At 44.3% G+C, this 72,089-nt stretch overlaps 2 protein-coding genes across 5 annotated transcripts; one reads left to right on the top strand and one right to left on the bottom strand.

Annotated features, from left to right (window-relative positions):
- Positions 1-23,087: 23,087 nt before the first annotated feature.
- On the top strand, positions 23,088-45,925 carry LOC131272492 (long-chain-fatty-acid--CoA ligase 6). Of its 4 annotated transcripts, none has more exons than XM_058274239.1 (9): positions 23,088-23,190; positions 26,779-27,491; positions 31,635-31,789; positions 40,573-40,746; positions 40,839-41,125; positions 41,199-42,095; positions 42,170-42,398; positions 43,806-43,979; positions 44,048-45,925. In XM_058274239.1, the coding sequence occupies exons 2-9, from the start codon at positions 27,413-27,415 to the stop codon at positions 44,183-44,185; spliced, it is 2,133 nt and encodes a 710-aa protein (XP_058130222.1). In that variant the 5' UTR covers positions 23,088-23,190; positions 26,779-27,412; the 3' UTR covers positions 44,186-45,925. The 4 variants fall into 4 exon arrangements, with proteins under 4 accessions (XP_058130222.1, XP_058130221.1, XP_058130223.1 ...); XM_058274238.1 differs by having other exon boundaries at positions 23,160-23,291; XM_058274240.1 differs by lacking the exon at positions 23,088-23,190 and adding an exon at positions 23,427-23,559.
- Positions 45,926-52,821: 6,896 nt separating this feature from the next.
- LOC131267143 (uncharacterized) lies at positions 52,822-56,989 on the bottom strand. Its single transcript, XM_058269924.1, has 5 exons — positions 55,313-56,989; positions 55,023-55,246; positions 54,435-54,959; positions 54,202-54,370; positions 52,822-54,133 (listed from the first exon to the last, which is right to left on the bottom strand). The coding sequence occupies exons 1-5, from the start codon at positions 56,987-56,989 to the stop codon at positions 52,904-52,906; spliced, it is 3,825 nt and encodes a 1,274-aa protein (XP_058125907.1). The 3' UTR covers positions 52,822-52,903.
- Positions 56,990-72,089: the final 15,100 nt, after the last annotated feature.

Below are 72,089 nucleotides of genomic sequence, written 5' to 3'. Positions count from 1 at the left end.
CCCCCTTCCGAACCGAATCACCACACATGCGGACCGTTGTTGGACCGCACGATGGTATGGAAATTGATTGTATGTTTGTCGAAATGAGTAGTACAGCTGTCTAGGGATTTCCCTGCCATCGTCGGGCCGAAAGTTATCTTTTCTACTTTTCTTTATTCTATGCCCGTTGTATTCTTTGTTGCTATTTCCACTCTTTCTTATACATTCTCGACGCTTTCGACGCAGGTGCCCAACAATGAATGGGACGCTCCGAACGTGCCCGAGTGACGGTAAAGGCTGGTAACTTTTCATTTTCTCAACCAGTTCCGGTTTTGTTTGCACATTCCCGCACGCTTCCGTTTCGATTGGGTTTGATTTTTCTCCATCCTTTAAAGTCATCGGTTGTGCTGTTTTTTATTTCATTGTGATTTTCCGGACTTTTCATTCTTTTTATTTCTAAATGTTTGAGAAACCGAACAGGAAGCATTTGGATTTGCATAATGTTGGAATGTAGATGAATGTGATTTTTTGTTGTTTTTCCTTTTCTCTTCTTTCGAATTCGGTTTGTTCAATGTATGTTGTCCTACTAGAATACACACGTTTTTAATCACACGTTCGTTTGAGTCCTTGTTTCCCAGTCGAAAGCCCTCATTCCTTGTGGGTCATATTTTTCCCCCACAAAAGACATTACAGCACCTCGAGAGCACTTCACAGATTTAATTGAGCGTGTGGCAAGGAAAAACGAATAAAAGGATGCTTCCATCCGGACAACGCACACGTGTTTCTCCCTCGCTAATCCAATCTCGGTGCTCAGCTGCAGTTTGCCCGTCCGCCAACCTCGACGCCCGACGGATGCGCCCTAATCCGGCAAAGTGTGATTTCAAAAATATTGTCAATCACTTTGTCACTCCATTCATCGCGCCATGCCACCGACACAATATGCTCGAACATGGCAGCGGGGACACACTCCTTCGTTAAAAACCTTCGCTCGGCTCAAAAGGCCATCGCTACACGGACAAAAACGCCAGCGAACCCTGCCATTGACAACATGCACTGGTAAGCATTTTATTAAAATAAATGACAGAGGTGACGGGCACACTTTCCGCGGACGCCTCGGGCGAGGTGATGAGAGGAAGCGGAAGAGTGACGAGGACGTGTCTCACTTCGCGAATGAGGCAAGGACTCGCTTTGCTTCCCTCCAGTAAGTGCGGCGGAACCGAAAGTCAATGGAGTGACGTGCGTTCGCACAAAGTGCAAGTCCACCAACGTTTGGCAGGAAGTTGACTGTCGGCGAGACTATGTCCCGCTTCCGACCACCCTCGCTCGACGACATGTTGCAATGTCCTGCGCCCTGCGACGAACCGCCGGCCCGAGCAGATAATAATGCGAAGCCAGCGTTTTCATTATTGACGTTCGCCTTAAAAACAGATGTGCAAAGTAGTCACTTCCATCACTTGTTGGAAGATGCCGGATCCTCACCCTCACCCTCCACAGCTTCCTTTCTATCCTCCCAAGCGCGGTGACAGTGATTACTATTCATAATGAACGCCATGACGAGTGAATCATCTTTCCCTCTTTTTTTTGTCCCTTCCAGCCTAAGGATTTTTGATAAGGGAGGAAAACCGAGCGCCACAAAAGCGCCACACGAAGGCTGTCAATATCTTTTTGCAATATGCGCGAGAGCTCCTCAGCAAGACTTTCATTCCATCCGGTGTAAATCACTGCTACTTCCAAATGCAAATCCCGTGGCCACTTTCACTCGTCCGCCGAGAGGAAGTTCCGCAAGCATGGATCTTCAAAACGGTTCTGACAGTTCCCTTTTCGCGCGTGGTCTCCTTCTCCTCGTCCTCCTCCTCCTGTCAGCGGTCGGTGGAAAATTGCTTTCAGAAAGATTAAACCCAAATGAAAATTGAAATTCGCAGAAGGGCGTCGCGGGAGCCACACGACTCGCCGGCGACACGTGGTTTTCCCGAAAGGTGGAACACCCATGTGGAATCAATCCTCGGTGCCATCTAATCAGCGCGAGTCTCCGGAGGCCGACTACCGCGAATCCCGGTTCGATTGTCGGAAGAAAGGTTCTGTTATGATTGAAGCGGGCACGATGTTTCCCGTGTCCCGAGAATTTCCAAGCTCGCTGGTGAACGAGTTAATCGCAACAAGATCCGCACGGAAATAAACAAACCGAGTAGGAGGAAACTCTTCCCCGAACCATTCGTGTACGTACCCAATGCGTTGGTGCACCTTTTCTCATTAATTTACCTTTCCGGAAGCATAACCTCACGCCGGGTGTAACTAATCCCGACAATCGTACCGGGCGCGCAAATCGTATCAACTTCGTTCCGCTTGACCACCGATTTTCCGTGCGTCCATTTTCCAATCGGCCTTTGATTTCCGACGGTCGCACGGTTTCGGCAACGGTTTTCGCAACGGCGGGCCCAGGTTGCGACTGCTTCCCGATTGGCATTGTAATGAAATTTGCCCACGAATCCCGATTAAATTAGCAGCCGAAGCGGACACTCTTTCGGGAGCACGTGGAAAGGAAGTTGAACAAACGCTGCTGGCGAACATCGGCCCAATCGCAGGCCCCATACGCAAGAGTGGAAACTGCATTACTTCGAGGCGGTACGAAAGCGGAGATGGTTGGTTTACATGGAGATTAAATTTGAATTGTTTCGGAAGGATCCAATTATTCACACGCTGCCAAACGCTCGAACCTGCGATGATCGTTGGCAATTTTTATATGAACGGTAATAATTTCATTTAATAACGTTGTTGAAAACTATTAACGTTGTTAAAACTGGGACTAATATTTTATTATTAAAACCTGCTAATATGGTAACATATTATAGATTGGATTTATAATAAAAGTTTATCATTTTAATAATATTTTTCCAATACTTCTTTTTTTAAGGGACAATTTTCATTCGAAAAATCAAACCAAGCGCAAAGTTAATGTTCGCTCGTCCATGTCATCACACACACTCACAGGGAATAAAACCCGTATTTTCCGCGCCCTGGACGACCTTTGGGTGCAAGTGATATTTATTGTATTTCCCACTTTAATATGTCGTTCTACTGTTTTATTGAATTATAATCGGGTTTTAGTGTGCTCGCGCGAAATGAAAAAGCCGATTGTGGGCGGGTGGACGTTGGGGGGTTGTAATTTTTACGCTCCGGAAACAAAACTGACAATAGCAATGGCAATGATGTTGGAAATTTTCTACCTGACCACCGCTCGTTGAAAGCGCCCAACAACCCTTCCAGCCTCCCCCCATCGGTCCAAAATGACGATAAAGGGGGGATGTTTTATATCTCACCCAATGCAGAGCTCAACCCGAACACGGCTTGGTGCACCGCATGTCACCAACAGGCGCCATCGATTTGGGGAAGCTGGAGAGCTGGTTTCGGTTATGATGCGTACGGTTTCATTCCGGAGGCCCGAAACATTCATAATTGTCGTGAAATGCGAGGGTTGGGTTCTCAAAATCGATCGAGTTTTCTCGAACACACAACAACGATTTTTCCACTAAAACTAAATAGTCGCATAAAAGGCTGGAGAAGCCCTCGTGGAGAGCTATTTTTGCAGCACATTTGCTAACATTTTACCGTTCGGGAAAACTCGAAACAAACCCCGCAACATTATCTCGTATACACCGTTTTCTAATTGTCTGCACACCCGCCTCGTCTCAGCCTGGGAGGGTTTGAAACGTGATACCATAATAAAATAGTTCGCTGCAATCGATCGGAATGCATTTATTTTCAAAACGATCCACTTATGATTGAAACAATTTGCCCACTTTCCGCACGCTAAATATAAATTTCGCCGAGCTTTTGTGCCGCTCGCTACGGTCCAATGAATTTTCCCTACCTGGGTCGGTGTTTTTTCCCCGATCCCGAATTCCGATCCGGCGTGCGTCATTTCATGTGGTCCATAATGAGCAACCGAACACCGTTACTAGCTCTTTCCGGCCGATTGAATTTGAATGAGGTAACGACCAACTTCCCACTGGATCAATGCCAACGCCGCCCGAGAGGAAACGGGAGACGGGGCAAATAAATTGTTGAAACCCGACCCGAAGCGTGGCGGGTATGAGTGATTTGGAAAATTCCAATGCAATATTTATGTCAATGATTAGTTATAATTTATACATAATTGAAGCTATTTTGCGGTGTAAACGCCGAATGAGGCAATATTGATGACAGTGTCCCCATCCCACGGAGCCCATTGTGGGAGTTGTAAAAGTGGGCAGCATATTTTACCGGTAATCGCATTAAGCTGCACTTGAAACATTATAATTGTTGCATTACTTGCACGCGGGGTTTGCTTTTAATTCAATTGGAGCGTCGAAGCGATCAATATTTGCATTCGTTTTCTACTGAATGCCATTCATTTCCGTTTGTGAGCCTCGAACTGTTTTCCAACTTCCAGTTTGAACGATGTCTCCTTCGTACAGTACACTACTGCTATCTGTGAGAAAAGTTAGCAACTGGCGAATGTGGCGAATTCAAAGCTCTCTGGACGAAATATTTCAAGGACTTTTCTTTTCCTTTTAAATTAATCGTGATCCTTGCGATATCCTTATACAATTGTAATTCTTAATCGCAATATTATTAACTAGCTACGCATATTTCCTCACAATTTTTAACTTAATCTATGATTCCACGACAAAGCTCCGGCTATTCGAGCTCAGTTTCCACTTAGAATCCTTTTAAATTAAAGGGATACGTCACGTCACATTGAAGCAGTCAGATTTATTGCCTCATTTCAATACAGGAGTTTAAAACTGAGAATTATAAAAGTAAAGATATGAAGACATACCACAAGACACACGATACTTCTTGCAAATGCTGTGGCGAATGAAAAGCAAACAGTTGGAAAGCACAAATACCACGATTATCGTATAAAAAGTTTTAAATATACTGGTTTAATTTTTATTATTTGGTTTGTTCCCATTATTAAAACTGTGAGTAAAGTTAGAAAACCAACTGTCGTAATAAAATAGTTTGTTATGATTCGTATCTCAACTTAGTCAAAATTAATGTATGTGAAGGATCTAAAAATAACAAAACTTAAATTATGAAAAAGCCAAACGTGGACATGGATCCAATATTTAATAATATTGATTTGCAATTAGCAAATTATTTGCTAGAAATGTACTCCGAATAAAAAACAGACTGATCACAAGCGTTAACAGCTCTTTAACCAGTTACAATTTGATTACAAATTCTATCACTTGACTTTCTTTCCATTCGCTAACCCCTTTCATACTTCCTACTTCTGTTTGCCATTCTAAGCGAACGGATTGAACGAACCTTTCTCGAGACGATCCCATTCCCTGAGTGGGGGCGAAAAGGAAATGAAAAATTCAAGTCGTCTTCCCTTTAGGCGACGCCTATCGTTTCTATTAGGTGTAGATATGACGGAAGAAGATGTAACATTCTGGACCCGAAAAAAATCGTCGGCTTTCAAGAAGTCTCCCCCTCCCCAAACTCCCGGACGGAACCGTAATCGAAAACCCGGCCCGTCTTGCCAGCCGAACAAATCGGTTTACCAATTCCGGATCAACCGGATCGAGAAACGAGTGGAGTGGGGAAGGCTCGTGAATTATTGAACAGCGAATGGGCGGCTTAACTTTGTCCGGATGCTTAGCTGCCAGTCCAAGGGTTAAAGTTTATTTGCCCAAACTGCCCAGTGGTCGCTCCTTCTGGGACGAAGATGATGATGATGACGATGATAATGATGATGATGGATTTGGTACCTCCACTTCTACTTACGGCATCGGGGAAAGGTCTTTTCCGATCCACCGGATGTCGCTCGGGTCCGAAAAAGGTCGACGGTGTGAAGCCATGATTGAAAGGAGTCAATTAAATTATGGTTCGTTGACTTTCACAACGGAGCGGTCGGGGGCCGACAGGGGGGGTGCATTCGAATTTCCTAACGATGCAACGAATTTCAATCAAAACTTTTTTTTGCCATGCAATTGTTGAATTGAAAAAGAAAATGATTCCTTAAACGAGAAGAATTGCTCTCGAGATGGCTTCGAGTGATTTGAATCCGCATCGTAGTGAATCTTTTTGCTTCCGCCCAATAAAAAGTTGATAATAAAAATATGCAAAAGTCGAAATCGAAAAAAACACAAATTCCGAATGAACTTCGTTCAGCTACGCTTCATTTGCATCGTATTGACTTCGAAAGAGTAGATCACATGGAACAAACCAACGAGAGGGAAGCGTCTTACGATAACTTTTACTATCGCAAGTAAATCTCAATTTGATGAGATTTTTACACTCTTTAACTTTTATTAAAACTTCACCCTAACCTTCTGGCACCCCTTTTCTTTCATTCAACCAGAACACAATGTCCAATACGAAAATGTCTCCTCCTGAAGGACTCACAGTTCGTCCACTCGAGTGAAGTTGGAAGAAGTCCTCGGGCGAAGACTTTCGTCCACCAAAGACGAACAGCTAAAACGAAAGGCTCCTTGCTGTATTGTCTCATGTGTATTTCTCGGTGACATGGTCGGGAGAACTGTCAGTCCAACTTATTTTCCCGCCCGTTGTGGCCCCATTTCTATAATTGGTATGTCAGATGGCACGTCGCATCTTGTGGTTTGCTTTCCGATACAGTAAACTTTGGTCACGGTCGTTTGGCAGACTCGACTGGACATGCTATGCCTGTCCTGAAATAGCCCCAGAGACGCAACGACGCATGGCCGGAGGAATGGACAGAAAACAGGGCTTCGATTGACTCCATTGACAGCCATCTAATGAAGTCCGACTTTTTCTGAGGAGGATGTTAAAGTGTCAAGGACATCGTTTGGCTTTGGAGGAAAGAAGAAAGTTCTTGAGGGAATACGGTTGAAGTGATGTATGACAATAATAATCTACTCGGGATTATGTATTGACAATATGATTTTTAGATATAAGCAGATTTTTTTTAATAAAAGATAATTGAACAATAAAATATTTAGCAAGAAGTACTATGCTAATGAGTATGAATAAAATCAGGAAAAGCTTTTCGACAGGTGCTTTCGCATGCCGTTATGATAACAACCTCGGTCAAGGTATCACATCTTGCAAGCCGGAAGATTTACGAGCAACAGCTGGTTGGGCTGGAATTAAAATAACGCCCAAACGTAATCCTCACGCAACGCAAATACCACAAGGCGCGAAAAGAAAGCAACCGGTCCGAAATAAAAACAAAGCAAAACCCCCATCGCACATCAATTTATACATGCGCTATGCTGATATCGGATTATCATTACCGGTGATTCGGGCACGTGATTACAATACATTAAACTCCCGTTCCACCCACTCGGGCTTTCGGCATTCCGTTCGGTTCGCATGTTCACGCGCGTTCAACCGACAGGGCATAAATCAAACCCAATATGAAACATATTTACCATTATCCCCAACACACCCGTACAAGCGAACGTAGGCGTTTCAGCTGTTCCACGGGAAAAGGAATCCTTTTTCCCAGTCGGGAAAGTTTCCCTCGATGGTGCTTTAACCCATTTTTTTATTTTTTAGGAGAATGAATTATTGAAATCCACACACGCTGTTGCCGGTCCGAAAACTTTCACCACAGAACTCATTCATTTCAAGGGCTCATCGTAGCAGCTAGAAGAATCTGGTTGAGATTTTTCAAGTGTTTAAGGATTATTCATCGTCGAAGTGGGCGTTTTTTTTTGTGGGTAAAATAATTCACCAAAAAACACTCCCTTCGATAAGATTGCAGTAAACAATAAGGAAAAATTCCACAGCCTTTTTGCAATACAACGCACTTGAAATTTAGAAAGAAAATTCCTTCACCCATTTCACTCTTTTTCTGTCTTGGAAAAATGCGAACGATCTTCTCGAACACTTTCGAGCATAACTTTCTTCTTCACATGGTAATTACCGAACATTTTCGCATCGGAGAAGTTTTCTTTTGGATAAGGGAAAATTTTTCAACTTTACGCCAGGTTGCGTTCCGAAGTGGGAAAACAACAATATTTTCTTTTGCGGAAAGCAACGATTGCTCAAGAAACGAGTTCGTGGTTGAAAGAAATTTGTTTTGGCCATTATTTAGAGTCGTTCAGGTGTGATGGTTGAAGAATTCGTACCCTTTGTGTTGGATTACTAAGTTAGAATAAAACTTACAATGGAATACAAGATGGAACCGATGTAAATGTCGATAGCAAAACGGGTTTTCGGTCCGAAGCCACTTGATTTGGTTGAGTAACATTCTAGGAGTATTCGGCAGCAACGAATACATTTCCTAAAATATCGATCCAGCTCTCCAGGGTATGTTTCAAGACATCTCTTCTGCAAGTTTGGCTCCAAGTTTTCATCTCAACAGAAAAAAACGCCCCACAAAAGATATCAATAAAGCCATTTATGATGCATCCATCAAATGATCGTAACATCAAAGAGACTTCAATATTTCCGTTTTTGCAATGTAATATCAGGCCGTTCCGTCGGTGGAGGGATTTATATTTTCGCTTGTCTACAAACAACTTCAACCCTCGAGGGCACCCACTTCCGGAAGGGAATACCGGATCTCGTAGTCCTCTCGCCAAATTGGCCGTTACATGGCCTCACGGTGTGGGGGTGGGAGGAGGATTGTGGATGTAAACCGTCCTCGAGGGATAACCGATTTAAGGGCAACAAACGATTCAACAAAGCAAATCACGCCACTTTAGCGTGCCATCAAGCGAGTGAAAATCAACAACTTGGCGTGGCCACCCTTCGCAAAAGGACGTTAGAGAGGTGAGGAGAGACAGACAGAAAAAACCACCTACCACCGTTTGTTTGGAATCCCGGTTTCGTCGGTTAAATATTTCCTACCGTTATCGTCTAAATACGCTTCCTGCAACGAGGCGGAAGAAATCGCTAAAGCTCGGCACGATTACGGCGAGTAATTGAACGATCGCATAATGAATCCAACCACCGAACCACTCACTGGGGAGTCCAATTCAACCGAGGGCCATTGAGTGGTTCCGTTGAGGGGCGGTGGAAGCAATGCAACCGGAATTGCACCGGAAATAACACCAGCACCGGAACCCAGCGAGTTCGAGCGAGGGAATGTGAAAAATCTTGAGAAATTTCCTCCATTTCGACCTTATCTGAGTCGCTATTCATCGCCTGGAAAAGCGGTACCCATTTATCCCCGGTAGCCAGCCCGACCCAGGGACAGTAATTTAATATACCGTCGTTTCGGAGAAAAATGCTTGCTGCTTGATTTTTCCTTATCGTTCATTTCCCGAATCGACGAAGGGAAAAACAAAGGATAAACGAGCGTGACGTTGTGTGGAACGGTATGTGCAACCTGTGTTCTGGAGGCTCCTAAGGTTCAGTTCACATTACTGTGACGATTATTATGGAACGCACACTAAGCGAGATGTTTTATTCATAAGTGGCACAGCATTAATGGTCATTAGTAGGAAGTGTCCGTTCCAAGGCTCTTAAGCTATTCGTCCCGTACGGTGGAGTTCCTCGTGGTGACATCTCAATTCTATTTCATTAATACACTCCTTAGCCGCACTACTGACGTCCAGTGTGGGAAAAATGTCTCCAGACCGGAAAACCGGCAAATCGTTGGATAATCCTCGTAGGAAATATTCTGGTTGACACATTACGTTGTCTCCTAGGTTGACCTCTGTTCTGGCAGTAGAAGGTTCCAGTTTTCTGAAGTTCTTTCCCTCTTTTTTTACTCAACTTTTCAAGTGTGGTTTAATTCTTTGCCACTGACTTTGGTTTATTTCTGAGTGAATAAATTGAGTGAGAATGTGATTATACCGAGAAGTAAAACCGACGAAAATGGAAACATCAACCTGCAACAAACCGACATTCCCTTGGGTGAGTTCTCACGAAAATGATTTTAATTTTAAACCTCGAGTGTCCTCAACGAATATAACACAAGTGCACTCACCAGTCAACCGCGTCAACCTGGTGGACATATCCTCGTGTACGGTGTCCTCGCTGTTCGAGAATTCCACCTACTTGCAGACAGATGGAAAAACAGATACAGGAAATGGGTGGTAGTGCAGATTAATATCCTGTGGAGAGTTTTTAAATCGTCGCCTGGTCCAGTCGCTCTCAGGTCCAGCCCTCGATTGGCACCGGTAGATCCGTAATTTGATAATTTGATTTCGGTAAGTGATTTCTTTTGTCTCTCCACTTCTCCTACGTACTGAGTGTTTTATCTTATCACCCTGGCCAGCGGGAAGCGGAACACCAACGTCATCAACGCTGGGGAAAAGTTAAAGCCATTAAAAACAATTCCTACCGAAGGGCACTCGTCGGGTGCGCCGGGTCCCGCGTTGATCCCGAATCGGTCCTACTTCCGGTGACAACTTCCAAAGTAATTCAATTAAAGTCACGCAAAACAGAACCGCATTGCTGGCGGGCAGCTCGCCCACGCCATCCGTCCCACTTGTGAGGTGATGGAAGTAATTAGGTGGTGGCAATAAAATCTCTGTTGGAGATAGTAAAAATTTACCACCTCGAACGTGGCAGGGTTTCTGGTTTGATTGGGGAGAAGAGGACTTTTAAACTGGATGGTTTTCCAGGCAGAAGGAATCACACAAATTCATTGTGAATAGACAAGAATAAATCTGTGGATAAAAGAACGATAGATAAACAAGATGGTAAAACAACGGTTTGACAAAATTGAAGTGTTTTCCTAAGATAATTCGTAGGGATTTTATTGTTCGTGTTGTGAAACAGGAATAAATTTTTTTATATACTTTCTAGTTGTAGTACTTTTAAATGGTTTAATCAATTTAATTTTTTTTTAAAGAAAGCACTTTTTGTGAATATGAAATTTATAATCAATTTATTTTTCTTTTTTAAAATTCCTTCCTCAGTCGATCCTACAGGTTGTTTTCCCTAGTACCGAAAAATTTCCTTTACAGTTCATAACATATACAACAGTGTGTATTCTTTGTGTGCATCTTTCTTCCATCAAACCAACCCTATTTGCTTATGTATGCGTAAGCTTCTCCTTTTCCACAATGCACGTCCTTCCCCATGGTAATAATCGCTTGAAAAAACCTCTCCAGCCGTTGCTGTCTCCCGAGTTTCGAATAGCGGAGTGCCGAAGGCCGGGAAAATCCAGCCTCCACGGAAGGGGGAAATCCTCCGTCTGCGAAAGACGAGCGACGACCGACCGTGACGAAATGCGACGCGCAGGGAAACGAGCGGCGATGAGATGGTGTTGTGTGTAAAGTGAAAAGTTGGGAAAACTCCCGCCGATCGGCCGGCGTGCGACGGATTGTGCGTCGAGTCGCGTTTCGGTCGTAATCAGGGACGGTTGATAGATTCGATGGTGTTGCTCGCACAACGCGCGTCATACGCCGAAAGGAAATTTTGACAACAGTTTTTCGTCGGTCTTGAACGCCGAAAGTGACGAACCCGATAGCAAATAAAAAAAACAAATAATAATATTCAAATAACAAAATTTAAATTTAAGATAATAGTGTGAACTAAGAAAGTGAAATGAAGTTTAATAGGAATAAAAAGATTAAAATAAGAAATAATGAAAACTGATTCATAAAAAAGAAACAATGTTCAAGTGAATAAAGGAAGTGATTAAAATAAGAGAAATTGGTGAAAGCTCGCAAAATCAAATGTTATAAAACCGGGATTTTAAAACGGGATAAAACCAGGAACACCATACAAAATGACCATGTCCAGCTCCAAGAAAACATCAACTGGTGAAGAAAACATCGACGACTTCGATCCCGACCGGCAAGGGGCATCGGCCAAAGGTTGGCTAAAGAAGGTGGAAACATTCGCCCGGGAAAACCACCTCGCTCAGGATCAAATATTCGCATTCGCTCTGGGAAAGCTCAACGGTGTGGCCAAAGAATGGCTTTCCCGCTCGAGGGTAATCAGTTGGCCCGAGTTTCGGCGAGCGTTTGTGGTGGCTTTTCCGGAGGTTGAAAACGATCGGACCGTGCCTAAGAAAAGTCGCACGATGGAGAGACGCAAAAAGCTGCCCAACGAAACCGTCCATGAATACATCGAGGGCATGTCGAGGTTGGGAAAACGATTGAAACTTGCCGAGGAGTCGATTGTGCGGTGCATCGTGGACGGACTGGGGGATCCGGTGCTGGACAAAGCGATTCCCCGTGGGATGGGATTACAGCAGCTGCTGAAGGCCCTCGAGTGGCAGAAGGAGGTTGAAGGGCTGATGGAACAGTACGATGCCTCTAAGGTGTCCGTCGAATCTTTCGACCGGTTGGCCGACGAAATGGAGGGCTTCGTGTTGGATGGGGAAAGCTGGACGGACGCGATTAAGGGAGACGAGCAGGTGCTGAAGACGATTTCGAGTGAACTTAACCTAATCCTGAGGCAACATCGGTCGTCCTTGTCGTGCGGCTTGTTCGATTTGGGAACGTCCAAAACTCACCAGATCGTAGTGAATTTGGTGCAAGACGCTCTAATTGACGCTGACAAACCCGAAGTGCCAGTAGAAGGAACCCACGCTGGATCATGGCAAACTTCCGTAATCTCACTGCTCGCCTGTGATGTCATTCAAAAGTCGTCCTCGTCTTCCGTCCAATCGGCTCACCTCGAACCGGACTCCGAGCTACTTCTCGACTTGAGCCACTTAAATGCGATCTGCTGCCGAGAAGCGGCCAACTTCCTGCGACCACAACCGCTCCTGTCGGCGCTATCGGCCTTTCGGTACTTCAGCTTGCTCGACTTCAACGGAGGACACTTGCAGATCCCGCTGGAACCGCACGGTCCCACCCGGAGCTACTTCTCCTTCCGCACACCGTTCGGGGCGTTCGAGTTCCGGCGCGCTCCGAAGAACTTCGCCAACACAACAATTATATTCAACAAAATTTTAATCGAACTAGCTCGCAAACTCCCCCCGGCCGATGTGGTGGTGCTGAACGACGTCCTCGTCGTCCCGGCCCGCGACACGTCCGACGGGCTGCAGAAGTTGTCCCGCGTCCTGACGGCGCTCCGGGCGTTCGGATTAACGGTCGACTTACGTCGGAGCAGATTCTTCCTGCGGCACGTTCAACTGTTCAATTGGAGCGTGCAGCACGGGAAAGTCATTACGAGCGGATTACCATTCGAACCGGGCCGCCCGGGGGACAGATTGGCGCTGCAAATAAAACTTTCCGACGACGGGACAAAGTGTGAGGCTTCGCTCGAGCAACTCGCGGAAGACAACCGCCGTCAGATGGTTGGACGTTTCTTGGGAGATGCAAGGAACTCGAAAGATGCGCCCGGGCGGCATTTTCTCCTGGTAGAGCATTTGACGAATGCAATTGAATATTTTAAACAGTTTCTACTTTTTGCTTCATTCGATGTCGTTTTGAGAAGGGAAGATATCGCAATCGAACAAATTAAACGGAAAGTTTTGAAAGTGCAGCAATTTGAGTTCAAAGTCCTTGTTAGTGACGAATAAAATTGAAGTTGTATTCTCTCATCAAAAGTGGATTAAGCACCTTTCCAAAACAATATAGTATAAAATATAACTTGTGATGAGCTTCTAACTGAACTGAACAATAAATGTAAAACAAACAATTCAATCATTTTTTTCATTTTTAATCCAGCGATTCTTTCCACATTTCTCTGATATCAAAAGGACGAAATATAAATTGACTTCCTCTCCTTCTACATTAACGTACTTATAACGCTATTACTTCTAGCGGTTTCTAGCTTATGAATACATTAATAAATTATTGCCTCCTTCAAAAGCAACTGATGACAAATAAAACCACCACGTCTCGACGTCAACTTCCGGAGAATAAAATTAACCAAGAGGAAAAAAAACATGCAATGAAAGAACAGCGAAAAAACCGCAACCAACCGAAACCTTCACCTCCGCGTCACACTAATTCGCGACACACAACCGTAACACCCACCGTAGTAAGGGTTTTTCACGTCCTCCTCCTCCTCCTCCTGGCGGATGAATAACCATAATTCGATTAAGGATCGCATTTCATTTCGAACGCGAGTACGGTTCGTGTCCTTCCCCGGAGCAGGAAGTGATTTGGCTGGAGTTGGAAAATGCAAAATCTCAACCGCTACCAACATGTCGTCCGAAAACCGAAAAAACCGCTCTATTTTGGAGTTGGTTAAAGAATTTTCTTTGCGGCCATGAATGTCTGACGTGGGTTATTTAATTTTAGCCATTTGTCGTGCTCCGCAGAGAAGAGGAAAACAAAAAACAGAGGAAAAGGTAAGATTAAGGAACACAAAATAGAAAAAATTATAAATAATATAATTAATGAAACGAATCCTTAAACCCTGGAAAAAATGGATATAACAAACGAAAATACAGATTAAATCTGATCAAATTCAAATGAAAAATCACTGAACAATGCTATATGTTACTTAATAAGGAACCACTCATGTAATGCAAGAGAAACTAAATTGTAGAGAAAAAATAAAGAACCAGGTCGGGTTAACATGAAGAAATAAATTAAAATAACTCCGTAAATAAAAAAGCAACTTTAGATTGAACTGTATAAACTAAACAAATTTGTATAACAAAGAACGGCAGAACGATTCATGCAATAGAAATGAAAAAATTTGGAGAAGAGAATTAAAATAATAATACAAACTTTTAAAAAATATGAAAGAATCAAAATAAGGCTCAAGAAAATCGCATAACAGAAAGAAAGTGTATCAAATATACATGAAAAGTCTCTGAACATGGTATAGAAATGTAAGCAAACTGGAAACACCCCGTGTCTCCTTTTCGACACGACACGTTTCGACCATTGCTTCCGACCGGAATTGCAGGAGACCATCGAAAACTCCTATTCCCCGCTCCAGGAATTGCAGTTTGTCCCCAGGGAAAAAGTAACACTACCACCAGGAACTCGTCGTCTGAGGCATTGTCAGCGGCGAGTGGTCGGTCACGGTTCGCATATTAACAAGCCTCGTGGGGGGGCTGAACTCTGTTCTGTTCTACTACCGCGTCGATGGCGATGACGGACAACGGATCCCTACCGGTGGACACGTCATCATCCCTGTCATTCTGCGGACGTGTCAACGACGACGGGGTAAGTCGTCGAATGGCGGAAAATTGACGTGCCAGGGTTCGCCGGGCGTCGGGGTGCACGTGACGGACATCTGATTCATGTGGTTTGTTACGGTAGGACACGGCGAGATGCGAAATTGCGACGCACGACTTGTCATTGTTGGCATCAATGTCGATGGGAGCGCGTTGCAATGGAATGGCCGAAGTTTAGTGGCATGTTTGAGGTTTGAGGCATGTTGGATAATGTTTTTGTTACCCAAGAAGAGCGGAAAGATAGCTAAACAATTTAGGAAATATGGTTCAAAATACAATTTCCAATGCCTTCCTTCAAACTGATTCGCAAACTTTTCCTATTTTAGTTGGAGATGCATACACCATCTTATCCAAAATGGAATCAATTAACCACTTTCCAACTTCTAAACTGCAAATAAAAACATCAAATAAGATCTGTCCACCCGTTGACGATGTTCAAACAGGACCCATCCTCTAGTCTATCACCACCAAACTGCCCTTCGTTCGGTAAATAAACTCCGGTCCCGAATAGTGCGTGAATGCACTATCACAAGCCGACCGCATCGACACACCGGAAAAGGGTTTTGCGATGCAACATTTATCATCACCGACCAACGAGCTCCATTTCCCTCCCCACCCCCCCCCCCCTTTTCCATTTATCTCTTGGCAAAGCACACCAGTCTTGAGTGTTTCCCCGGAATGCCCGACCCATTTCCGTCCGGCCGGGGTCGGTGTTACACTTTCCAATTTAAATTAGTGGTCATTCAGTTTTGCGAAATTCATGAATATTTGCATGACAAATTACGCACTGTGTTCAAAGAAAACTAGTTCCAGCGGACACTTGAGCGATGGCTGTCGGTTGTCGAGTGTTTGTGTGCCAACCTGCTACCCCGTTGCCCGGTGCGGGAATGCATCGGATGCAACGGACCGTAGTGCACCGGCGTCACCAACATTAAGCAATCAGCATTGGAAAAGGACACTGAAAGTCAGCATTGGAAAATTCCCCTAGGTAAGCGGTATTTATGTTTCTTGTACAAAACAGTGTATTTTGCAAGAAAGATTAAACTATAATTTGAAAACAAAGCTAATTTGCAATTTTAAAATGTGTCCTCTTTCTGACCAGCAAAACCTGCGAACAGGACTGTTGTTGAGCTCCCCCATTTCCATTATTCCGAAGCCTTAAAGTGCGTAATCAAATTTTCTAATTATGCAAATGGAAATTAATTTATTCAATCGATCCACTATCATCGGCTGTCATCGGATCGGACGATGGTCAAAGGTTGCAACCTGCAACCGGGCCCTGCTATCCTGATTGTGCCCTTAATGTACATACTTACTGCAGCGACTACAACGAGGCGACGCATTGGTGCATCGTAACGGGAATTGATTTTAAATATAGTCAACAGCATACAGTTGATGTTAGTGGACACCAAATTTATTAAAATAGGAGAAACATGACTATAGTTTCGTAGATGTTACAAAATTCGGTATCGTTTTTAAATAGCTCATCGTAAAGCGATCCTATTCCATTTTTGAAAATCATCGTTTCATTTTTCTAAAGCAAATCTCAACTCAATGTGAAATTATGAATATTTATGAGAATCACTTTCATCAACTTCTTCGCGTGGAGATGGAGACATGAACCGCTCTCCAACCGAACATCCCCATCGGCGTTGAATACGATGTCCTTGGGATGTATTTTTGCGCGAGCGCTTCTGGTAAAATATTTCATAAAATATGCACCACCGGGCTTGGGTGGAAGAAGCCCTTTCGTCGCGATTGAGTCGCTCACACTAATGACTAACAGTTTTAACGGCCACCTCCCCGGAAGAGTCCTTTTCCACGACGAACATTGGAAACTTGTCTACCGGGGGCGGTTGTTTGCTCGGGTGAAAAATAACAAGCAAAAAAGGCATCCACCTTTTCTTCGCCCAAAAATGCCGAATGCGTTTGTATGAAGGGGAAATTACCTGCCATACCTTTCCCAGTTACCGGTTGGCATGGAAATGCGAAACGGGAAATTTGTTTCTTCTGACTCGCCCGATCGCAGCCCTTTTTACTCACGGCATTTCCTTTCACCGAATCGGCATCCGGTGCGGTACCGAGGTTAAGATCCGGTATACGTTCATCTTGAAACTTCGGCAAGTGTACAATCGAACCCGGATGTCACCAGATTTGATGCGAATATGAATACTATTGAATTTCTTGTCCGTCGAAAACGCGTCACGAATAAACACACATCCATCCGGCAAGAACCGTCTTTCGGGTCTGTGGGAGGAAAAATGTTTATCACAATCATCGTTCGGTAAAGTAACATGGGATTTGAGCAGAAGCTGTACGCAAAACTTGATCTCGTTAAAATCCCCTCGATAGGGAGCGTCCAGTCGGTTCGAAATAACTCCAACCGTAACGAACTCACGTTGCCATTTTCACTCCATTCAAAAGCAGCGTCCAGTGTGCGTAGTTCTTCCTGCAATTCACAGGAGCGTTTCCATTAACATGCAAATGTCACATCCACAACCGGCGTTGAGCGGGTGCATTAACGATGGCGGTAGTTTTGTGCCCGGACAAGTTGGAAAGCGTAACGCTTCTGAAACTGTGAAGAGCGATAAACTCCTATGAAGGTGAAGGTATGAATATTTGTTGTGTGGTAGAATTTCATGAAGAAAAAATCATGAAAGTGATATACTTTATACGTCAGGAAAATAATAGTCAAGTACTTCAAAATCAGTTGAAAAATAAACTACTAACAAAATAATGAAACATTCCAACTCGCCACTGCGAATGAGAACCTCGAAAAATTGTCCTTCCTGTTATGGCCGCTTACAACTGAACTGTAAAAAACAGGAAGTGGAACTAGAAATGCAGAACTGAGTACCTACGTTTACATTTGCATTTTCCCCCCTTCGAACCATCGGAGTTTCCCGCGAGGCCGAACTCCAAATCGCGTCATTCAGGAATTTTCCATGTTCAATCCTCCTTCCTCAAACCCGACCGATGACGCCTAATGCAAAATACAAACTCAATCAATAGTCAATTGTGTTCGAGTGGTGTTACTCGAGGTCGTGTTTTATTTTGCATCCCGGTTTCTGTTCACCTTATTTTTCTTGCGCTTCCGGTGCGAGCTAGATCCGGAGTTTTTTCAATCTTCCTTCCGGATTCCCTGTTTACACTGCAGCGCTGGTTGCGTTTTTCACCACACTTTTTGCAGTTTTCAGTGAGGAAATCCGGGGCGCGGGCAGTCGTCAAAATGTTGCAATCAACCAAGGTTTTTTTCCAACACCTTCCTCCACTCCTTTGCAGTGCATTTTGTCGATGTTCGTGATTTAGGTAAAATTTGCATAATCATTTTACCCCTATTCAACGGGACGGGGATGAATCTCCCGGGGAAAATGGGTAGCCCGTCAATGAATGATAAATGTGATTGAGTGTAAATTCATTACACGACTAGTGGTGCAATTGCTGGCTGATGGACGACAATTGACTGGGCATTTTGCAATCCTCTGCGGTGGAATCCAATCGCGGGAGGGAAGAAACAAATGGGGCTGTTGAAATTCCGAACGAATTTTTGAGCAAACGATTTGATTACCTCCAATCACAACTGAATCCCTTTGATTCCGTCCCGTTCATTAGATAATGAAGTTTTCAGATGAAATAGGAATAAGAGAGCTCTCTTCTGTTACTAGTAACATTAATTGTGACGTTGTTCCTTTTTTCTATTTAAATTTAAAAATTCATTGATTCGTTAGTTTTGGAACATTTTTTTTCGAATACTGTTGCATGCAGGCCAATATTGCATGCAGTCCAATATTGCATGCAGTCCAATATTGCATGCAGTCCAATATTGTATTCCAAATGTTGCACACAACTGTATTTACCTTGGTCGACAGACAGTTTTCATATAAATAACTTGGACATTTTGATCCGGTTAATCGTTATGTTTTGGTTTTGATATTTACAGTCAACTCTCTCGTAACGACTATCCCTGCAAGGAGTTTTTTATAACTAAAAAATCGAAACACTGCGAAATACTTTTTTTTAAAGCAATCTGGTCTTATTTTGCCTCGTGCAATACATTAATATTTGCTCTTCAGTACCGAAGTCAAAATAAATCAACAATCGGAACGATTTGAGAATTCATGCCGGCTTGCTTTTCAAGTGATCTGGTACTTACTTCCCGGTTGACAGAAATTGACATTGTTGCTGGTACTATGTAGTTCCAGCAAGAGTCCCAGCAATCTGCCATGGAAAAACTTGCTGGTACTACATGACAGCTGCAAAAAAATTTGAATTTTTGTCAACCGGGTTATGTCTTGCTACAACTGCTGAACGGTCTTGGCCTGACGAAGCTCCATCCGCAACCGCTCACGGTCGCTTGCCAAACTGGTCCAATTCCGTATCCCGGCTTTACTGGTGACTTCGTATCCTTCCATCTCAATTTTGGCCTACCACGCCTCCTCTGTCCTTGAGAACAGCCTTAAAGGACTTCACGGGCTGGGTCATCCGGTGCCATTCGCATGACATGGCTAGCCCACCGGAGCTTGGCGAGTCTAATTTGCTGTAAAGCAGTGAGGTCTCCGTACAGGTCGTCATCCTATCGGCTTCTCCATTGTCCCTGCTCACATACGGGGCCAAAAATCCTCCTGAGCATTTTCCTCTCGAACACGGCCAAGAGGGTTTCGTCAGATTTGGACAGAGTCCATGTATCGGAGGAGTATGTGAGCAATGTCACTATGTACTTGTACCTATCACCCTCACGTAGGCTTTCGGCAATTGTTGGCAGGGTCGCTGATGGTGATACCATCATCTTAGTATTTCCCTCTTTAATCTGCAGTCCGAGGTTATTCGCCACTTGCTCGATGCTGTGGTATACACTGGAGGAAACAAGAATAGCACCACCCTGTTTTTTGCCAATATTTTTTATATTTCCATAAAATTGGAGCTTTTTCGAGTTTGGTACGTTATTACAATCAGTTTCACAACTTTCCAGTGGATTACGGACGCTTTAATGTGGAGAATTTCCATTTAAACCGAAAAAAGCTTAAAAATGGGGAGGAAATAAAAATAGCACCACTTTGGTTTTCTGTTCAGCAATTGAAGATATATAAAAACTAATAATCTTAAATGAGTTTTTAAGATATTAGTAGGTAGTATGGAACCTAAACTATAGAAAATAAATATTATTAGTCGTATGTTATTTGATTTTCCAAGCCATTTAGAAGACATGGGTCAGGAACAGGGTCGCTTCGTTAAAACCGAGCTAAACATCAAAACTGACCATGGTAGCAGAGGGCTGTTCCCTGAAAATCGGTCTGAAAACCTTCCGATTACATATCATAGCAGTAGGGTTGATGAAACATTCCGGTAACGACGGCCACAAGGACCAACGCGGGAGTAAAACCCAGGTTACGGAGATGGATATGCGAATAATTTATAAATAAGGAGCAAACCAGGGACGAAAAGTGAATCTAAATCATGCAGAATTCAACTTAAGGTACTAATAAGACATTTGCAGCAAATTACGTAGAATGGGGAAAACTACAAGTAGCCACAAAGATTCCGCAAGTCCAACATGACAGAGCGACATGCATTGAATCGGTTCAAATTCGCTTTAAGGTATCCTTGTTGTAGCGACGCATGAAAAAAAGTTCTTTTCAGGCTAAATAAAGTTCATTCTTGGTTTCCTACATTTTTGACAATACTTTTAGATAGATCTTCAACAAGAACCTGGTGTTAAAATGAGCCGGAACGTTGGTGGTGTTAAACCATTGATATGGGGAGCTCTCTCACTGCAGCGAAAGCTTACCTTGCCATGCATCTGACTGAGAATGAAGTTTGATGTACTAGAAACAAGATTAATTGAACAAAATTAAACTTGGATGAGCTTAGACTTTGTTTTCCTATAAAAATATACCGGATTCCATGAGTTGATGTTAACTACAGGTTGGATTCCTGATATAAGAATGGAGCTATCAAGGTGGCCAGCAGGCTTTTTGTATCCTAATCTCATAAAAAACCTTTGGCCTATTCATGGTCATCGTGGTTGTCTTCAAATGTCAAACAATGAAGCAACAATTACGTGCTAATTCGTATTCGTGAATGCTGGGAGCGCCATGAGCAGAACTCTCTGAAAAAATGTATTATGTACCTCTAAATCACCGCGTATTGAAGGGATTAGATACCAATACTCTTATATTTACTAATAAAATCATTAAAGTATATTTTAATTGAGGTTTTGTTAGAATATCTTCAATTGCTGAACAGAAAACCAAAGTGGTGCTATTTTTATTTCCCCCCCCGTTTTCATGAATTATTGGGTTTTAACGATATTAGCCCACATTAAAGCGTCCGTAATCCACTGGAAAGTTGTGAAACTGATTGTAATAACGTACCAAACTCGAAAAAGCTCCAATTGTGTGGAAATATAAAAAATATTGGAAAAAAAACAGAGTGGTGCTATTCTTGTTTCCTCCAGTGTACTTCTGCTATATAGGAGAGTCTTCCACCAATAATATTAATATCATCAGCGTATGCCAAGATCAGAATTGGCTTATAGAAGATGGTCCCCGAAGTTTCCGCCTCCGTGTCTCGGATCCCCCTCTCTTAAGCTCTTGGTTTGATACAGTTTTACCCTGGCTATTCTATCATATGCGACTATAAAGTTAATGAAGAGATGGAAAGTGTTTTGTTGACACTCTGCCATCTTCTCCATGACTTGCCGCATGGTGAAGATCTGATCGTTGGTTGATCTCCCTCTCCGGAATCCCCTCTGATAATTTCCTACTATCTCTTCAGCGTATGGGTCAAGTCGTTCTTGAAGAACGAGGGAGAATATTTTGTAGACGAATAGAATGTGATTGATCGAAGAACCTTTTACTAAAAAAATAGAGATCTGAATTTCCCTTTCCATTTCCTGAATTCCTCAGATCCTCTACAGCTGAGGTCACCACAGTCAAACCCGCTGCGCAATCCCGGCCCGGCAGCTAATTTAATAAGACCTTTAAACATTTTCAATTCAGTTGCGTAAACAAATTTGATCACAATATGCCAAAATTGCCTACAGTGTTCTGTGTGCACAAAATAAACCACCCTTTCATAAAATAATTTGAGGGAAGGGATAATTATAAATAAAATAGAATAAAAGAACTAACTTGTCGTGATCTCACGGATTATTTCTCTATTTCAATATATTTCAACTTCCAAATTTAACTACTTGTTTCATTTTCACTATCCACTCTCGTCAAATTCAATCACAAGACTGATGGTACAACCCTTTCCGTTTTTCCAATGTCTACTTTGTTCCATCTTTTTCGATCTGCATATCCATCTCGGTTCAGTAGTAGGCCATTTAATTTTCGTAGCCAACTATCTAGCGATTAATTTCATTTTTAATTTTTCGTTGCCTCGCATTCAAAATTCATTCGTTTATGAATTCGTTCATTATTACTATTTTTCTAATTATTCATCTAGCTCGGCTAAATCCCTACATAACTGTCTAAATGTGTATCTTTTATATAATTTTTATGAGACACTTTTCGAGTTAACTTTAAAAAATACTTCATAATAAAATGTTTCATAACACTTTCAAAACCATAAAACATCATATGTGCAACCTGACCCGTGGATACGATTCTTTTTTAACATCTGGCCCTTTTTGGGATACGTTCGTCGACCCCTGCCCTACGTTTGACCTCAAACATAAATACGGCATATTTTACGGTAACTTTTCACTCGCGCGACTTCACGCTGCTCATGGCGAGGTCGCTACTGTACTCAGGGAGGCAGTAATGATGTTATATGATTTTATGTTTTTTTTTTAATTCGTAGGTTATTTTGTTGCTTATTTTGAACTGCTAATAAAATATTATCAAATATGATACCAATTGTATTCGAAAGTACGAAACCTACAGAATCAGCGGAAATGTTTAGCTACGTCCTCTCCATTCATTATTTCTCTGCTTTTTCACACCAACTCACCTTTTCCCGGCTCATACGATGGATCGCATGACGGTGTTCTTCGCGTCATGCGCCGTTGAGACCGTACATGATTTGGCAAAGAAAACGATGCAAAGCAAACCACGGATACCTGCGAAGCGAATAAGCACGCAGTAGTCTTCCGGACCGCGGGTTGTGTTGTATGGAGTGTAGTTTCGGAATACGTGGCCGAGCCGAAGAAATTTACTGCTTTGCCCTGGATGGCTTGGGTTTGTTCGTTTACTTTCCAGTGTTTACCGTCGTTCGACGATCGCGGTGCTAATTGCACGTCTACACCATCTGCCGAAGATAGTCCAAACATTCCCGTCTGGTATGGCTTCAACATCGATGTTCTTTCGGTTACGCATTATTGCATTTCTCGCATTTCTCTTCTTCTTGCGCGATCGTTTGTGCGTCATCAATTGCCACCATTACAAGGTGTGCTATCAGTTCCATCGGATACATGAAAGAAAACACACGTGTGTTGGAGTGTTCCGCAAGGGTTTTCCTTATCGTTATCCTTGTGCAGTGTGATTTCGGAAGATCTTCAATTCGTTCCATAACTGTATCCTGTGAAAATGCGGCATTTTTGACAATCGGTATTCGAAACATCACGCGTTTGGTAGGGGAAACCAAAGTGTATACATTTGAAGGTGGAATCTGAGAGGATTTTATTTTCCTAAAAAGTGTCTTTACGGTTAGAAAGGGCTGTAATTTTCTTGCGTAAAACTTACAAAAACATCGCAAACATGTTAAATCGTACTAGTGGAAGTTGTTTGATACCCATAATTCCGAATTACCGTCGTATGTTGACTATTTTCGTTACGTCAAAATGCTCCATCTCACAAAACCTGTTGGGTGTTGTGCACCTTGGGGAGAAGCATTGACATTTCGCCGCTATGTGTGAGAAAAGAACGACCAGCTGTTACAAAAGAAAGAGAACAGGCACCGGGTTTTTCTCGCTGAACCTGAGAAGGACAATTTGAAAACTCAAGTTGTGTCTCTCTCTCACGCACAGTAAATTTTCTCTTAAACTTAAATTAGTGGAAACATATTTTGTTTAGAAAAGATGATTTTCGAAAACCAAATCGTTCAATGGAGGGACCAGTTATGGAAATCAGTCGGAGGACACAAAAGTTACAAACAAATTGGCATAATTTCAGGTAGTTTTATCTCTTTCTCACACATGACTTTTTTTTGCCACAATGTGGCTAGGACGAGAATCTGTCAAAACAGCTGCGCGGACGCGCGTTCAAACAAATTGCACCAGAGTAGTCGGCAGGTTGGTTTTGTGGAAGAAAATTTCCCGATAATAGTGTTCTGTGATAATTGAAAATCGTGTTTTAAGCTTGTTTCACACCACTGTTAGCGTTAGTTCATTAAAGTTTGTGAGAAACGTGCAAGTTTCTGTTATGTAGAAGCAATCAAAGTGGAAGTGAAGGCTCGTTTATCGATCGTACTTAGCACACTTTCCTCGTCCTGTGCTATCAAATTGTTCGATGAATTAAAACATTGCTCGAAAACATATTGTGGAAAAACCAATTTCCTTTGGGTAGCGATCTATGATAGAGAGTGAGTAGAAAAGGCACAATGCAAACACGTTGTTCCGAATTGTTTACGTCCATCGTAGCAAAGGTTTAACCAATGCGGCAGTGGCAAGGATACGCATATCCTTGCAAGCTCAAACTGACAGCACTCCTCATTTCTGGGGCTTGGACCTGCTGGTGTGCATGTGTGTGACCGAGTTCTGTCAGCACTCATACCATTCCGGGGGTGCCGATTCGGTGAGCTTTAAAAAATCGATTGAAACCATCGTACGATAAATGGCCAGACGCTGCGATGGAACCGGTGCTAGTTTTGTGTGTGAAGCAAGAAGAAGAAAAAAAAGGTACACCAGTGCAACCGATGGTAATCCAATTACGGGAACGAAACCAGGAAACGCAAGTGCGCCACAACATTGTAGCATTACATAATTGAATTGTGCCCGAAATATTGTGCGTACTGCAGGCTGGTTTGGTTTTTCCACCCAGCACGTGAATTTGACACAGTTTATCAACTCGCCGTGCGCCGAGCAAATGGACCATTTAAACCCGTTTTCTTCGTTGGTTGGTGCTTTCAAAGGTTGAAACGGTCGTCTCGTCGGAAAACCCATACGCGTGTGTGCACGGGCGGGTATGGGGACTTATAAATAAGTCATCCGCGGAAAATACCGTGCGCCTCCATACCGGACGCATTGCGTCGGGAATACCTTCAAGGAAAATTCAGGACTTCGAACACGTTGACATTCCACTCTCGGCGCGAGTACGAGACAGGGAGAGAGAGGGAGAGAGAGATGGAGTGAGGAAATCGAAAACCAATTTGGTTCCTTTTTAGGAGCAGAAACCATCAGCAAGGCACGTCCCACTTCCATTCGGGATTATTTTTGGCTTCGATGGAAAGTGCCTTCAACATCAAACGTGTGCTGTGTGCCCACTAGGATGGGCTAGGAAGGAAGAATGTAACACAAACCTATTTCCGGTCCACAGGGTGGTGCAACAAACGCGGTGGGCTAGGCCAACTAAGTTGAATGGGTTGGTCGGTGGCCCATTCATTTTAATGTTTTACATACGATAACAGGCACGCAAAGCCATATTCTGGACCCCACGAGTAATGCTGAGTTCGAGCGTTCCAATGTTTTATTTATGGCCGTTTGTGAAGCTTAAATATTTACCCACTGTCCTCCGTCTGGATACGCTGGTATTTTTCCATTCCAAATTGGTTTGATGAGGCGAGGAACGACCGTTGACAGAAGGATTCACATTAGCATCATCCGACCACGTCAATGTAAAGCCACACGAAGGAGCACATCCCTTTGGCATGACGCAAGAAATGGCATATCATTAGGTCGACCTGTTTTGAATCGATCGAAATGGAACGGCTCCACCAGCACCGAATGGCGAAGGTCAGTCGAGATCGATACATTGATAATGGATGAGCCAGCTGTGCGTTATCTCACGCGTTGAAGATTTCTTGCGTTTACATTGCCTCCTTGGATGTCCTTGAAGAAAGTTACAGCTGCATCTCGTCGTTATTCTGAGCCGAATTAGGTAAGACCCGTCGGGACGACGAGTGGTGAACCAGTAAGGTAGTGCGTTTTATGAGCACCGCCTCTGTAGGTGGAATTCGTTCACAAATTACCCTTTTTTAGATGGCGTCCCCTGGCTCCCACCGAACCTGGCGCAAAACGTTCTTAGGATCCCGATGAGCTGCCGCATTGCCGGTTTTAGATCGAAACTGTCGCGCATGTCGACACTCCAAAGCCGATTGAAGAGTGACGGTGCGGAATTTTCGTCACATCGAGGAATCTCGCCGCCCGTCAACGTGGCCAGCATGGTTAAAATTCTTTATTCCAATACCCCGCGCTCCCGTACCGATCCCGATGGGCATGACGATGAGTGAGCCTTAGTTGGCGGCCAACAGGATTCGCGCGCTCTCTACACGCGCTGGATTCGGAGAGCACAAAGCGCACAAAGGCCGCGAGAGTAGAAGTGGTGTTGGCCCTGAGATCAAGCGTGGATTCGCGTATCACGATCCGGCGCAATTAACCACATCAGTTGATTCTTTGTACTGCTCGGCGCAAGATCGTCGCAAGACAAAGTGCCGAAGGTGTCGTCCGTTGTTGTGACTTCCAGGGCGCAGGGCGAGCATCATAACTCACGCGGGAAAAGAGTCCAAAAGGGCCCTCCTCTTCGGGTGTTTGTGGGCCTCGCCCTTGCGATAAGCAAGCCCCGTTCTGCAAGTGGGTTAATGCTGGTTATCTTCCGTCTTTTTATTTGCAGTGATCCGTCGTAAGTAGCCCGATTGGCAAAGTGCAACGTGCTTAAAAGAAAAGAGAGAGACGCTGCAAGAGAGACGCGTTACCGGAGTTCGTGCGAAGAAAGTGTGCAGAAAGGCAGCATGGTGACGACACCGAGCGGTCTTAGCCGTTTGCAGCGATCGGGCCAAACGTTAGAGGTGGTTTAAGAAAGGCCCGGCATGATGATAGCAGCCCACTAGCAGTCGCAGTACGGCATCGAGTGCAGTCGGAGGCCTTCGAACAGAGCTCGCGGAAACGTGTACCCGGCACAGTGGACAAAACAAGTCGCAAAAAAGTTGGTTACACCCGGTTCGGCTTCCCAGCAAAGGCACTAAGGGCTGCAAAGCCCACACTGTTGCATCCGCATCGAATCGTGCCAGTCAACGACTCCACGAGGTTGTTGCAAACGATTCGCGCAATAGAAACATTAAAAACCGGTCCCACCGCACATTGTACCGCACTCGAACGACGGCGGACGAAAGCAGTGAGATTTTAAAAGCTTTCACCGCGGGACGCGGATCGAAAGAGCGAAAAGAGTGATCAGCTTCGCTTTGGAAGCGTCCGTGCTCCGTGCTCCGTGGAAAACGACACCCCATCGTGAGTGAAATTATTGGTGAATGTTCTTAGTACCAAACAGCTTCTTGGTGTGGTTGAAATCGGCAAAACGTACCATCATGTCCAACACGACCGGATTTTGTAAGTATTATATATCATTTCTTTGTAAAATTTATCTTTTCATTATTACCATTTTTGGAATTAGAAATCAATTCAAATATTCTCATTTTTCCTTCAAATTTCCTCTTTTTTTAGTATTGGGTTGTTTTAAAACAATAGTTATGCCTGCCAACGTTTCATCAGAGTTATTAAAGTGCTGACTCCTTTCGTTGTAGCAATTGAACCAAAGCCTAATGCAAAAAACTCAAAGCACAAGAAAGTTAAATTGAAGAGAAGGTGGTAGGATTCAAAACATTGATCATCTCTATTAAAATCCATTGACTGATCCATAGACTTTCCTCACTTGCAAGTGAAATAAACAAGAGGTTAGATCTTCGCCGCGACCAATTTTGAGCTCAAAAGAAAAATAAACTCATTATTTGATGCTAGGAGTAATTTTCCTCTTGACAACAGCTACACTCTCATGCGTCATAAGTACTTTATAGAGTCTTCTTGATAAAAATTTGAGGATTAATTGAACCAAAAGTCTTGACGACAATGCACATTTCAGTAACACATCGATATTATCTTTCCATTGGAAGGGAAACCCCAATCCTTTGAAAAAGTGAAACGCTAGCTGAGGATTAAAATAACGAAACACGTTCCTCGTCACATTAGATAAGGATCAAGATTTTTTTTATGGCTCATTACGTAAATGCAAACCTTCTGTCACATCCTCCATTTCGGCACAATCATCCTTCATTCACCGGTGGTAACATAAAGGGACGCTCGGAAGAATCGAAACCGAATCGAGCGATTTCAAATCGGTGTAATCCAACGGCGGCTTAAGTGCGTCGATAAGATCGCACCGAGCGCAATAAAATAAAGCACTGCGCTATCAGCAAGGTCAAGTATTTTAGACCTCGGCTACTGACCATTGGTTTGTCCAGAGTGACGACAGTGATTTGGAGGCGGGAATGCGGGTCCCAAAAATGGTGGCTTTGAAGGGTGAATTTAAATGCCTTCCCACCCCCAAGAGGCGCCGATTTTCGTGAATCAATTATTCCGGTTGCTAGCAGCCGGATGAGAATAGCAGAATAAAACGCCGGAGGTGATGGATTAAAAAATCGTTAAAACTAATATTGGATTTTTGGAAGCTCGCCGTATCGTTTACCGCATGCTAATTAGTCAAACATTACAATTCAAAGCATCATTCATAAGTGCGTTTGAAATGAAATGACGTGCCCGGTTTATTCGCTTCAACGCACACGACAGAGTAATCATTCGTTCGTGGTGCGCCTATGTTATCAAACCGATAACTCACCCGCGGACCGTTTGTAAACATAGTTGCCGGCGGCTGGGCCGCGATCGTTCACCTCTCGTGCGTTATTATAGCTGTCCCCCGATGGGGGTTGGAAAAGCCAAACGAGATGGAGCGAGAGAAGCTGCGTACCATCTGCGCAAAGCAAATTATGCTTCAGCATGCTCGTCTATGCTGCCGGCGATCGACGGTAATGTTTACGGAAAAAAGTGAATACACAAACACAGCCAGACGCAAATAATTTCCTAGACAGCGCTCTAGCCGGGGAGGGGGTTTGGCATGAGTGACCGCGATCAGGAGTGCGATCAAGAGATTGGGATTTCACTTCGCGCGGGGATCGTACGCTGATGTGCGTGCGCGCGGGTGTGTGGCGTACGGGAAAAGTAATTAAATCGGGAAGCATGAGGCGTCTGGTGAGGCGAATCATTCCGCAAACGAGTCATGGGAGAGAGGGGGGTAAAAATAGGGCTAAAAATGTAATGCTGTAATCATAAAAATTACGCTCTTATCTCACACTTCGCTGCTCCGCGACGCGCGGTTTTGAGGTCCAACGTCGGAGGAAAATGGGGTGCGAACTCTCCTTGCCAGAGCGCGGGGAAGGGGGAGGGGGGGGGGGGAGGGTTAACCGAAGGCCGACCGACGAGCCGCCAGCGGCAAACTTACTGGCGCAGTACGCAACTGTCAGTACTCAGTGCTGGTACCCCGGGAGCCGGGAGTGTGATATTTTAGTGTTTAAAAACCTTTTTTTTCCCTATATCTTTATGTGCGTTTCTCTTCTGCGGAGTAGCACACGATCACGACCTTTCCGCGATCGTTCGTGGTAGTGTAGCGCAGCTTGCCTTCTGTTTTCCCCCTCCTCTAATTTCCCTCTAACAGACACATTGGGGCACTTCTGGTCGACACGTTTGACAAGTGAAAGTAAACAGGAGTGTCTTGCGGAGGAAACTGTGCAAACACTAATAGAAAAAAAGCGCGTGCGAAACCAACTCGTGTGTGTGTGTGTGTGTGTGTGTGGGAAGTTACGAGCGACTTGAGCGGATCATCTCTCCGTTTGGGAGCAGAGCCCAGTGTCTCGGAAAAGCTAAGATGAACATCATCAAATCTTGGGGTAATAGTCGTGTATGTTTCGTGCTGTGTATTTATTTTCACACTCGGTGTTGTGCGAGTTGCGCTCGAGCGGGTTTTTATCACCTCGTGAACGTTCTCCACTCACTGGTTCTTTTGCCTAACTTCCGCCTTCGTGGCATGGTCCCCCCGGTACGAAACGGAAGGGTGGAGTAGATGTTTAAAGAATTAGTTTAGAGGCTAGTGTAAATATTTATCGTTTGCTGTGAGAAATGTGATTCACTCGCGGCGGCTGGCGAGCGATCGGCCACGGAGTTGCTCACTCAAACGCGCGGACGCGGGGAAATAACGCAAAACCCTTTTATCTGCAGCGGCATGCAACATGGCCCGAGGCCTGAGCTGAAAGGCCACGTTTGCGCGTGTGCAGTCCGCGATATATATCGCAGTATCCTAGGTGGTAGTGTGTGGCCGGGAATCGCTGTCACGTGTAGCATAAATTAAACCGGTCGCCGGTTTGTTTGCCGGCTTCTTGCTCTGGAAGCTGCGCACCGTAAGTTGTGACTAGACAGCGATTAAAACCCCGGCTAGTAGCGGAACCGGTACCGATCAGGTGATCTCTGGGGTGCTCCGGGATAGTTAGATATCGTGTGTGAATAGGTCACAAATTAGGAGTACCCCTTTGGTGGGGCTTCATCTTAGCACGAGCTCTATAAAATGACGTGCAGTTTTTTGTTACGTTCCCTTGCGCAACAACAAGCTTACTTGAAAGTGAAACATCATGGACACGAGGTTTACTTTTCGATAACAACACACGCGGTAGAACTGATAAGAGGTCCACCTTTTTGGGTAGCTAATACTACACCATTACGACGATAACCGGTCCAATGCTTGCTGATAAGGGGCGCTAAAGTGATGATGAGAATGAGCAAACAAAACTTGAATGAAATTGATTAGGGTGCGTGTGTTGTTATCACGATATGCCTACTATTGCAACGAGATGTGATATATGATTGTTTCCTATGCCCTGTATGCCTTTCGATGATTGATAGCTTGTTGTGAATTATAGAATAACAACAAACTCCCAAATTTTTACCAAAAAATTAATAATTCTAGTGGTACGAATTCAAGATACTTAAAGTAAAGTAAAGCGCTAAACTAACGGCTTCATTCTGAATACTTTATTGTTAAAAACTAAAAATTAAAGTTGTGCCTTATGGATCTTTTAGCGAGATTCTTTCATATGAATCTTCCATTCAAGATTCATTAAAATTTAGTCTTGAATTTTTGAGGAATTGCAACTCAAAAAATTGATGAATCTTTCGAAGCATTCATGAATCTTAATGAGTTATTTTATGGATCTTTAATTAATCTTCATGATTCCTTGATAGGTGTGAATCAAGCGACCAAAAATTATCTTCCCTTCCCATTTTTTTTTTTTTTGCTTCATCAATCTATTGTTCAAATAATCATGAATGTTTGGGATTAATGAATCTCTCATTCAAAGATTCATGAATCGCAAAATCGAATCAAAGAATCATTCAGACTAGTGAATATGAATCTGGTTTACCCAACTCTACTAAAAATTAAACTATCGCGAGTAACGCATCGGTAACGGTGTACCCACAATTGCATATATTCCGGCGTATCGACCGTAACGAGATCGTAACGCGTGTAACTTTTAGAACATGTGACGCGATTAGTTTTTCGTACAGTTGGCAAAGAATATATATTTTCTGCTTTTCAACTTTACCACATCTGTTTTAACACATTTGTATTATTTTTTTTTTTTGTATTTCCAGTCGATGAGATCGAGGAGAATCTACAGTGCGTCGGTGGAACGACCGGTGCCGTCGCGTTGACAGTGGCAGCCGCGGCTGTAACCTACTACTATTCGACCAGACCAGTACCGGAGAAACCACTAGTGCCTCTAGATAATCAATGTCCAATAGAAGACGTAAGTAACACCCACGCGCACGCACGCCGTGTAACGAATAATACAAATCGCTCTGTTTCTCACATCATCCTTACGCCGTCGATTGCGTTGGCCATTTGGAGCGGAGCACATGATCGAACGGTGACGTCTCCTCGGAATGACAATCGGAAAAGGGAAGAGGCTGAACGTCCCGTATATGTTACGGGCGGCGTCCTCACCGCCATACCAGACAAGGGTTGCCAAAAGCACCCTCCCCATAGGCCTTACCTCACCGTGCGGGATAGCATCATCGAGCGAGTCGGAAAAGTCAGCGCAATGCGCGAATCATAAATAGATTCCCTTGTCACTCAGTCAGTTGTGTGTCGATGTCGTCTGCCGAAGATATATTCCGCGTTGGTGGGGTGGTTGTTGTTGGCTTGTTTTTGCTCTCAAGGAACGTTCGCTATCACCTAATAATAGCATACCTTACGAGCGTAAAAAAAAGAGAGAAAACAACATCGTTTGTACACACCGAAACGCAGCTCGTGCTCCAACGGACCGAGCGGTGGAATGTTTGGCTGTTATGCTCGGCCAAGCGGATCGATGGAAGTAACTATCTTGCATCGAAGGTCGGACAAATTAACGAGTAGCACTGCGGTAAGAATTGAAACCGCCAAGATTATTGCTTCCCGTTGCGTGCGATCATTTGTTTTCCTCTTTCAACGGCCCGCACCGATTAACCGATGGAGGCGCATGGTGCCCCGTACGCTGGGAGTGCCATCCCATACCACTGGACAGTGGGAAATTCTCTGCCCATCCTGCTGTGCGTCATCGACACGTGCTACCGCGCAGTTGTTAGTTTACATTTCAAGGACCTTGCGTGTGGCTATCACCTAGCGCCGGTACCGATAATCAAACATTCACGTTGCCCCGGCGTCGACGAGTGTCGATTACCATCTTCGACAGGGTCATGTCTCTGCACCCCATCTGCCCATCGAGAAGGTTTGATTTTCGGCCGTGCAGATGATGATAATGTTAATTTTATTAATTCATCTATAAATAAACTCACTGGCCTTAACTGTGCGGTTTTGGGGGGGGAAGCCCAGCTGGGCGGTACCATTTGCCACTAAATCGACATCGAATAGACGCTAACGATCGATTTGTGCAAATTCACACCATCATGTGCGGTGTTTACTCTTTCTTTCGCTGCCAAAATGAAAATGAAATAAAATTAAACACCCTGGTGCGATACAGAAGTAAATGTTGCATCTGTGGACAGTCCTTCGGGTGTTGGCCACTTGTTTCCATTCGCAAGTGGAGCCGGTTCGGCCAGAGGATCCCATTTCCGATTGCTCGAAAGCAAGTGAGGCATCAGTATTTATTGTTAGGAAAACAGTAGTTAATCGAAATCGTTCTGAAGTGATTCAATTAGGTGCGATTGAAGATAAACCAGGCACATTCGAGGCGAATGAATATTCGATAAAGATCTACGTTTACGTATCGACCAAAGGGGAGCAATAATTACGCTTCAATTTCACAAAACTTTCATGGTTCTTATTTTCTCAGTTCGTGATGAAATTAGCTTTTAAATCTGCTCATTGCATCATCTTCTGGAGGGAAACTTTGCGCGTGCTGCGCCGTGCCTTTAGAACCGCCTTTTCGGAGTCGATTAGCGTCCAACGCTACGTGCGGTACGCATCTTCCTTAATGACGTGCACTTAAGCAATCATTCCCAAACGCCAGCTGGGAGGTTGGGAAGCATTTGTCGACCTCTTTCCTTCACTCACGTCAACACTAACTAATTTGCGGTGATGTTCAGTGGATCAGCTAGATGAAAATCCGGCAGCTTTTTTTTGTTCTGCTCTCTGCTTAGACACCAGAGAGGGGGTTTTCCCGCGTTAAGCACCCCGCGATGCGATCGGGCAGCTTATTAGAGCGAGAAAGCGCGATCGTACGCAGACTCACCGAAGTCCGAAGGGTGGCGCGGCCGGGAAGCTGTGCGCAAAGCCGTGGCGATTGTCGTTGGTCTTTTGGTCAGTGAACTAGAAGACGTCGCCGGCGGAGGATGTGTCTTGAGTTTTCCTGCTCAAGCGAGAGAGTGCGCGAGTACACTTATTAGACGCGGTGTTGGTGTCGGTGTTCGAGTGACCTTAACATTGGATGAACACAATTGTATAAAAATAATTCCTGATACCAATGAAAAAGAAAACCTCCTAGGCATTCGGGTCTATCTTTGGGATGGTGCGTTTTATTTAATAAAACACAATCAATCTGTTTTCCTCCAAGTGAAAATTAGTATCGAATCAAAATTGGAAGCGAATCGTTGTGACAACTAGCGCGACACGGTTAATTGACAGTAATTTGTCGGATCAGTGATCATCGTCAAGATTGTACACGATCCCCCGGTGGTTGGTAGTGGTGCAGTGTGGGTTAGAAGTGAAAATCTATTTCATCTAGTTTTTGTCCTTTGCGTCGCGCTCGTCTGCTGGTTTCTAAGGTCGAGTGTAACAGCTGAAAATATTGTTGGTGCTTCAGTTTAAAATAGCAACGAAGGAAATAATAGCGCAGTGTAGCGCAAGCAAAACTAAGGAAAAAATAAAACACTCGCACATACACGCACACCCAAACCCCCGGTGGAAGGAGTGTAAAAGGGGTGAAGTCGACGATACGATCCTTCGATTCAGTTGGCCAAAACGCAGAAGTGGGTGAAAGAATATGATGATCCATTTGCGCGCTCGCTCAATCTTTGCGATGAGCATGATGATGGTGATGATGGCGATGATCTGCACCCGTTGCTAGTGGAATATATTAGCTCAAGGATAGAAGGCTGCGGTTAAAGTGTTGTGTTGGAAACTTGGTCACCCTTAGATAAACACACGTACACCCTTAAGTTTAAGCATATGCAACTGATGCACCCGTGAGCTGATCGTTAAGTTGAAGTTTGACAGCTGTACGCAAAATACCAGAAATCAACACAAACCGCTCCGTGGGAGGACAAAACGCGGCCACAAAATGTCATGCTGTGGCGCACAGGAACCGGTCCGGTTACCGATAAATGCCAACTTTCAAAGTGACATCCTGAAGGTAAAGACAACCAAGTACAACGTTTGTGTGTGTGTGTGTGTGTTGCTCGACAAATTGTAGCCAATTTCAAGGGTCTCAGGGTCCTCGCCTAGAGGCAGCTAAATCTATCGAAAAATGAACCAATCGGTCAAGTGGAGTTTATTTTTACTCACGCCACGTTTGGTGAGGGGAGTTTTCCGTAGTTCACCTAAAGATGATCACCTAAAGATCTGCATATGGTTGGATGATGCTTCTTGTTGTTATTTTAGGACCTGCTCTATGGAACCATTATGACGCACTTTTCGCGCCCGTTTCGTCCAGTCCAACGCACTGCATTTTTGCGCCGGAAATGGAAACACTGCCGGGCGGAGATGAGCGTTGGACAGACGGTTGCAAATAAAACACCCACCAGCGCAACAACTCGCGCTCGATCGTATCCATTTTTGAGCATCGACCGTGGCGTGGAAAATTTACGAACAAGCGAACCGTAAATGCGAACGCAAATCTATCCTAGGGCTAGTCATGTGATGCATCGCTTTTTCCGAACGCTTTGCAACCCGCTGCGGATAATTGAGTTTTTCCGTAACGGCTTACGAGTAACATGGCTGTCGACAAAACACGGTGGTTGATATTTGAATCACGTTCCCCGCTAACCTTTATCCACGAAACGGGGGGAACATCTGTTTGAAGCAAAGCCATAGAGCGTTATGTTGTTATTTGAGCAAATGTCATCGAAAAAAGGACATTATAATCGCTGATGATCGGATTTTTAGACTAATGAGGGAAGGTTAAGTCAAATACCATTGAGTAAGAGTTCAATCAGCAGATGGATTCATGAACCTTTTGGGATTGAAATCTTCAAACCTTAATGAATCTTCATGAATCTTTCATCGATCCTTGACGAATCTCCACTAAAATAAAAACCGGGGTCCCACGACCCAGTTTTGGCTCAGAAGTTTTCAATTATTGATGCATCTTTGCAATCTTTCCTCAAAAGATGCATGAATCTATAAAACGCAAAAAATAATTCTGATTCATGAATCTGAATCTTAGTTTGTTACACGCTTGTAACTTTGGGTTGAGAATAGGATTGTGCCTTTTGAATCTTTAAGCGAGATTCATTGTTATTAATCTTTCACCTCAAGATTCTTTAAATTGATTCATGTGTCTTCTGGGATCTTTCGAAACTTTTATAAAATTTTCACGAATCTTCATAATTCTTTCATTGGCATGGATTAAGCGACAAAAAAGGGTGTCTTTTCCAATTTTTTGGGCTTAACTGTTCTATTATTTTAACATTTATGAATCAATGGGATTCATGAATTAACTGAATCATGAATTTCAAAAACGAAGCAAAGAGTCATTCAGATTCGTGTGTATGAATCTGATTTAGCCAACCCTAGTTGAAAAGCATCCTTTCAATAAACACTGCTGAATACTATTTTTTTAAGTTGCTTTGCAGCTTGCAAAGAACTTTTAAAACGCTTATTACTTTCTAAAATATTGTTTTACCAAAAATAAAGATATAATGAAACATAACAGCTGTAGCAATTTCAAAATTGTAATCTTTGTGATGCTCAGTCTTACTTGGTTTGCCAAAAGCGTGGGTTAAAACATTTCATAAACAAATTTTATCTAAAAATTTTTGTTCTAAAAACAACTTGACAGCCAAAGTGTTAATTATCTTATTTTTTTTTTTATTTTGGACCCGTTTGAGATACAATGTTTTGCGTCATAGCTCATCTGAAATTGCTCTTTTTAGGCACAAAAATGGATAGAGATTGCATCAGTGCCACTTATGGTTGATTTATTGAGACAGTGGAAAAGGAAGAATTGGCGATTAAAATAATATTTGTCACAATTTAACTCGCCCTGTGTTTGATTTACTATCTCAGCAAAATTGCAATTATTTCGTTCGCAAGCTGGCAACAGCAGCGTCGTCTGCAGTGCAGTTCAAACCCCTTGCTGCAACATTTAAGTCGCGCATGTCGGTGATCACACGACGATCTGCACCTCGCGCAGGCTTTCGTAATATCTTGCTTCCCCATTTTCATCCACTCGGTTGGTCAAAACAAACGTTGTTTTTGTTGGCAAAAATTAAAAAAATAAATCGCAAAATTGTGCTCCCCACTTTGTGCTGATGGGATGTGCGGCATTTTAATTAATCTCAATCCTCTCCCGCAACCACCCAGGAAACCCCGTGCTTTGCGCAAGCGGAACAGGTGGAAATTATTCTTTAGCTGGCCCCGATGGGTTGGAAGGCGGGTTAAAGTCTGTGCCACTTCGAGCACGCGAGGGTATTCTTTCGAGAAAATGAGGGTATCTGGTTTAGTTGGTCACAACACCGTCGGGAATGCGCGTGATCTCCCGGCAGACTTCTCGAGACGGGTTGGCAGTCCCTCGCTCTCGGTGCGGGAATCGGAGACACTAACACCCGTAGTGGTAGGCAGTAGTGAACGTAAATAATCACCCTTGGGAAGAATAAATAAACCAACGCGGTGGAAACTTTCTCACCTTGTGATCGCTTTGAAAGAGATCATGTTTTCGAGTGTGTTTATTTTTGCTAGTGAGTCATGAGCAGAACCTCTCGGTTACGGTGCATTCCTGATCACAATGGGTTACACTTCATGAATGAAACACACATTTTTGTATTGGCAATCGGATTACGAACTGTCTTGCGTCAGCCAATAAGCCAATAGCATTTACAACGCTCATGTGATCAGACATCACATGAGTTCGTCTCGCATTGTCCCTTCCTAGAATCGTCCCGCAGGACGACTTCATGTGGCTCATTAATCCTGTTCCCCTGTCAGCGATAAGGTCATGCTGCCTTTGGTCGTTAGTCACCCCCCCGGTTGTAACATCCCCTAGCCCCCTGTGGGGTGGCATTCTTCTGTCAATCACTCGTGTAGTAGATGGACAGAGAGTACAGTCGGGCCTAACCATTCCCACCGTCCCATTTTTGCACTCCCTCCCGACAATCCGCGCCGTTTCTAGAACGATCGGAAACAACAAACGGACCTTGACAGTAAATTATGGCACTGTTTCACTAATTTTGTTGCGAAGGTAATTTATTACCATCCCTTTTTTTTGGGTGTGTGTTACATTTCACCGCCTTAGGATCTTTTGCACCGTTCTCGTGTTTGTCGTAAGGACCATTGACGGTGTGACGGTATCGATAAAGAAAGAAAGCTGTCCAACGGCACGTAAACGTTTTCATTTTGACTTAATGATTATGTTGCACGTCGATTTGGATATTATTTATAAGGAAGGAACAGAAAAGCGTTCGCTATGACGGTGTTTGTGGCCTTCGAATATGTCGATTAGGCGTATCCAACACATTTGGGAAGAAAAACAAACATCCTTCTTTCTTCTGTCACGTTTGGCGTTTGTTTTTCCCAACGATGGCGTTTCCCATGACTCCTTTCGGACCTTATTAACCCTTTGCCGGCGTTGACAGGTTTGCGCTAAATAAATCAACGCCCTTCCTTTCGTAGTGTTTATGTTTGTTCAGTCAATAGGGCCGCGTCTCGTAACGATCAAACGTAACGAAAGTCATTCAAATCGGTCGCCAAATAAAACAAACGCCGAAGCGAGGATCTTGCATCGATCATCCACGCTCTCTTCGCGATCGACGACGTCAGCAATCGAGGCGAGGCGATGTTGCAGGGCGATGTGCTACGGCATCGCGACATTCGGCAAGGTGCTGAACTTGAACTTTCAAGCAACAGACAACGAACGAGGGTTGGGATAGTCCTGTTGCTTGTTTTTCAGCTTTTTTTAAAAAAAAAAGGTATCTCACTTGGCACCAACAACTAACGATTGCAAGACTATGTCAGAGACCGACGAGGAAAAGGTGTTCGAACGACGACGATTGTGGTGACCGTGAAATGTCTTGCTTCCGGAAGCCGCGTGTGTGTGCGGCAAGGCGTCGTCGACTAATTTTGAGGTATTCCCACACCATCCTTCTACCTTTGGGTATTGTCACGTCCCACGCGTCGGAATTTGTGAACACCTCACCTCACCTAGTGTACCTCTGAAGCATGCTGTCATTAAGGAACCTACCCTCTACTCTGAAAGGGACGGAAAACCGATGACGCCACCAACGAAGTAACCGATCGGAAAAATTATGAAAAATGTTCACCCGTAGTGGGACTATTTTTAGGGTTGTCCATCGGGGGTAGAAGTGTGTGGTTCGTTAAAATAACGGACACCGCCGATTAATATCGCCGGGAGTGAAGGTCTGTTTCCTTGTCCTTTTCTCACCGTAATACCAGAACATGGTTCGAACGCCATCTGGTCACCGATTCTTGGATTAGTTTTAATAATTTTAACGAGCGAAGGAGATTTGTTGAAATGAGAGGAAAACTATCATAATGGTGTTTGTGGTTTGTGGAAAATCATGGACCATTCCGGATGATCCAAATGAGAGACGAGTCCGTCATTCATTCACGCAAACATAAATTTGACATGCAGATCTATGTTTGTGGGTTTTATGAGTCGATTAATCTGTTCTTTGGATTAGCTTATTTTGTATATGGTACTACATGATTTTTATTTGATTGCGTCTCCTCCACGATCAGATCATTCCATGGATTTAGTTGTCTGAAAGCGTATCTTTCAAAGTAAATCACTAAAGTTGTGATTAAAATGTTTACTTCGAAATAATTGTATCATTTATTAGCTTTGAAACAAATGGAAAGACACGTTGACTGCCAAGAATTCTTAGCACAATTTTTTAGTACAATCATTTTTGATAAAATATGTGTGTAATATTGATTAAACCGACGAAGGCTTAGCAAAAGCTTAGCTTCTCAAAAATTGGTATTAAATAATACTATAATTTTTTTGTTACATTTTCAATCATTTATGGGACAAAAACTTTTTAGAACTAATGACAGCTGGCTACCAAAAATGATAGCCATGGCAGTCAACATGTTAATCGGTAGACAAATTCTCTCCAAAACGGGTTTTCTGTATGAAGCAAAACTGCAGTCTCTTTTACGATGCAAAGTCGATAAATTTCCCCTCTTTACGAGTCATTTGGTGCCAGGGGTGTTGACGGTCGAAAGGATTGTGCTGTGAAAACAGACGCCTACATACGTCCAATATTTTTTTGGTCCAGTTGCAACAGGGTTGTATGGGAAATTTATGGCCTCTCTGCACTAAATATCCACTTCGTGACTATAGGATCACGGTCAAGCGTAGGAGTACGCTTAGAGAGTGCGTTCATTGTGACCGGATCGGCGTTGTTCGTCCCATAACAGCTTCTGCAGCTTCCTTCTTCTCCTCCGCCCGGAACGATGACTTACGATCAAGAGGCATAACCGATCATCCGTTCGCAGGACGGCTGGCTACTCCTCCAACGGGCCGAGGACCAATGATGTAATGCGCTGGGTATATTTTTCCCCGTCTCTGCACTCCAATCCACCGACAAATCATTTCCAATCGCTTTACGGACAACGGCCATTTTTACTAAAACAGAAAGGCGAAGAAAATGCTCAAAGAACACGATGAGATGAATTATTACCAGTGTCACACCGGTTTTAAGGCCACGGGGAGGCAACACTTCGTAGGGGGAGTGCGGATGGATATTAATAACCTGATGAAATTTAACTCATTTCAGGCGTGGCATTTGGCTATCATTCAATATTATTCATTTAGAAGTATCAAAGAACATCAGCAACATATTTTAAAATCTCTTACATTGTTTCCCTTCATGTTGGTAATAATCTACTTTTCCTTCCGTTTTTCTCAATCAGGGCCCGGATCAGGTACACGTTTCCAAGTTCTACAAGGAAGCGAAGGACGGCAAATACGTCAGCTGCCTCGAGGATGACGTGCGAACCCTGTACCAGTCCTTCCGCAAGGGTGCCCATATGTCAAACAATGGACCTTGCCTCGGCTGGCGAGAAAATCTACAGTCACCATATCAGGTACGTACCGTGGTAGGATTGTTTTCCCTTGCAGAATATTTGCTCAAATTAATATTTCTTTTCTCTCTATGTCTCCCTCACGTTACTTTTAGTGGATGAACTTCAATGAAACGCTACTGCGCGCAAAGAACTTCGGATCCGGATTGATCTCGCTTGGTCTGCGACCCGGTCCGAACACGTACATTGGCATCTACTCGCAGAACCGTCCGGAGTGGATCCTGTTCGAGCAAGGATGCTACTGTTATTCGCTGGTGGTCGTTCCGCTGTACGATACACTCGGTCCGGATGCGTGCGCCTTCATCGTCGACCAGGCCGAGATGCAGGTGGTCGTTGTGGAGGACGACAAGAAGGTGAACCTGCTCTTGGATAAGGCACCGAGGTAAGAAGATGGGATCCACAGACATGCCCAGCGTAAACGAATGCCATTAAATCCAACTTCTACTATTTTCTAGATCCCTTCGAAAGATTGTGGCAATCAAAGAGGTGCGACCGGCAACACTGCAGCGGGCAAAGAACGTCGGCATCGATGTGCACTCGTTCGACGAGGTGGAGAAGATGGGCGCTATCAACGATCATCCGGAGCTGGAACCGCAGCCGGACGATCTGTGCACGGTTTGCTACACCTCCGGCACGACGGGCAACCCGAAGGGCGTGATGTTAACGCACGCTAACGTGCTATCTGGAGTGACCGGAGTGTTGCTACAGCTCGGTACACATCGACCACGCGTTGGCGACGTTATGGTGTCATTCCTTCCACTTGCCCACATGCTCGAGCGCTGCTGTGAGAACGGTGTGTACTATATGGGCGGCGCGGTTGGGTTCTTCTCCGGCGACATCAAGGAACTGACGAACGACCTGAAAGCGTTGAAACCGACGCTGATGCCGGCCGTGCCGCGCCTTCTCAACCGGGTGTACGACAAGGTGTTTGCGGAGGTCTCACGGTCTTCGGTCAAGAAACTGCTGTTAAACATGGCACTCAGCTCGAAGGAGGCGGAAATCAAACGGGGTATCGTTCGACGGAACAGCATTTGGGATAAGCTGGTGTTCCGGAAAATACAGGAGGGCTTCGGTGGCCGACTGCGGCTGATGGTGGTCGGTTCAGCGCCTCTCTCCGACGCGGTGCTTGCATTCTCCCGAGCCGCCCTCGGGTGTCTCATCTGCGAGGGCTATGGGCAGACGGAATGTACCGCACCGATCACCCTCACGGTGCAGGGTGATTTCGTCGCGGGACACGTCGGCCCACCAGTGGCCTGTAACGCCATCAAGTTGGTAGATGTGCCAGAGATGGAATACTACGCTTCGCAGCAACAGGGAGAAATTTGTGTCAGGGGCGCAAACGTTTTCATTGGGTAAGAACCACAAGGTCGAGAAGAAAGCAAGCAGCTGGTCAATATCTGACTTTCATATTCCTTATCTTCCTTAGGTACCTTAAAGATCCACAGCGTACGGCCGAAACGATCGACAAGGAAGGTTGGCATCATACGGGCGATATCGGACAGTGGCTACCGAACGGTACGCTGAAGGTTATCGATCGCAAGAAGCACATTTTCAAGCTAAGCCAGGGCGAGTACATCGTACCGGAGAAAATCGAGAACGCGTACATCCGCAGCCAGTACGTGGAGCAGGTGTTTGTCCACGGTGAAAGCCTAAAGGTAAGCTCCAAGCCCGTAACACTGGTTAGCATCTCAATAGAATATGTACCGTTATTTACGTTAGCCTTTTTTTTATACTACGAACAAAATACTTTGCAAAAGCTTTTATCAAACACATTTTTTGAACTGTTAGAAAGAAACAATGAGCTAACTTGTAATATTTAATGCTTCATAATTTTATAATATCAAAAGATTCAAAACTCGAGTCTAGTCATCACCTAGTATTACGAACGGCTCACTACTGATCTATAATATTCCGTCGATTGATCACAGTAGCTCTGTTCGGAAAAAAGGCCTAGTGCCACTAGGAGATGTTGTACCACTTATAAAAGGACTATGTTTTTAAAATAGTTAAATAGTTTAATATTTAACACGTCATTCCATGCGTCGTGAAGTGCGTTGAATTTCAGAAAGAAAAAACCAAAAAAATTATGCATTGAGAGTAGAGTTGTGTAACTCAGATTCAGATTCATGAAGCAGAATGATTTGTTGTGTTTTAGAGATGCTTGAATCTTTTAATGACAGAATCATGAATCTTAGAGATTTATCAACTCACGGAAATTGATAAGCAAAACATGGTTAAAGGGATCCCTGGTTTTTGGTCGCATGATCCACGCCAGTGAAAGAATCATGGAGATTCGTGAAAGATCCATGAAAGATTCATTAGCATTTCCAAATTCGAATCCCAAAAGATTCATGAATCCATCTGAATGAATCTTATTCATAGATTGTAAAAGATTCATATGAACGAATCCCGCAAAAGTGCATAAGGTGCAACACTATTTGAGTGCTTTTGTGGCCGATTTTGTAACGGGTTGTAACTCCTCCGCTGGTTTGGAACCTCACGGAATAAATATTGCACTGCTTACAAAAACGCGTTTGAGATTCAAACACTGTTTAATTACAAACAACCACACGAAGCAAAAACGTGTTAAATTTGATAATTGTCTAATTTGAAAAAAAAAGCAAGAATGTATGGCTGTTTTACAGTATTTTCTTCTTTGTCCGTTAAAGGTACAGAAGTAACTAAAAATATTAAATTTGGCAATTATTGGCAGAATCGCATATGTAATCGTTAAATTTTAACAAAAATATAAAAAAAAACCGATCAATTTCGATGGACCTGGGAGTTAGAAAGCGGCATCGGTTAGTAAAGACCGTTTTTCTTATTTTAAATTAAATCAAACAATATTAAACAAAGAAATTTATGCGATTCCATCCACCCACAAACAAAAACTACAGAGATATTTAGTTTTTGGTCATGTAATTATTAAGAAGACACCAAATGAAGTATGAAAGTATGAAGTAACAACATCTCCTCATGTTTAACAGAATCAGTATTTTCCATTTCCCTCAAGAGTTACATGTCGTAAATTAAACTTATTGTTACCTTATTATTATTTCTAGAGCTGCATAGTGGCAATAGTGGTCCCGGACGTTGAAGTAATCAAGAGCTGGGCGCAGGAGAACAACATTCCCGGCACGCTAAGCGTACTGTGCAACAATCCGGACGTCAAGCAGCTCATCCTCAACGACATGACTCTCTGGGGTAAAGAGTTTGGGCTCAAGTCTTTCGAACAGGTCAGTACCATCGCCCCGCTGTCCCATCAATTTTTTTTTCTAATCGCTTCCGCTTTTGTATCCTCCAGGTTAAAGACATTTACCTGCATCCGGATCCATTCTCCGTGCAGAACGGTCTGCTGACACCGACGTTCAAGTCGAGGAGACCGCAAATACGAAGCTACTTTGCCCCACAGCTGGACGACATGTACAAACATCTTGACTGAACGCGGCGATAGTGCAGTGTCGGTGTGTACGATTAGCTTAGGGAGGCGCGTTGCATCATGGATGATCGCTCAATGACTATGACTCGTGTCACATTCGATCGATCGGGAACGATCGAGAGAGAGAGAAAGAGGGAGTGATCGATAAACTATCAATAAGACCGCTGCAGGCACGGTGATTTAATGGTTACTTAAAAGGCTCGTCCTCGTTGTTCTTTATCCTCTCCCCCTCCCCATCCCATATTAGTATTGACAATTATCTTCGGATCGCATAGGAAAAGTTTGTTAGCGGAGTGTGGAACTAGGAACGATTAATAAAAAACAAAAAAACAAGAAAACTTAACTACAATGCCCAAAAGTACCATCTATTCTGTTGTAATGCCGTGTTTTGCGTGCGCTCGTGTAAAAATCCTGCTAGAAGCATCGTAAAACACACGCTATAGAACCACGCTTCTTTTTAGCCACGCGCACTTGCTGTCAAATATCACGGTAATCGCAAACGAGAACAGCTACAATCTGCACTCACACAAGAAAAAGTGTTGAAGAATACTAGGGAAACAAAAAACTAGGTGCATGATACTTAGGCAAACTGCTGTTAATTAAAACACGAACGGTATTTATTGAAAAAAAAACACACACACACACTCACTTATGTCGCTTTACTAAAAGTTTGTCAATTTTTCATAATCATTTAAACATAGGGGAAATGTTATATCCAAAGGAATACGGCGAAACGATTGAATAATATCGGCGAAGCTAACATTATTTCATCCAAAATAGGTCGCTAGTTTTTAGATTTAATTTACTCTTTATAGGAATTCCAATTGAACATAATCCAAATTAGACGCACGGCAAACGCGGTTATCGTTGCAACATACCCACATTCGGCACTCGCCGGTGGTGGCCGGTGTGGTTCCTCTGTACAAACGCCGTAAAGAGCACTAGCCTCCGCGCTCCGTGTGAGAATGAATTACGCTTGTTGTGTTTATGAAACCGAAATGACTATGAAGACTATACCCGACCTCCTCTGCGTCCAGTAAAACCTGGACCTAAGACTGTTGTGGCAAATTGGAAAAGGAACGAGGTGTGTGTGCGGGGGGGTGGGATGCGAGATGGAGTAAACTGTGTTCCTTAATTCACGTTGGCGAGAAAACCTTTCTTTTGTTTAATGAAACTCTAGTCAGAATGAGCATTAAAACCAGATTATGGAAGGAAAAGAATGTAGCATCCCAGAAAACCTCACACCTATGGCGTTCTAGCGTTCGTTTTAGTTCAATTCTTGTTTGGAAAGTTGGCTAAGTTTTTTCTAACGTTTACCTACCGTCGACCCCCTTTTCGGTGGGTGGGCGATTTAATATCTTAATTTATTACATTATCCCACACCGGAGCTCGTGCGATGGGCATGCGAACGAAACCGTGGCAAGCGACAATATTTACGTATATCAATAAGTGGTATTATTCTGAAATATGCTGATGGTCATACTTTCTCACACGGTTTGGGAATGAATTGCGTAATGGACGCCGGCAAAGTAGTGTTGGGCAATCGATGGCGTTAGGTTTTAGGTTTTCATTCACTAACGTTGCGTTGTGTGAAGAGTTCTGGGTGAAACGATAGAGCAATTAGCAAGCGGATGGTAGGTATTATAGGGGATGATTGCACAAGGAGCATTCATCGTAAATTTTACCATTAAAAAATTTAGTAGAAAAATAAATTACAAAACACCTGATGAGCATGGATAGGTAGAACGAAAGATTTGGGGGAGAGGGGGGAGTAATAGTAGTGTTGCCGGGAAAATATAAACACATCGCCTCAGCGGAATTGCGTAGCGAGGTGCAAATATTGGACTGGGCTTAGGTGAAACAAATCGTTGAAAACTATTACAAAACACAGTAAATGTCACGAATAGAAATCATATTATGATAATTATCATCGCATTGAAAGGTGGAGTTGAATTTAAAAAGTACATGAAAATAAAGCAGACAAAATACCGACACACATGTCCACACATGGGCGTACTCAGCCAAGGAGAGCCGGGCTAGTGAGGGTTGAAACGCGTGCTCGATAAATGGCATGCACAGTTGGAGGGTCGAGGCAAGTGGAAACCATTAGAGAACGCGTCTGAACCCAAACCCAACTGACTAGCAGTTGAACTAACCAAAAACAAATTACTAAGTAAATAGGAAGCAACGGTTCGCAAAAGGAGAAAGTATAAGTAAAAAACGAAACCATTCTTAAGAGAACAAAAACATTAAGCAAAATAACTACACAAAAAACTTTTTACTACTGGGCGCCTATACTTAGATCAAAACTACAATAAAATTATTTAGTTAGTTGAAAGTGAACACACACACACACAAACACAGTGTAATAGAACTTTAAGTGATCAATCCTAGCCTAAAGTGTTATCCGAAAAGGGGTTTCATTAACTGGGACTTAACTGATCCTGCTTGAACTGTTTGTGTATTTATGCAATTATTTTTCTTACTTAATGAAAGCATCTATGTTCATTTCAGATTCAATAAAAATAATGCTTATTTTATAAGAAATAGTTCAAAAATAAAAGCCTAGCTATACCACAATCACTAAACAACACATGTAGTAAATTATTCTCGTAATCAAAGATAATACTTATCCATACATTTTATTCTTTCTGAATAGCAATATTATTACAAACACATCAATTAATTTAAGTTTGTTTCAATAACAAACTCTTGTATGTTTTCAATATCATTATTACATACATACAGAGCGCGAAATTGCTATAAACGCTCAAACTTTTCTCTTAGTTCCAATCTTACTGTTGACGACAAAAAATTATTTTTACTATTTTGGAAAGATTACTTGCACTTTAACCACATTATTGTGAGATTTTCAAGAGTATTGGTACGGAGACCATTTTTTAATGACAAAATAGTTGTTGTCATAAAAGGAAAATCCTATCAACGCAACATAGTATCCTTGAAATTCATCACAAAAATTACCTTTCAAATCTTCAAGCAGAGTTTAGTGTGTTCGACATTATTTAGAAGTGTTTAACAAAATGGCTCGGCATCAAACAGGACAGCAGGTCAAGGATAGCTTGCACCATTCTTCTGTCATAGTCGATTGAATCTCTCGAACAGTTCCAAACTACATTTCCAGCGTAAAATCGTCTGGCTAGGATTTTCTAAAGATTGTTTGCTTATACATAATCGTAATCGCACCATCATTTGCAAATTTCATCTTCTTGTATACCTTAGTTCTTATATCTGTAATTTTTGCTTTTTCGTTCATAGCTTAAGTTAATTTACTATAACAAGGTGCAACGCGTTTGGTATTTTTATGTATACGTAAATGCAAAAAGACAAATATTCCAGTTAATGTGTTGCCTTTTTGAAAGAAACCTGAATAAGAATTCCAAAGGAAAAACTTGTAACGTTAATGTAAAAGCAAAAGTAAGTGGACTACAAGCAAAAGACTTAAAGAAAGAGTCTACAAGTTACACATATTTGTTACTCTTTGAAAATGTGATATATTTATTCATACATAAACCCGATTAGTAACCCGATTAGTAACTCCAACGTAAACGTTTGCATTCCCGCATTGAAATACTCAAACCTGCATCTAACCTAGGATTGGCAGAAGTGCTTGAATCGCTGTCTGCACCCTTTACATCTCAAAACGGTGCATCGAGTCGACCCGGGCGAGTCCACTCAATCACAGTCGGGACGAGTAATTTAGTTGTCACCTACCGAGTTCCCTGAAGGACGCACACGAGCCGCCGTCTGGAGTCGCGTTACCGCTCCCGAGCGGGTTTGGCCAAACAATGGACTGTCGGGAAATGGAACCCATGACTGTCTGTAAGTGGGAGGTAGTGGCGATGCATTTCACACTTAGCCTGTCCTAAACTCGCGTTCGCCCCTCCCCCCCTTACGTTGCGTAATGTTTGAGTGTCTGTCTGGGATGGAACACGAGGCTGTTGTTTTAGAATGGCCAGACGAGAGCGAGGAGCACTTGAAGCTATTTTCAACCGGCCCGAACAACTGATAAACCATATTGACACTTCATTTGCACCTTCGCCGCTCGTGCTGATGCCCAACCTGTCGACTGTAGAACAAAGCAAACGTTCCAAACTCGACCTCCAACAAGCTGTTGACTCAGACGCGGCGCGTGTAACCGATGGACCGTTTAGTTCCTCGCGGAATGCGTTCAACGACCCATCTGTGACCTTCGACCTCCGCAGGAGAAGCCTATCAGTCTTAGTTGGACGTTTGATCGCCTATCGAAATGCGGAATCGTACTCCAGGGACCGTTTTCGGCCATTTGATCGATAACGACCACCACGCCGCAGCTGTAATGTGTTTCCCACTCTAACGTCGGGAGAAATTAATTAGTTGCAGTTGCAGGAACCGCCGGAGCCGCAGAGGCCGCAGGGACCTCTGGAAATGTGGTCACCGGGGATGGTTGAATTACTCGCTGTAATGAGTTCTGTAATTAGATTGTCGGCAGTCACGCCTCGAGACCCGTTTTTGCGGCCGATTGATGCGTTCGAATTGACGCGTTCTCCGAGTGGAGGACAAAATTTAACACCCAATCGAACGAGGGCAAAACCGAGTTGATCGATCCATCTGATAATGGAGAAGGTACACCCGGGAAAGCTAGCTTTTCCATTGTCCTCGCGAGTGGGTAGAAAATCCCTACCCGATAAAGCTCTCAACAAGTACCCCGACAAGGTAGCACAATTTAAAATGCACAACATTTCCGGCCGATTACAAGAGAACTTTTCCACCCGGTTTCCTTTTTCCACCGGGGACACAGCGCGAAAAACCAAGTTGGAAAGAGAATTCTAAATCTGTCTCGGGAACCGGATAAAAAGGTCTTCTTGTTCGTGTTCTAGGGGGGAAAAGCGGAAAAGCACCTTTTCTGTACAAACAGTCGGCGGGACGAGCAAAGCCTCCTCCGACAGAAGATTAAAAGTTCACCTATGAATATTTGAGAAAGGAAGGCCCGGGACATACACACATCATAGCAACCCGTGCACACTCGAACAGAGCAGGAGGGCAGAAGAGAAAGAACTGCTTAAGACTTCCGGTACGGTATTCCATTTCCTTTGCGTGAAGAAAACGGGCTTCACGGGGGTTATTTGCAAGAGTATAAAAGAACTTTCATTTCCTTTCGCCGCTGGAAGTAAGGGAAGCTGGAAGAGTAAAGGGTGGAAAACTGGTGGAACGGGCAGGTAAGTTTCCATCGGTAACGTCATCGAGGAAAAGCGTGTCCCTCGGCTTAACACTAGAATACATTGCTTTGGAATCTTGCCCGAATGGTTTTTAGGGGTCATTTTGACCCCTATTTTTAAAATGCTATAACTTCACCAGTTTTGAACATTTTTCAAATCCATAAACTGTTACTTTTTAGTATATTTGTTGACTATCTTTAAACGTTTTTAAATTGTTGATGTACCCATTCATCATTCCGTTAGCTCGGTGTAAGGCAAACTTTCATTTTATTTTTTACATGTATCATGTAAATTCAGAAAAAAAGTGTGCGCTATATGCTTATATATTAGGGCACCTTCAAAAAATTGCTTCATATTTTTAAGATAACAAATGATGCCACAAATTGACCTTGAAGATGTGGATTTTAACATTTCATAGGTTTCCGTCCTGTGCTTTGTTCCGTTATTCCGTACGCGAGCGTTTCGAAGCGTTATGCGGGATACGTTACTATGGGAATTGGCGTTATGAAGCATTTATGAAGTCATTTGTAATTGCAAAAATATGATTTTATTTTTGAAATGTTTCTGAACATACTATCTTTGTAACACACACTTTTTTCTGCATTTACATTACCGGTTTTGAATAAGTAAAAGCTGATAAATAACTTAATTTCGACTGTTTTTGCTTTACACTGAGCTAGCGGAATGATGAAGAAATGCAACGAAAAACCAAAAACGTCAAAAGATAGTCAAAAAATATATTAAAAAGAAACAGTTTGCGGATTTGGAAAATGAACAAAAGTAGTGAAGTTATAGCGTTTTAAAAATAGGGGTCAAAATGTCCCCTAAAGGACATTCTAGGGATAGAAGGTCTTAGAACTGGTCGAAAATCTGAAAATTTTGTTTTTGATATAGCTGTAGATTTTATGAAAGGCTTTTTGTTTTTTTTAAATATTCCGACGTTTTCGAGATATGAAAATCAAAAATTGCGTTGGGGTCAAAATGTTCCCCTATTCGGGTTCTAGTGTTAAACGGTTGTCTAGGTCGAAGGGACGCCGGTACGGCGAAGTGAAGGGGGAAAGAAACGGAAGAGAGCGAGAGCACTTTTCAAGTTGAAAGGAAAATCTGTACTTACGTGCCCCGAACGGTTGGATTCCTTTTTTTCCCCGTGAACTCCTGGTAAAGAAGAAACCGACGGCGAGAAAGGAAAACGTTTTTGTCTACTTCTTACGTCCGCCGTAGCGCTTGATGACCATCGGGTGCTGTAACTTTCACCGTAAGACTTTCGCTGCACCTGTGGACCGGAGGACGCAGGTGAACTGTGTTCCTTCGGGTTCTCATCGGAACGGTGGGATGTTTCATCAGCGGCTTCGGCAGGACGTTCATGAATCCACCATGAGTAGCGGTGAGTTCGTATTTAGATAGTTTATTTATTTAACGTGTCTCCCAAACCAGCACGGGATAAAGTATTCTCAAGCTGATGTAAATTGGATCTGTTCAAACACCACCAAAGTGGTCACCACGGTTACCATTTCCCGGATAACTACGGTTACTAGTTCAAGTGGAATGGTTGCATTGCATTCGCAAAGTTATGTCAAGTTGACAGTTATAGTTTGAGGCACCGAATTTTCTCCCCTTTTCTGCCGCTCGGTAAAATATGCAGACGTATTTTCCAATTTGTAACCAAATGCAAAATGGCCCAACAATGCATGGCAAATTAGTCAAACACGAAGGAAACCTTCAACCTGGCAGAATTGGCATTTTCGGTGGTGGTAAGTGACAGCCCAAGCCTTCGCCGAAAGTTGCCCGGCGAACCAACTCTTGCCACTTGCTGCGAAGCGAAGAACAGTAACGATGCCACCGAACGGGGATGCCAAGGGATGATGCATAAGTCGAGCACTCTTGTGTTCGGTAGCTCTGGAACACGTAACGTTGGGGCCGGTAGCGGGTGTACCGTATCGTGTTCGCTTGTCCGCTCACGCTCGTTATGCACGGGTATTTGCACTGAAGGAAACTTGTGCTCATCCACAGTCCCACATCCCGGGGAACGTAGCAGCCGTAGCGTCTTTGTCTGGCTTAATCCTTTCCGCAAGGAGCCCGGTCCGTTTGCCCCGTAGGGACCGTTCAGTCAATCTGCCCCAACCGAGCATCCAACTCAAGATCGGTCAAAAGAGAGGTCGATGCAAAAGAATTTTCTGCACAGCTATTGTTTTGACAGCTAGTTTGAATAGTGTTTACAAACATTCTTGGATTATATAGCAGATCTTCGTAAGAATCTCTTACATGAAATAGGTAACCGGAAAATATAGATCACAGTGTTTCAGTTGTACCACATGGCTTCACGCATAGTGACGTAAAATAATATTCCGGGAAGTAGAAAGTGCTGCTCGGGTCAAAGTCATGAGACATGGATCCTGTTCGTCGCCGTCATATGGACGCAATCAAGTGTGAAGTCGTTTCTTGCATCCAACCTTCCATCCAACGCCTTAATTACTTGTTCAGCTACTCAAGTATACTAAATTTCCTTATTTTACACAATCATTTCGGGCCACCCATGGAAGGTAAATACAACTTCAACCAACTGTCAAAAATATTACCACGATTTTTGGCTCTTCATAGTATGCTTCCACCTTTTTTCTTCACCGATCTTGATCCAACCTGCAACACTGTTGCTATCGGGGATGGGCCACCTTCACCACCGACGACCATGTCCGGGTATCGTCTTGCAACTGAACAAGAGCAAAAAATTCACCTAACGATCTCTGAGGGATAATGACGTAAGGGAGTGCAAAACATGTTGTAATATTGTGCAAATTTACCACCCAATCTAGAATTTATCCCCATCCTCAGCCGTCCGGAAACTTTGCTCCATCGTCTCCGCACTTCCACCCAAACGTGCCCCTCCCTCCTCTCGCCATTCAAGATGGTTGCAAATATTGCAGATGCTGCATCAGTCCATCCATCCATCTTTCCGGAAAGTAAAATGGGGATCCCTGCTAAATCCCTCCGTCGTTACCATCGATTGCGATAACTTACCTGGGGAGTAATCTTCCCTATGGTTCGCTCTGGATGTACCAGGTTATACCGGAGATACCAGAGACGAGATAATGGCGATAACTGAGATGCCGAGGGGGAAGGATGGGCACTGGAACTGCATCAACGTTATCTGGGCAATAGTCTGGCCAGTGGAATCATACTTTAGGTAAACGGATGGCGAGCATAACAAGCCATTGTTGAGGTAATGAGGCCCTGTGTCGGTTCGTGAACGTTTTGGGAAGCCCAGGGAATGCCCAATTTGCCGACAAAGTGTTCCTCGAATATTTGGTATCTTCTGGGAGCCGTTATGGCAGGGGCCATTTTATGGACTTATTCACCCGCTTAACGTTTTGAAGCAGCTCGAGTACTTCAAATAACTGCACTGGGGGGTTGAAAAGTCAACAGGCAGCTTTATTGATGGCTCGTTTGATCTATTATGGAACAATTCGCAACACTAACACAAACACTTGTTACGCCCTTTGCCGACCGTTCAGTCATCCAACAAGTCCCAGGAACGCGTCCACTCGCGTCCATTCGATTCGGGGCGTCGCTTCACTTCCTTCTCCTCGTCAATCTCCTCCTCTTCCTCCTCCTCTTCCTCTTCCACAGCTTCCTCTTCCTCCTCCACAGCCTCTTCCACCTCCTCTTCCTCTTGGGGCTCCGGTTCACCGTTTGCCTTCGTTTGTTCCGGTACAGTCTTCACGGTGTCCTCGTCCCGTTGGGCCCAAAAATCTTCCACCTGATCTTCTACGGCGATGGGCCTGTCTACTTTCGATTTCCTTATCCATATGCCATCATCTTCCTCGTCGCGATCGTCGAAGGGGCTGACGAAGTCATTCGCGTCACCGGAGGCTTCTGTGCCGATGCCTTTGTCTTGTTCCGTGGACTCTTCCGATGCTTCCTGGACGCCGGATTGTTCCTCAGTCTTTGCCGGCTCGTTTGTCTCCATCCGCTCGAGCACACCCTCACGATCGAGCAAGCGCTTAACGTTCTGGATGGGAAGGTCGAAGAGGACGGTCAGTAGTAGCGACGCGCCGAACAGCATGCACACCTCCGCCCGGTTCACGTAGGAGGTAAAGCTGAACACCTCACTGCCCCGGGTCGAGCCGGCAAAGTAGAAGAACACCAGAAACTGTACCAGCGACAGTGAGTACGAGAGGTTCCCGAGCAACACCATCGGGCGGGAGCTAAGGAAGCGATTGAGAAGACTATCTTCCACCGTGACGCAGAAGTAAATGAGCCAGCAAAGTCCCAGGGCGAAGGAGAGTGGTGCCAGTGCGGCAAACTGAGCCGCATTACCCGGATCGTACTGGAAATCTTTGCGCACAATGTCGAGCGGGAAGTAGACACACCAGAGTAGGGAGATGGCTGCACCGAGCCAACCGGCATAGTGGACACCCCGTTCCTGTCTCTGCCGGCCAGTCTCCTGTAGCAGATATCCCAGCCCAAAGCCGGCTAGGTACGGCGTGAGGCGGTGCAGCGTCTCGGCAAAGGACAGATTGATCGTCCGATAGAGCTGAGTGAGACGCACGCCGTTGAACACGTACGGGGTGAGCCGATCCTCGGTGGTGGACGAAAAGCGAATCGCCGTTGAAATGCCGTTCAGTATCACATAGGCCGCAGTTCCGTAGAATGGGTTCTTCACCAGCACGATCATGAGGAACGGTGCCAGAACGCTCAGTTGCATCTCGATCGCCAGCTGGACGGTATGTGGAGCGCACTGGAAACGTACCAATGTTTATTGGCTGAATAGCCACAGTCCACTGACGTCGGTCGTTAAAAACTTACCGCTTCCTCGACTGGATACCAGTTTTGGATGAAGAAAAGATTACTCAGATAGTTATGCTTGCACAGGTTCGCGTTCTTGACCACCACATCACCCCATTGAGGTCCACTGCCTAGATGCTCCCAGATCCAGGCATAGAACACCAGAACTGGTATGAGCGGGAAGGCTAATCTGAAATCCAAAAGGTCGTTTACTAAAAGCTGCTACAGACTCGTTCCAGCCAAACACTACTTACCTAAGGTAACGTCCAACGATTCTCTTAAACCACGCGACCTTAGCCCGCTCCCGATACTCCCGCACCATATGGTACGCGGCGAGGAATCCACTGATGACTAGGAACACGTCGGCGTACAGCATCAGCAAACGCACGGTAATGCTCCACGGGGCACTGAAGCTCTCCGTGAACTCGTTTCGGTTTGTAAAAGGTTGGAACCCGAGCGGTACCAGCCGGAGGGCTAGGAACAGCGCAAAACTCGCCAGTGCCTTCAGGCCGTGAAGACATCTGATGTCTTTCCTCGCAGGCGTAGGGTCTTGTCCATCCTCACTGAGCGTCGTATCGCTTCCGATGAGCTGATGGAGCGTTTTCTTGAGCGAGAACGCCATCAGCGTCTGGTGGAACACGTTGGTTGGAAGCTGATCCGGCGATGTAGCTTCCGACTCGGATGCTCCCAACTTCGAAGGTGGGTCGATTTTGATAAAGATACCGTAATCGTTCATGGTGGCCACCAGTGTCACCACGACTATGAAGGTGTAGAAGCCACTGGGGAGAAAAGGGGAAGACCATTAGAACTCTGTCGTATGCGATGGTAAGGGAATGACCTACAGCACAGCGACAAGTTGCCAGTTGTCCTTGAGCAGGCGAGACCAGGTGCGCACCTGGCGCACGTGGCAATTGCCCTCCTCCAGCTCCAGGAACAGCTTGATACCGGTGGAGTTGTACGGACGCACGAAGTGCTTCACGATGTTGGCCGCGTCCTCGAAGGTGCACGCCGCCGGTAGACAGATACCCCAGTTAATCGTGGTGAAACGTGGCAGGAAGTGGTCCGGCTACAAGAGAAAGGTAATCCTTTTCAGTAGAACTCAATCATGCGCTACAGAGAAAGAGATAATTACATCGTTTAAGGTACTCTTGATGAATCCGCGACCCTGGAGTAGGTGTACCGGCAGCCGCAGTTCCTCGTCCTCCGCAACCACGTCCACGTGCGCCAGACAGTACTTGCCCCGCATTCGTACCTGTTCGTTCTGTTTCACCTGAATCTTAGTGGCAATCCCTGTGCAGAGATCAAAGTCCCCCAGCTGGTTCGCGTTGCCACGCAGCAGGCCGGACGTGAGCTTCGCACTCGCGTCCATCATCTGGAGGGCCCAAAGCCGTTTTCCCCGAAGCTGCCGCTCGAAGATATGACCCTGTCGGCGACACTCCTCGTTCGGCACCAGAGAGTAGTCCGGCACGAACGAAGGCACGCGCAGCAGCAGCTGCTCAAAGTCCTCCGGAGAGATCGCTATCCTCTGCTTTACCACCTTCGCCGGACCTTGCGGTACCTTCTTGGCCTTCTTAGGTGCCGTTTCGATGCTAGCTTCCTTCGGGAGTTCTTCGGCACTGAAGAGCGCCGCGATCGGACTCTCGTTCAACAGTTGAACGAGCTTTGATTCGGGTTTCGGTTTGCGACTTCCTCTGGTTGCCTTTGCGTCCACTTCATCGCTGTCATCCTCTCTGCGGTCTCCGACAGGTCGAATTCGAATTTCCTCGTTCGAGTCACCATCCGACCCGGTGTCAAGTGTATGCAACCAGCTGGTGAGTAGATTGATGAGTGGATTTTCCTTCTCCTTATCCTCATCGCCTCCGTCGTCATCCTTCGCCGACGGTTTATCCTCATCCTCAGCGGTTAATTTTCCGAGCCAGCCCAAAAATCCCTCCTCCTCCTTATCCTTGCTAGCGATCGTGCGAAACACATTTCCCAATCCTGCCAACCAGCTCTCGATCGCTTGCTGCGTTTCGTCCTTCTTATCGTCGCTTGCTGCGGTTTGCTTCTTCGATTTTCCCTTCTCCGGAGTAACGCTTTTCTGAACCGGTTTCGGGGGAGTCTTTGATGGTTTGGTTTTTCCGCTTGCAATCTTTGATCCCTTTTTACCGGCCGGAATTTGTTCGTCCTCATCATCATCATCGTCATCATCATCATCGTCCTCGTCATCTTCGTTGTCGCCATCATCCCCGTGGACATTGTCTTTATCTGCAACCGAGCGCCCGGTGACGACATCACCCAAACGCCATTTGGATCCGCTAAGTAAACCGAACAGATTAAAAATAGACCTCTCCTCGTTTTCTTCACCGTCATCACTTTCGACGTCACCATCTTCGCTGTTTTCCTCGTCATCATCATCATCGTCGTCGTTGTCGTCATCATCTTTTACCACTTTGGAGTTTTTCCTGTTTCGAAGTGCGGGAAAACCACGCCGCGCTCGTTCCAAACGCTGCTGAGTGGCCTTCCGGATCGAGTCGCTCTCGCGCTCTCCTTCCTCATCGTCCTCATCCTCCTCCTCGTCGTCGTCCTCATCGTCCGCTTCCTCTTCCTCTTCCTCCTCCTCCCGCACGGACCACCGCTTTCTGCCACCGATCAGGCTACTCTCGCCATCGAACCCCCTCTTCAGGCGCGGCGAAAGGTTCCGTTTGACGGTTGCCAAACCGGGACGGTCCTCCTTCAGCCGGAATGCGTCCGCCTCCGACACCAGGGCGGCCCCGACGAGCAGGCAGACGAGCAGGGCAGCATACCAATGCCGGAAGATCACTGCCATCACCGCACGGATTTTTCGCTCGAAACCGTTTCTCCTATTTCCCACCTTAACAAATGGCTAACCGATCGATCGCACCTTCGAATGGAACCATGTCCCTGACACTCGACCGAAAACCGTACCGTTACGTAGCGTACCGTAGCGCGAAGGAATCCGTTTCGATTTTCACCTTCCCTTGAAAATGTTACTCCACTGAGCGAAAGGGCGAAAAAAAACGTTGGGAGAAAATACCAACAAGGCCGAAAAAGAAAACAAAATACCCTAAAACCCCCGGGTGTGTGTGTCCACGCCGGTTGAATGTTTTCGTCGAACTAAACCATTTCATACTCTCGGCATTGAAACACCTCCACCGGGCGCGATCTCACCGGACCGGTGATGAGTGGAAAATTTAAAATCCGCTCGGAAAAACCGTACCTTCTCAGCCAACCGGTCCGCCCGGTTGCGCAGAAGATTGCAGCCCCGCTTGGCGATCGCTGGGAAAACTCGCTTCCTCAAGCGCAACTTTCGAGCGTGTGGAGCGAGTGACAAATTTAAACCATAACTCTTGGCGCCGCAGGTTCGTTGAGGTCGGCGCGTTTGGGCGGGCTGGGACGCGACGTTGCATTTTCCGAGATAATATTAGCGAACCCGGCGTGGTGTGAAAACCCCCGTTTCCTGCTGACCACAAGGCAACCGCACTGTTTACCATGTTTATTTATGCTACCCCGCCTGGCAGCCTCCTTAAGGAAGGGTTGGTTTTTCCAATGTAAATATAAATAAATGATTTTTTGATCAGTCACCGATCGTTAAACCTCGCGATCAGCTAATGGAAGATCATTTCAAAGTGGAAGTATTAGAGCAAATGGTCAGTGAAAAATCAAATGGAAGGTTGGCGCATGAGGAGTATTCTTGCACATGCGCATCGAATGGAAAGCAAACTCTATGAAATATCCCTGGTTGTTTTGTATGAAGCATATATTCACGAAAATCCTATGTTTTCGATTTAAAAAGCTCGCATGTTGCATCAATGTCTTTAATTAATGACCCACTTCCTTTGAGTTTTAGATAAATTAAATTATTTAACGACTAATAAACATGAACCTTAACGTTCATTTCAAATTTACTACTCATCTAAATACCACACAAATGTCAAAAAAGACCCGTCCTAGAGGTGTACGTTCCTCTCCTGAGAAGCGCGAGAAAATATTATTGACTCAAAAAATCGCCTATAGTTTTTCTCACCAGTGAACAGGGAAGCATCTCATCGTAGTTGGAAAATTGCTCATTATTTCCACAATATTACCTCCGATTAAGTGAGAAGTGAAAAGCAAATGAGCTGAGTTGTTTTCCCCGATATTATCATTGAGTGAGCTTGAGTTTTCCTTAACTTTTCCAAGGGCAAACATGGATGGAGTGGATCGACTTGAAGCCACAAAAACATACCACACCAGTTTCGTAGGAAAAACCGGGGGGAAAACTTTCAAGGAAACTGCAGGAAGCGGTTGTTCGTTATTTTCCCCCAGTTCGGGTTGTACTTCCATTCCTGTTTTCACAATTTCCTTGTTTCCACTGTTTACCTTTCCACGATCCTTGTTACGTTCACCCGTGCTTCCCCTCCGTCCAAGGTAAACCCACACCAAGAATCCTTTACCAACCGAAGCGGCGGGAAGTTAACGATCAGGAATTTATTGCTCCTGTTTTACGCGTTCCTGGAATGCTGTTTTACCATGCAGTCCCACCGACACTCCTCCACCCACCCCGCTGATCGGTGACGGATGTAACTTTCTGTTTTCCCACCGGTCGATTACCGCAACTATTTGCTTCATCGTGGAGTTTCCCGGTTTTTTCTATTCTTTTCTTTTCCTTTATCTACCCACACACGGAGTGCATTCCTTTTTCGATAAACTTTTCCTCTTCCCGAGCACCTTTTTTATTCATGTAACCGAGGTTGGATTTTTTCCCCCCACGAACCTCTTTTGCTCACGATAAACTATAGCTTTCCCTTTGCTACCTCGGCTTGCCCTGCTTCTCGCCCCAGTGCCCTGTCATCGGGCAGTGTTTATCGTTGTCTGGATATTGAAATATTCCGCGAGTAAACCTTCTGGAAGAGATGTAAATTTAGCTTGCCAGGAGCAAACAAAACGGGTGCCCATCTGCGAAAAGTGCATCAATAAACGGTTGCATTCATCGGGGTTGGAATTCCGAAGCGCAAACAGACGAGTAGAGTCTAGGTGTGCACAGTTTGATTGATTCCATCCATCCGCGTAAGGCATCCCCGTTTGCGGAATGTGTTTTGTAATTAAGCGCCCGGCTTGTGTTATCAGCCCTTTTCCGAGCGGACGGGGAGATGCCTGGGAGGGTTCAAAACCCTCCCGGGAATGTTATGCATTACGCAACAGGAACAAAGGCGCAAGGGAAATAGTTTTTACCACAAGCACACAATACAATCGATCGATAATTTTTGGTTTTATGCAGTGTGGAAAATGGTTTTTTCTCCCGCGCAATAAGATATTCTCCACGTGAATAACGCTTCGAGATAAATTGAACAAAACGAAATAAAAAACAAAAAAAACAAGGAAACATACCATCTACTCGATTTGATTTATTCAAAACTCAAACAATAGGCCGAATTCAGGTTGGCTTTTTCTGTTATTGAAAAACCCGCCCATAAAATAGCGCCGCACTTCCTGATTCCGATCGGGCGCTGTCCATTTATGGCCTGGAAGCAGCCAACCGATGCCTTATGCTAAATTAAAACTATGTCACGTTGCCCGGTCGCTTTTTTGCACTCCTCCCGCTTCCTATGCGTAACGTGCGAGCGCTTGTGTGTTGGTGTAGTTGTATGTGAGCTTGACTATTGCCTTCAAATCCGTCCAATGCACAACCGTTCGAAAGGGTGTACGACGCGGAGGGGGTGAAAGAGTGTACGGCACAAAGTGTCACTATGAATATTTGAACCGAAGAGTGTGTGCCCTTCCCTGGCTCACCCATTCCTCCTCCTACTCCACCCCCTGCCCATTCTACCCACGTTTGCTTGAATCTGATGCAATAATTCATTCCCAACACGGGCACAAAGCGTGCCGCATTGGACGGCCAGCTTCTAACTGCTGGTGATGAAAATGCTGTAAATAATTTAATCCAGTTTGCAGTCACCAGCAAACCCGACCACCCGACCCCACCACCACCCAAACGAGCACCACCAACCGTTCGTTCGTTCGTTTGACCAATTCTAAAATCCGAACCCTTCTAAAGCCTCTCCCCTCCCCCTAGGTTTCCTCCCTGGCCGCCGTTGCAGTGTGCCATTTCATGCTCCAGCATTTGGTTAACATCTTCCCCACCCGCCCCGCTGAGGCGTAGAACAATGCATTTTTATTTATTCTGCAAATGCACATACGTCAATCTCGGGGCGGGGAGGTTGCGAGATGGGAGCGGCAACGAATGGGGGAGGTTAAGGTTTGAATGGTTTATTTCATCAATTTCCACCCACCTAGATCTCAGATGGAGGTGATCGACGATGGGACGTGGTTTGTAGAGCGATGTAAGGGAGCGTGTTCTACAAAAGACTATCTCAAAGTGAATATAAACAATTTGTAAATTTTAAATCCATTCGTCTACTTTATTTAAAATTTAGTTCAATCTATCCAAAGTAGCCAAATAATGCATAACATTTTTCAATTCGTTTATTTTCCACATTTATTTGAAACTGTAGACTGAAAAGTTGAACCGTTAGGTAGATTATAAACTATTAAAAAGACTTAAAATAAACGAAAGATTTTTATTTTGCGTAGGACTGTTTAGATCTAATACTGATAAATGTTTTGAAGTCACAAATGTTGTTTAGGAAGAGTTTTTAGTGATGAAGGCAGGTTGAACGGCATCTGAGGCTGTTTCGGTTGTGCTTCCTTTACATAAGTTTTACTGTCAGTGTCTACAGTTTGTTGTACAATTTCCAACAACTGTTTGACATAGTTTTCATTTCTATTTATTATATACGTAACTTAACCCCTTCACAGTTTACAGCGGATGGAATTTGTACTGCTTTTCTCGAGCCTGGGTCATTCAGTTTTTTGTCGCACCTGCTTCGAAAACACTTGTGCTTGTGTTTATAAAGTTTGATTCATTTATTGGACACTAATCGAATAATTATCTCGACTAGATGGAACTGTGAAGGGATTATATACTTTTATGAAGTTGTTTTATTCCTTACCCTTTTGCAACAATTAGTTATAAACCTCAAAATTAATCTTTTACAATATTCAATCTTTTCGATTCATCTGGCACTATGTAAAAAAATATTTTTTCCCCTCTGGCACATAATGGATCATTTTCCCCTACCTGGGTCAGATTGAAAAATATATGGAAGAAGGTTTACAATGGAACAAGGAGGGAAAGTCAACAGCTAGAACAAAAGTTTATGAACAATTTTCTTCTGTTTTATTGCCACCACTCACTAGCCACCTATGTGTGTGTGTGTGTGTGTGTGTGTGTGTGGGTGGGTGTGTTGCTTGGTTGGCACATGATTTATGCTGTTCTGCTTCGAAACGTCCATTTGGCTGCGAATCAGATCGCCCGAAGTCAAGTGCGTACCGGGGCAATGTTTTATGTTGCGTTGACGGTTCGGTGGTTCGAGCATGGTGGCGGGTGGGTGGGTGTAATGATTTGCTAAACAATTGAATCGCACCGTACCCGGGCACCGACGCGGCCAATCTGAGAAGGTTGTCATAAACAGCACTATACAAGGGCAGGGAAATTACCTCCGGGCAAGTAAAGCTACCCACTTTCGGAGAAAGAGCGTTCTCCCGACAGGTACTCGTGGGAAAAGGAGAAAAGCAAGCGATAAGTTATTGACATCTGCACCTGCCGGACCACCTGGGCGAATGTGTGGGGAGGGGTTTGAACAACACCCTTAGATCGTAAAAACATCCACCTGCCGGAAAAAGGACCTCGTTTTCCCATTAGGAGGCTAGCACGGGAATTGAATAAAAAGAAAAACCAAGATATTAATGTCCAACTCAAATGACGTCCGGAATCGATCGTTACCGAGGCTTTTACTCTTCACAGACACGCACCAACTTTGTGCCGAGGCAAGGCAGATCCCACCGAACGGAACACTTCCCATTGGCCTCCCGGAAGGCAGCAAAAGCGTCATTACGCGAAAGAAGACAAGCAGCAAGAACATACTCTTTGTGTTGTGTTTCTTTTAGATGAAATAAAATTTACAAGTGCCTCAGGCTTCCGAGTTGGTTGGACTTCATGCAGTTGGCTTGTGGAAACGGGGACCGGAAGGGGTGGTATTTATTGGCAATCGATCCTAGCCGTAAACTGGGAGAACAGCGAAAGCCATGCGGGAGTGGTGGAAAACAGAAATTAATTAATTCGTCAGGTTCTTGTATATATTAATTTGTACAATTTTTTTACTTTATTGTCTACTGGTAAAAAAGAATGATAGTAAACCCGCGAGTATACATACAAACGTTGAACATAACCGATATCACAAACGACCACTTATCTTTCAATACTTCAATCGAATCGGTTGGTTATGGAGTGCAACACTTTTTTCTCTCATTTTCCACCACTATAAGGACATCTACGTGTATTTTTTAACATTTTATTTTCAGTGCACTGCCATCAAGATATCGAGGAAGGTTTTAAAATTGAACACCGGCTTTCCCTGGACCACCCAGGTGCATTATCAGCTTCCATTCATTTCAATCAATTTATATCCTTCAGTTGATTACGGAATGTAATTAAATTCCCGGGAATACACCACGCATACACCTACGCACTTGCTGATTTGCAACACTCACTGGGCTTTTAACATCGCGCTTTCGTGCAACATTGTCGTATAATAATTTTCACTTTCTCGGTGACCTTCCCGCGGTGTTTTTTCCCGCTATCGATACCGAACGTTTGTGGGAGGGAGGGATTGGCATGTTCTGTGGGGGGAGAGGTGAATTTTGCCAATAAAAATCTAATTAAAAACAAAGTATACCATTTAACGAGAGCGAGCTGCTGAAAATGCCCACCGATGGGCACCGTATGGCCCCGGGAGCCTTTTTCCAATTTCCTCGAGTTTTGCTTTCTACTCCGAGCTATGGGAAAGTTTTTGCCGAAACGCTATGCAAGGGGAGGAGGCAGTTCAGAAACTGGTTCCATTTTGTTGACGTTGGAAACTTCCCTTTGTTGCCCCCCCCCCGGGGAGGGGGAGGGAAAGACAGCTGTATTGATCTTTAGAGGTAACGATTTTTTTCCATTTTGTGACTGGTTTTTTCTTCTTGGTAGGATTTGTTTCTTGTGTTGCGATGATGATGACACAAAAGAATGGAAAGTTTTCTCGTTCTGAAGTAGAAGCGAGGATAAAAAAAAATAGACACATCCTTTCCAACGAGCGCGTGAATACAATGGATTTTAATTTAAAAAAGCATCGGAAAAGTACACACTGAACCGAAATCAATCGAAGAAAAGGAACGAGAACAAAGTGGAAACGGAGAAAGGTCGTCGCGTTGGAAAAGTTTTCATTCGATTTTCCCCCATGCCCGCTTCTTCAAAGGTTTCCCACCCTGTGGGTTTTCCCAGCCCGCGCTGGCGGATTACGGCTTCGGACCACCGGATGATGTCGGATGCAACTGTCAGCTGATCGGAAAGAGATTAAGATAACACAATTCAGCTCGGGCGAGTTATGAAAGATGTGACGCAAAAAGTCTCCTCGCTCGAGAGCAGGCGACGTTCGACGTCGAGAGGAAGGATGTAAGGGGAGGGAGAGTTTTTAATCAATTTATTACGAAGGGAAAGAATGGGCTTGGAAATAATTCCATAAAGTTTTAAGAGGGTTAGAGATGGGAAAGTTTGCTTTCCGAGGCGACCGAGGCATGAGGAAAGGATCCGACCGGAGTGTTTAAAGGTTAGCATTTTTGATTGATTTTCTGTGAGCTCAAGAAAGTTTTTAGTTGTTTAGAAAGAAAACCAAAGTTTAAAATGATATGAATTATCAAAGAAATAATTTGTTGAACGAAGAACTTAGCAAGCAATAAATATCTAAAATGACACTTTTCTTTTTCTCGAAACGAGCAACTCTTCCATTAGGAAAAGCCACCAGGTCCTATTGTTGCCTATTAAACATCGTTCAGTTTCACCAGCAGATAATGCGAACCGTGCGTCGGAGGGAAAACAAAGAAAGCAAAAATGAAACTAAATTCAAAATAAAAGACCCAAGCTGCACGGTCATTATCTTCAAAGTATGATGTTCCTTTAATAGCTCATTACATAGAACACCTCAGCACCCGCACCCGTTCGCTTTGCTCTGCTGCCCTTTCATGCTGGGAAAACCAAAACCAAAAAGAAAAAAAAAACAAGAGAAAGAATATAAAAGCGAGTTTTCCACCGAATAAATATTGCCTTCCATCGCTCACCGAGCGAGCGAGAGAATGGAGGAGAAACACCATGCGCCTCCATCGTTCATGAAATCGTGCAACTATTCAAGTATTCATCCACCCGGGCCCATCACCATCAACCATTATTAATCTACCCCGTCGTCGGACAGCGTGGAAGGGACGGTGGGGTGGTGGGGTGTGTAAAGAAAAATACACACCACCCCGGGTGGGGTGGGAAAATAAAATATTTCCACCGCACCGAGAAGCTCATCATGCTTCTGTGGCTTGCGAGCGAAGGCATTCGGAACGAACTGAACTGAACGGCAGGGGGCAGGGAAGGGTGTTATGGATGAAGACTAGCAACCACCCCTTCCCTCCCCCAGTCCTTTCGATTTCGAAACCGGCTTGGAAAGCATAGCGGGGTATTTCGTTTTCCCAAACACCCAAGCACACCGGTGTACAACATCACCGTGTGCAACATTTCGGTGCCGCAGTTCCATTTTCCGAGGCTTTCCGATTCAATTCGATTGCAAAACTGGCCCCAACACCTTCAAACACCAACTCGGGAGGGCTCGAATGCGGGAAAAGCGGTGGATGTGTGGGGAACATTTTCATGTAGAATTTATTCTTAAATAGTCTTTTGCCTTTTGCACCTGTCCACTTGTATCGCACTTCGGAATGCCCCCTTCTCCTCCCTCCCCCCGGCCCTACGTTGCCGGTCACATATACAGCGCTGGAAGGGAGGGGTGCATTTTCCGACTCCGACGACGGTGTATGCGAGCGTTTGTCAGGTGAAAAACAGGATTTATTTCCAACCCACATCGGACCGATTTACCCGATTTGCAATTGCCTCTGTTTCGTGTCAGATTCTTCCTCCAACCGTTGGTATCCATCCCCATCATCCCCATCATCATCATCAGTATCATTAATCAATTCACTGATTTTCCATCACTCGCTGACACATGCACTCCGACACGCACACATTAAGGTGCATTTTCTCCCTTCGTCAGTTTCCCTCGAAGCAACAGAGAAAACAGCCGTTGCATGTTGCAAATACGGAAATGAAAAAATAAAAACCCCCCACACAAACACACCCGCACACCTCTTCGGGTATGCTTCGGGTGTTCGGGTTGCATTGGTATGCGTAACGCCCGGTTTCGTTTATATACTAGAAGTGCCGGCACTTTTGTTTGCGTGGTAGTGTGATGGCATTTTATGTACCGGCGTTTTTTTATGCTGCCTCTCAACCCCCCGTCGTTTATTCACCCCCCACTCGACCGTTTTCCATTACTTTGGACCAAATATCATTTATCTCCATTCCTTTCAGCAGTTCTCGCTTCAGCAAACGCGTCGAGATAGGCTCTTTTAACTTGGTGCCATCTCGTTCCCTCCACTGGAGTCCATTCCGATGCCTGCTGTTTATCGATTTTCCTCAAGCTGTGCGGGGTTTTTTTTTCTTTCTTTCGGTGCTGTCAGATTCTTTGAAGATGGTTCGTTCTCAACAGCTGTTTTTTTATGCTGCCTTCGTTTGACAGTGCAAAAAGATTTTCACGTCGATTTGAGGAGGATGGTTTTTTTACACGATAGGGAAAAGGGTCGGCAGATTTTTTTTCTTCTCGCATAAAACACTTGACTGGAGGAAGACATTTATGTTTGGAAGGTGGAAAAGCAAGAATTGAAAAAAAAATGGACCTCACCCGGTCGTTCCGGTCACAGGTTCGTCAAACTTTCGTTCGGCAGATAGGCAACTCCCCGGGCCAAAGGCCCCGGCTCCAGAACGTGCGTGGGCGACATTCGTGCGTTCGGATCGGTCGGAGCTGTATGTATGTGCTGCGGGCACAAGTATGTACGTACCGCGCCGGCACGGAAAAGGGGAAAAGCCACCGGTGGACCGTATCCTGCACCCAACTTTGCCAAAGTCATATGGTTCGAAGTGGCTCCTCTTCATCAGCTCGGGATGTTGTTTTTCCCTACAACATAGCACTGTGTGTGTGGGTGTGTGTTGATTCTTGGAAAAACTTCTTGGACAGTGTGCCCCGCTGGCTGTTAAGTAATTTCTTAAACCGCTCGATCCTCCTCCCCAAACCGCAGACGCTGCCTCTTTGCGTTACATTTTCGATCGACGTTTCTGACCGCTCGATATGCTTCACCCCGTGGCATTTCATTACACCGACCACAAGGGTATGATTTATTTTCCTGCCACCCTACCCACCCCTGAAGGGTGAAGAGTTTTGTGTGTTTCTTTAGAATAAGGAAGGAAAAAATAACACATTGTAATGGAGACCCCTACGATCGTGGACGGGTTTTGCTAGAAATATAAAAAAAGAACCTCGAACGAGGGAAGAGTATGACGAAAGAAGAAAACAGCAGAAGAAAGAAGGGCAGAACCCAAACGGAACGGTAAAATAAAATAAAGCCGGCAGGCAAATTTCTGTAACGAAATCAAATGAACGAACAATCATTCAATTAAGCGTTCCCTATAATTACCCCATCAAGCGAGGGTGGAAAAGAGACGCACAGCCGGCGAAAACAATGAGAGGGAAAAGCGGGGCTAACCAAAGGAAGGAGCGAGGGAACATCGAAGGGCGTTCGGTTGACGAGGAGAACAGAAGAGAGGAAAACTGAAAAAAGAACGAGGAACAGAGAACCAGATGACGATGACGGTGGCGATGATGGTGATGATAATGGGCCAACATAGCAAACCACCAATGTGCGCACCAATACCAACTGAAGCCTCAGCGTCCCTCCCCTCCCCCCTCCCCCCGCCATCATGTCTTTCCCACATTTTCTCCACCGGCACATCGACCGGCAGACCTCACGAGCAACATTATATGGTTTATGTACAGCGTCCTTCCATACCCTCGGCCCTTCCCTCTCTCCCCTCGGCCCAACAAAACCGCATCATTCCATACCGGCATCATCACCCACATAAAAACGTGGAAGCAAGAAGCAAGGAGGAGAAAGAGGTCGAAAACAAAGCCTGACAGTTCGGAGCTCGCACAGCTGATTCTATTTACATGGCGCGAGCCCATGGCACGTACACCAGAAAGCGCGTGCTCCACATGATCCCAGGAAACGAGCAGGAAGCCGAACAAAACGATGCTGGTGTTGGTAAGGGCAGCAACATGATATGCTCATCATATGTTTTTCGGTTCCACAAGAGCGAGATCGGTTGCAATTGAGAGATTTTCCAGCAAGCGAGAGAGAAAGAGAGTGAGAGCGTCCATCGCAAATCTGCATCCGCATAGCAACAAGGTTTGTTCGGTTTTTCCAAGCGAATTGCATCGTTTTTCGGGTGACATCTTTACACGAACATGCTTGTTATGTTGATTCATGAACAAGCAACAAATTAAAATAATACTTTTTGTAGATTTTCCAGCAATAATATGAACAATTTTTCCCAATATTCTTTTCTCTTTCACTCTTACTCTCTCTTGGTTGACTAAAAGATGAGCGTGCGAGGGAGAGCATTAGCATCAGATGCGGAAAAAAGAAAACGCGAAGCAAAACCGGTCTGCAGCGAACATACATCAGCAGGGAGCCCTTAGCAACTAGCGATCGAACGAACACTTTGGCTCGGTTTTTTTTTGTTGTATTCCGCACAACTGCAACATTGCACCCATACACTGCAAACTGCATCCATCTGCTCAGCTGGAGAGGGGCCAATGGAGGTGACAAGAACCGTTCGATGGCATGAATATGCTGCGTTCCCGCACGAACACAAATACACAAACGCTCCATCTCACACCTCGATGCAAGCGGTTATGCACGCAGCATACATACGTATCCGATGGACCCGCAGAAGTAGAAGAGGGAATGGGGGAAAAGGGGGGGAATCATGATTGCGACCGGCTTCACTTCCCTTTTCATCCCGGCATGTATCTGTGTGCAGCGTTTTTGCCGGTTGGCTCTAAAGGTTTCGCTTTCCTTCGCCGGACGAGGTACGGCTTCGAGCGTTCGGCAAACAAAGAAGCATAAAACATAGCCTTATGGTACCGGTGAGGGGAAGGGGAATGTTCGGTGGGGGAGACTAAAATTGACCGAGAGAAAAAAAAGCAACTAAATCGGACGAACGCTGAGTACGCGGTGCATGAGTAAATGAAAGGGCCCGGAAAATAGGGTGAACAGAGAAGGCAGAGAGAGAGAGAGAGAGAGCGAGTGATTGAGGGAGGCAAAAATATATCTCCAGTGAAAGATAAAGCGAGAAAGATATGCTCAAACTAGTTGGTGATGATGATGGTGGTGGGTTTGAAAACTATATAAAATCATAGTTTGCCATGAAACGGCAGCAAAACACAACATAAAAGCTCAACCAAAGCGATAGGGAAATTGTGCTGTTGCTGCCCTCACCATACCACCCCCGGTTCCCCGCTCCTCTTCCTTCTCCTCCTCCACCTTTCCGCCACCCACCACCCATCACAGCGGTAGTTCAGTAGCATTAAAAACATATGGAAAGCAGTAGTGTGGCACCGGGGCAAAGTAAACCTCCCGAAAAGCCGAGCTCATTGTCGGGTATGTATGTGGTGGAAAGATGTCTCCGCATGGCGTGTATGTGGACCGTATGTGGACACGGACCCCTAGCGGCCCATGTACCTGTATGCACGGGCATGTTGGATGGCGATGTTTACATATTCGCCTTTGTGCAGCGAATGTGTTTTCCCCGTCCAGCGATTTACGTAAAGGATCAATACGACGGGTACGGCGGATCCTTCGTCGGTTTTGGGCTTCGAAACTTCTTTCCCTTCCTCCCTTTTGGTAGGGAAAATAAATGAAACATTACTTTATGTTTGCTTTTTTTTCTTCTGCAGCATAGAATACAGGTGACCGATTCACACATTTATAGCTATATCTCGTATGTTAATTCTATGAGCAACAGCTCTTTGAGGTATAGCAAATAATAATCCATCAGAGAGAGACTATAAAATTTATGTGTAAAATTAGAAATATCACTAAGAAATTTTTTATAAGGGTATTACATTGCTAGTGTAAGTAGAGAATAATTGGATAACTAATAACTGCTAATTGGATAAATAATAACTGCTTCACGACACATTTTCCTAAAATTCAGTTTTAGTTGGAAATTAAAACTTTCACCATGAACGAGTCTATTCTTTTATTTCAGTAAACAACTCCGAAATTTAAGGATTTGTATGACTAAAAATAAAATAGTGTGTTAAGGTATTTAGATTATAAATATTTTCTGAAGCCAATAAAACACCAAACAGATAAACAATTTTTCAAATACATCAATTTTTATTTATCACTTACTCAGAAAATAATGAAAATTTTCTTTTGTTAGACAACGTTTCACAAAAAATTGTTCTAGATCATATTGGGGACCTTTACTTAAACTTAATTTAATATTTTTGAAAACCATAGGTTTACGCACTATAATTTACTGCGAACCAACTGATTTAACACTGTCAACAACTACTGTACGGATCGGCCAACACTCTTTTTCCTTACATTTATCCAGTTCAGATTTCAGCATTATTTTTATGTTATTACTGATTTGTTTTGATTTTTATATCCACTTTTTGCGAGCAGAAATATTTTTTCCGAAGCGAAACCAAATAAATTCGAGATCAGAATAACGGGTGCACAGAATAAAACGATGAAAAAACTACCCAGAGTCCTCAAAAAAAAAAAAACCACTCGCACGCATCGAACGCAAAGTTGATTGCCCATAAAAATGGATAGCAACATGAAGCGCAGCGTGGTTCGGACGCCTCGGAAGGGGGTGATAAAAAATTGAGGTTAAATGTTAACACTGGCAGCAGCATCAAGCCGGCACCAGCCAGCAGATACTGGGAGGCAAAAACCGTCTCGTAGCATACATACATTATGCGTTTTCGGGAGGAGAGGCTCTCGTTCGGTGGACCAAAAAAAAGAGAAGAGAAGGAAGAGGAAAAAGGTAAATGATGCACGCACCGGTACCAGAATGCAGGAGAAAATTTGACAAGATAGGCATCGGGTGGGTGGGTGGGTGGGAGTGTTGGTTGAAGTAGGTGGGGGCAGAGAAATATATCAAAACCTGCCGTGATATGCAGATGCGAGTTGAGGTGAAAAAAGGTTAAATAAAATCATATCTCAAAAAACTGATTCTACCTATATATACTTCCGAGGGCTGGGGGTAGGTCAACCGGCTGGGGAGAATGGGGAGAATGTGCGGAAACAGGGATGCTGAAGATGAATAGGGGATAAAGAAGAGGAAGTAAGGGAGGTAAAAAAGGTACTACGGGATGGAACGAAATAACGCCATGAGCGAAGCAATAAAAACGATTTCATAAATCAACTTCAATTTTTCAATTTAACCTAACTTTTATGGTAATTTATATGAATTTTCTTTCATATTTTTTTCCGCCCCGGCTCTTTCTCTTCTCTTTTTCGATACAGCAGCACCAGTGGAACAGATTCTCTTTTTCCCCCCTTTTCTTATTACTACCAATTCCGCCCTCCAGGTTACACGGCCCAAATTGCGACATGAACCGTTCCCGTGTGTCCAGCTTGTACGGAGGTGAAGGTGGCTCGGGTTTCGGGCAGTGAATCCGCGGTGATTGGCCATTAGTCATCGAGTCTTTCGTGGCCGGTCGTTTGATTGATGCATTCTTCGGCTGCAGTGGCGTGGTTGATTTGTTTCTTCGCTTCATTCCACGCGCATCACGCTTCGAATTATCGAACGGCACGGGGTCAGCGGAGCCTTATTTCGTTTTGTGCCATGCACTCAATCAAGGGAACAACATAAATCTAATTAGCAGCACCCGGGTTTTTCGCTTTCCGAACCGGCATTTGAAAGGTGTCACCGCTGGAGATTTGATTGGCAGGTTCGAACTGATGTTTATTTGCTTGGTTTGGTTATTCGTTTTTCTAAAAACGTTGCTCCAATTGAAAAGGTTTGTTCTTTTGTTTAATTTTTATGACTTATTTTAAAAAGTTTGCATCTCAATTATCTACTTTTTCATAGCATTTATATCAGGTTCACCTTTTATTTTCGTGTTCACACCATAAGTAATAAAATTCTTTATAATTAGTGTATGTATAGAGAGTTTTTGTAAAAAATTGTATGAATAAATTGTAGAAGAAAGTAATAAAAATACAGCAGTTTATGTCTTGGGGGCTATTCATGTGGAATTAAATATAAAATATTTTAATACCACCCCACAATAACAAACAGAAACATATTTAAAACGATCCTTGCCCGGTTTGATATCAAAACACATGACTCCAGTTCGGTAAATCCTCGGTTGAAAAATCAAACAACAAACAATCATTAATCGCTTTAGTGAAAATTGAAAAACTCTCAAAATGAAAATAAGCTCCAGTTCGTGTGTGGAAAAACAGTAATTATGGTAAAAAATACCTTTCAATAAAATACTCTCCAGTCGGGAGCTGGTGGGCGTTTTAGCACCCGCGTTTGTTTATTTATGCTCAACTTTATGCTTGTGTACATCGTCGACTCATCGGAACGCACATTCGCCTGCCAATCAACGCGGCCCGCGTTCGCCAATTTATTTGCCGAATGATCGAATTAGTGTCAATGATTTTTAATCCGATTGCATCCGCTTCCACTTTGGTTGGGGCGGGGAGGTGGGATATTTTCCGCCACAGCTCGCTATGAATAATTAGCAACAAATTATTAACGGTCACACTCTCAACAGGCGGTCACTAATCTGGAGAGGAGCAAGAAAAAAAGTAAATATATTGGGGATGCTGAAATGCAAGCAGAGCGCATCATTTTCATCGTCATCCTTCGG

The sequence above is a fragment of the Anopheles coustani genome, chromosome 3, assembly GCF_943734705.1.
Source record: "Anopheles coustani chromosome 3, idAnoCousDA_361_x.2, whole genome shotgun sequence".
In the NCBI taxonomy this organism is placed as follows: domain Eukaryota; kingdom Metazoa; phylum Arthropoda; class Insecta; order Diptera; family Culicidae; genus Anopheles; species Anopheles coustani.
Note: the sequence above shows the minus strand (reverse complement) of the source record. Positions and strands in the feature narration are given on the sequence as shown.

Excerpts from the sequence above, each read along its gene's own strand:
- LOC131272492 (XM_058274239.1), top strand. The coding sequence starts at position 27,413 with ATGTTCTTAGTACCAAACAGCTTCTTGGTGTGGTTGAAATCGGCAAAA. Across the intron at positions 27,492-31,634 it reads GTCCAACACGACCGGATTTT|TCGATGAGATCGAGGAGAAT; the intron begins GTAAGTATTATA and ends TTGTATTTCCAG. Across the intron at positions 40,747-40,838 it reads ATCTACAGTCACCATATCAG|TGGATGAACTTCAATGAAAC; the intron begins GTACGTACCGTG and ends CGTTACTTTTAG.
- LOC131267143 (XM_058269924.1), bottom strand. The coding sequence starts at position 56,989 with ATGGCAGTGATCTTCCGGCATTGGTATGCTGCCCTGCTCGTCTGCCTG. Across the intron at positions 55,247-55,312 it reads TCAAGAGTACCTTAAACGAT|CCGGACCACTTCCTGCCACG; the intron begins GTAATTATCTCT and ends TTTCTCTTGTAG. Across the intron at positions 54,134-54,201 it reads GGTATCCAGTCGAGGAAGCG|TGCGCTCCACATACCGTCCA; the intron begins GTAAGTTTTTAA and ends GTACGTTTCCAG.